General features: G+C 46.9%; 3 protein-coding genes across 3 annotated transcripts in view; 2 read left to right on the forward strand and 1 right to left on the reverse strand.

Moving 5' to 3' along the window:
* LOC122929080 (venom serine protease inhibitor-like) overlaps nucleotides 1-1,715 on the reverse strand; it is a 17,834-nt gene extending 16,119 nt beyond the window's left edge. The window contains exon 1 of the mRNA XM_044282528.1: nucleotides 1,643-1,715. The gene's annotated coding sequence lies outside the window, so the exon portion shown is untranslated. The remainder of the gene's footprint in view (nucleotides 1-1,642) is intronic.
* A 25,905-nt stretch (nucleotides 1,716-27,620) lies between these two features.
* Nucleotides 27,621-38,261, forward strand: LOC122927074 (tRNA selenocysteine 1 associated protein 1). The gene is made up of 7 exons (XM_044278646.1): nucleotides 27,621-27,706; nucleotides 29,434-29,531; nucleotides 29,860-29,959; nucleotides 32,040-32,092; nucleotides 32,808-32,958; nucleotides 33,083-33,116; nucleotides 37,550-38,261. Exons 1-7 carry the CDS (start codon nucleotides 27,683-27,685, stop codon nucleotides 37,684-37,686), a joined length of 597 nt encoding a protein of 198 aa, XP_044134581.1. The 5' UTR covers nucleotides 27,621-27,682; the 3' UTR covers nucleotides 37,687-38,261.
* A 3,635-nt stretch (nucleotides 38,262-41,896) lies between these two features.
* PSMC4 (proteasome 26S subunit, ATPase 4) lies at nucleotides 41,897-52,247 on the forward strand. Its single transcript, XM_044282529.1, has 11 exons — nucleotides 41,897-42,030; nucleotides 46,191-46,289; nucleotides 46,362-46,548; nucleotides 47,062-47,208; nucleotides 47,415-47,524; nucleotides 47,599-47,692; nucleotides 48,521-48,688; nucleotides 49,698-49,774; nucleotides 49,858-50,026; nucleotides 50,756-50,811; nucleotides 52,023-52,247. Exons 1-11 carry the CDS (start codon nucleotides 41,989-41,991, stop codon nucleotides 52,134-52,136), a joined length of 1,263 nt encoding a protein of 420 aa, XP_044138464.1. The 5' UTR covers nucleotides 41,897-41,988; the 3' UTR covers nucleotides 52,137-52,247.
* Nucleotides 52,248-63,260: the final 11,013 nt, after the last annotated feature.

The raw sequence follows: 63,260 nt of genomic DNA on the forward strand, positions 1-63,260 counted from the left end.
AGTAACACTGAAAGCATTTTGAAGACGGATCCGTCTTCAAATGCTTTCAGTTTACTTGCGTTTTTACGGATCCGACGTGTAATTACGGCAAGTGGAGTACACGACGGATCCGGACAACGCAAGTGTGAAAGAGGCCTAAGATACACAAGCCAGGAGAAAACTTTATAAGGACCATTATACTCTTATCTTCCCCATAAATTCAGGGATTAGGGAAACTTCTAATACCACCAGTCAGTCTGACCAAAGTGTCAGAAAGAGTCCCTCCTAATTGATCTAAGGTGGAATAGGTCAAAGTTTAAGTGGTGTAATAAAGCAATATATATATGTTAATTCTTAAAATATTTAAAATTGTTATATGATACAACAGTGCCATCAAGTGGTAGATGGGCAGAAGTTTCTAAGGAATGACAATTAAATGACATCATCCCCATGTTTAACAAACGTCACACCCACCTTATCTAATTGGAAATCCCTAATCCAAGAGGGGATGGGCATAGATAAGGATTAGAATAACTGATCCAGTTTGGGGAGATCAGAAAAGGCACTTGAGATTTCATTCATCAGCATCACTTCACACGTCAGGAACGTACCACAGGACGGGACAGATCTAAATCTTGGAAAGCTGGGTCCCTTCTAAAAGCTCTTTATCCCAAAGCCAGGGGTAATGTATAATTTATTTAATTTGCAGTAATTATTGGCATATAGTTGAGACCCCATTATTAGTGGGTCAATAGTGTTAAAACAATAATTTTATGGGAAATTTTAACGAATGTGCACATCATTAGAATTCCTGAAATATTGCTATCAGAGTGGGATCTCTGATCGGATTTTATTATCCGTAGTTAGGCCAACGGGCGTATTTATAAGGTGTCTCTTACTGCCATAGTCTTTGATTGAGCATAAGGGATTTTCCACAGATTCATTTCTATTGTTTTTTTGTTGTTGCATTATAATATTTTGATAACCAGTACACTAATCGGTAATAATTTGATAAAAGAAAAAGTAGCATTGTATTGTACTTGGTGTAGTAAATTAAGTGAGCCCGGCGTAAACGGTGGAGCACCATCGTGTGGTCAATTTTGATACTATCCTTGCATTCATTTGTATGCCATTTTTAATGCTTGTATTTATAATAAATTATATTTTATATAATTAATTGCACCCTGTTTCATTAGCTGCACAAATTAACTTTAGATCTCATCAATAAAAGAACTGGTGTTTAAATGTCCGCCAATTATATTTTTCATTTTTCATAAAAATATGAAATCATAATTTTTATGATTTCATATCTTATATGAAATAAATACCCGACATAACGTTTACCCCCTAGAAGGAATGGGATAGAGTCAAACAGGCACTGGACACTTCATATTTGCCATATGCATGTGCTGATGTGAACCAGCCCCATAGCATCGGGTCACCACTAGCTAAGGACTCTATCTACTCTATGGGTCTTTCACCAGAGGCATGAAAAACAACATAAGTGAGTTACTGTTTTTGTTTCACCCATTGGTCTTGTTGTGTCTATTTGGCGGCCATGAGTTTAGTTGTCACCACAAAAACGTTCCCCAGGGTTGAGGACAGTCCTTCACAATGGGGGCAGTATCTTTTTGTCTGGAAGAGTAGAAGTTTTGGTACCTACCTGGATGATGTACGTAGGATGATGAGTATGGTCTTCAGGTGAAGCAGGGATACTACTGGTGCTCTATTATATATATAGTGAGGGTATAAGGGTGTTACGGGTGTGACCTGTGACCTAAATACCGTTTATAATGACTGTCACTGTGACATGTAATGACCAAATTACTATGTAATCATTAACCTATAATTAGTTTCTGATTACCAAAATTATAATCATTTCTGACTTCTTCATTAATGGCTTCTGTTACGAAACATATTCCAAATTTTTCACACCAGCGCCTGGATCTAAAAACTCTCGGCATTTCATGTAATAAAAAAATTAGCATAGCCACTGAGATGTAGAATAAAATGTATCTGTACAGCGCCACCTGCTGTTTGTTCTTTTATTTTATTTTTTGTCCGTCTCACTGAGCTGCTCGAACGCGCTCAGTTCCAATCTATAACTGCCACCAGCCATATGTTCTGTTAGACGCTTTAGCAGTTACAAGGAGAGAGCTGTAGCAGAAAGGACATCCCCCCGTGCTGAAGATAATATAGCAGAGAAACTTGAGCAGTGAAAGTGGAGATCTCTGGATCCATGTGAGGTGCAGAGTTGGTTTTACCTTTATTAGAAAGAGATTGTTGTGCTATATGATGTCTGATTTTAATTTTTTTACAACAATCATGGAATTCTCCCTTTAAAGGGGGTTTCAGCCTGTAGCTGTTGATTGCTTATCTTAAGGATATTGATATTAGATTGCTGGGGTCTGACACCCATTTTTTACAGCTGGTGGTGGAGTGAGCTGAGCTGCAGGATATCAGCACAGTCACTACACAGTGAGGACTATTGCTTCTGGCTGGAAAACCCCTTTAACACATTCAGGACCTAGGACGTGTATACTCGTCCTGGAGCACTGGTACTTAGCGCTCCAGGACAAGTATACTCGTCCTGGCATTAAACTGTCACCATGTCTGCAGACATGGTGACAGTGCTGAGTGCCGGCTGTTACACACAGCCAGGCACACAGGGTCAATGCCGAGGAGGGCCCCGTGACCCCCCCCCCCCCCCGTATCGGCGATCGCTGCAAACCGCAGGGCAATTCAGAGGGAACTCCACTCCTTCCCCTTCCCTGTCTGCTCAGTTGTGGCAGACGGGGAAGGTTCCCATGGCAACAGGACACCTTCTCAGGCGTCCTGCTGTCCATGGTGCTGAACAGATCTATGCTAAAGGCATAGATCTGTTCAGACAGTGTAAGTAAAATACAGTACAGTATCCTATATAGTGTACTGTACTGTATTATACAGACATCAGACCCACTGGATCTTCAAGAACCAAGTGGGTCTGGGTCCCAAAAAAGTTTAAAAAAAAGAAAAAAAAAGTAAAGATAATAAAAACACATTTATCACTGAATAATAATAAAAAAAAATACACTACACATATTAGGTATCGCCGTGTCCGTAACGACCTTATCTATAAAACAGTCATGTTACTTTCCCCGCACGGAGAACGCCATAAAAAAAAAAAAAAAAAAACTATCAGGAAATTGAAATTTTGCCCACCATACTTTCCAAAAATGGTAATAAAAGTGATCAAAGGAGTCGCAATAGTACCGAAATAGTACCAATCAAACCGTCACCTCATCCCGTAAAAAATGAACCCCTGAGACAATGGCCCAAAAAATAATTGTTTCGACAATTATATTATTGTGTAAAACTTACATAAATAAAAAAAGTATGCATATTAGGTATCGCCGCGTCCGTATCAACCAGCTCTATAATAATATCACATGAGTTAACCCCTCAGATGAACACCGTAAAAAATGTGTAATAGCAAAAAGTCATATGCACCCCAAAATAGCGCCAATCAAACAGTCATCTTATCCCGCAAAAATCATACCCTACCCAAGATAATCGCCCAAAAAAAAAAAAAAAATATGGCTCTTACACTATGGAAACACTAAAACATGATTTTGTTTGTTTCAAAAATGAAATCATTGTGTAAAGCTTACATAAATCAAAAAAAGTATGCATATTAGGTATCGCCGCCTCACACTTTTTGTGACATAAGATGACAAAAAATGGCTTTTTTTACACCGTTTTAATTTTTATTTTTTTACGGTGTTCAAGTGTAATAGCAAACGATAAAAAAGTCATATGCACCCCAAAATAGTGCCAATAAAACCATGATCTCATCCCACAAAAAATGAGACCCTACTTTAGATAATCGCCCAAAAACTGAAAAAACTATGACTCTCAGACTATGGAGACACTAAAACTTATTTTTTTTGTTTCAAAAATGAAATCATTGTGTAAAACTTACATAAATAAAAAAAATGGTAAACATATTAGGTATCGCCGCGTCCCTGACAACCTGCTCTATAAAAATACCACATGATACAACCTGTCAGATGAATGTTGTAAATAACCAAACAAAAGGTGCCACAAAAGCTATTTCTTGTTACCTTGCCTCACAAAAAGTGTAATATAGAGCAACCAAAAATCATATGTACCCTAAACTAGTACCAACAAAACTTCCACCCTATCCCGTAATTTCTAAAATGGGGTCACTTTTTTGGAGTTTTTACTCTACGGGTGCATCAGGGGGGCTTCAAATGGGTCATGGTGTCCCAAAAAAACTGTCTAGCAAAATCTGCCTTCCAGAAACCGTATGGCATTCCTTTCCTTCTGTGTCCTGCCATGTGCCCGTACAGCAGTTTACGACCACATATGGGGTGTTTCTGTAAACTACAGAATCAGGGCCATAAATAATGAGTTTTGTTTGGCTGTTAACCCTTGCTTTGTAACTGGAAAAAAAAATGGAAAATGGAAAATTTCCCCAAAAATTTTAATTCTGAAATTTCATCTCTATTTGCCAATAACTCTTGTGGAACACCTAAAGGGTTAACGAAGTTTGTAAAAAATCAGTTTTGAATACCTTGAGGGGTGTAGTTTCTTAGATGGGGTCACTTTTATGGAGTTTCTACTCTAGGGGTGCATCAGGGGAGCTTCAAATGGGACATGGTGTCCAAAAAAAACTGTCTAGCAAAATCTGCCTTTCAAAAACCGTATGGCATTCCTTTCCTTCTGTGTCCTACCGTGTGCCCGTACAGTGGTTTACGACCACATATGGGGTGTTTCTGTAAACTACAGAATCGGGGCCATAAATAACCAGTTCTGTTTGGCTGTTAACCCTTGCTTTGTAACTGGAAAAAAAATTGTAAAATTTAATACTTGCCCAAAATTTTTTATTCTGAAATTTCATCGCTATTTACGTTTATGTCAAAACGTAAATATATTCCGGCAGCCTAAAATCTTTTTTGCAAATCATTTTTCTTTTTGTAAAGATTAAAACAGTTTTACTTTATTTTTTGATGATTTCAGTGTGAACATAACCTTACTTATTTGTTTTTAGTTCATTTTATGATTTTTATTAAATATGTTTATTTTAATTGTATATTATATTGTATGTTTATCAAAAAAATTTTATTGACTGTATAGATTTTGTCCTTTTCTTATATTTTTATTCTATTCATTTTTGGTCACATAATTTATGTAACTGTGTCAGCAGTAGACATCGTGTTCTGTCCACGGTGTGACTAAGGACACCAAGTCTTTTTATGATCTGATTTCTAATCTGCAATTAATAAATTTAGTGTTACAAGCAACATGTCTATTGCTTCATGTTCAACTAATTAGGCTGAGTTCACATCATCGTTCAGCCTCTCAGTTCTTCTGCTCTGTTATAGGAGCAGGAGAGCGGAGAGAACGGATTTGGCACAAAGACCATTTTAGTCTATAGGGTCTGTAGGCTCAGTTTGGCTCAGTTTTGTGCCAAATCCGTTCTCTCCGCTCTCCTGCTCCTATAACGGAGCAGAAGAACTGCGAGGCTGAACGTTGATGGGAACTCAGCCTTAATAATTTTGTTTTAGCAGTTTTTATGCAACTTTCTTGCATCTGGATCGGGGCTTAGTTGTCGCCTAGCTTTGTCTGGTTGATTAGAGTGGAGTTGCTGATTGTCTAGTCTTTATATATTCAGGCCTTACTCCATTCTGGTGGTTGGCAGAGGCAGACTGATCATAGACTCTACCAGGAAACTTCTCACTGGGCCGATACCCAAATGGATGCCAAAATCTTCATCACAGCCATCGATTGGGTAACTAAGAAGCTGGGAATCCTAGCATTAATGCTGGAAGTGTCAGGTACTTATGTACCCACCTGGTGGTCACAGATGTACTAGCATGGAGATACAGTTGAATACTGCGCTTGAGCATGGAGGCCAATCATTTCCTGCCCACTGTTCACCCTTAGGCCACTAATCCTGTGTCGGTGCAGGCCAGAAGAGGTCTGTGGCCTGCACTGCAGATGACAGCGTATCAGATGTTTTTATTTTACTTGGGTAACATACAAGGCACTATAAGTTGCATTATGTAGGGAACAATAGGGGTGCTACTGAGGCAGCCCTGGGGCACTCTCTCTTAGATGTAACACTACAACTCTCAGCATTACAACTCTCAGCAGTATCATTACTGGGGTAGAATTGAGGCGCAGTGTTATTGCTGGAAGCACTATAGGGGCATTATTATTAGCAGGGATACTGTAGGAGCACTATTATAAATAAGGGCATTTTAACCCCTTAAGGACCCTGGGATTTTCAATTTTTGCGTATTTTTTTTCGACTCCCTGCCTTACCATAGTCCTAACTCGAGTCCAGCGGACAACTGGATGTTCGGGTTCGGCCGAACTTCGGAAAAAAGTTTGAGTTCGATACCCGAACTTGACCCTGAACCCAAACCCCATTGAAGTCAATGGGGACCCGAACTTTTGAGCACTAAAATGGCTGTAAAAATGTCATGGAAAGGGCTAGAGGGCTGCAAATGACGTCAAAATGTGGTTAAGAGCATGGCAAGTTCTCTGCAAACAAATGTGGATAGGGAAATGACTTAAAATAATATAAAATATGTAAAAATAAAAAATAATAATCTTGATCTAAGAGGACCAGGTCCATATGGAGTATGAGGTTGAGGAGGCGGTGGATGTGGCGGTGTAGGTGGAAGCGGCGGTGGAGGAGGAGGTAGCCTACACTGCTTTTTGGGTTTAAATTTTATTTTTAAAAATAGGGTACACCCCAAAACATTGGGAAATATAACCTGTGATAACCCCCTCCAGTCATGCTAAACACACGTTCAGACAATACACTGGCTGCAGGGAAGGCCAGCACCTCCAAGGGGTAAAGAGCAAGCTCAGGCCATGTGCCCAATTTGGAGACCCAGAAGTTGCAGGGGCTGGCCCCTGTCAGTCAGTTCGTGCACACTTACTGCCCCACCATGTCGCACGTCCCCGTGATGTTCACGATCCAATTTGATCCAATTTTGAAATTATTAAAGAGTAAAAGTGTGACAACTTTTCAAAGTTTAAAGGGAACCTGTCACCGGGATTTTGTGTATAGAGCTGAGGACATGGGTTGCTAGATGGCCGCTAGCACATCCACAATACCCAGTCCCCATAGCTCTGTGTGCTTTTATTGTGTAAATAAACCGGTTTGATACATATGCAAATTAACCTGAGATGAGTCCTGTCTCTGACTCATCTCACATACAGGACTCATCTCAGGTTAATTTGCATATGTATCAAATCGGTTTATTTACACAATAAAAGCACACAGAGCTATGGGGACTGGGTATTGTGGATGTGCTAGCGGCCATCTAGCAACCTATATCCTCAGCTCTATACCCAAAATCCCGGTGACAGGTTCCCTTTAAGCATTGAATGAAAGGATGTGGTGTGCATTAATTACTGAATAATTGATTAAATGTTATTCCCTGTCACCTATGCATAGCAGGGGTTTATTCACGTCTAAAATGGTATAATGTCAACCCAAGAATGTAACAGAAAAATTATTGAAATTTATTAAGCTGTCAACCAGGTAGAGGAGGGGTATATTACACCCAAAAATTGGTGAATTTCACCAGAATATATAACTGATAATTATTTTATTTTTTTTACAACCGGTCTACTAGGTATAGCAGTGGTACATCACACCCAAAAATTTGTTTATTTCGCCAGAAAATGTAACTGACAATTTTTAAAAAAATTTTTTACCGTTCCACTAGGTATAGCAGTGGTACTATACACCCAAAAATTTGTAATTTCACCCGAAAATTTAAATGACAAAGTAGTGAAATTATATAAAATAAAACACGTACAAAAAAAAAATTGATTTATGAGGTGGTGTTCCATATGGAGTAGGAGTTTGAGGAGGCGGTGGGCTTAGCAGAGTAGGTGGAAGCGGCGGTGGCTGTGCTTGTCTGAGATGACACCCCCTGCCGTGCTAAACACACGTTCAGATAATACACTGGCTGCAGGGCAGGCCAGCACCTCCAAGGCGTAAAGGGCAAGCTCAGGCCATGTGCCCAGTTTGGAGACCCAGAATTTTAAGGGGGCAGACCCGTCATTCAGTACGTGTAGGCGTGTGCACACATACTGCTCCACCATGTTGGTGAAATGCTGCCTCCTGCTAAGACGTTCCATATCAGCTGGTGGTGCTGGTTGTTGTGGCGTGACTAAGCTTTTCCACATTTCGGCCATGCTAACCCTGCCTTCTGAGGTGCTGGCGGTGCCCCAGCTGCGTTGGCGACCTCTCCCTCGTCCTCTGCCTTTGCCTTGTGCTTCCACTGTGCCCCCGCTGTCAGGTGGGAATTCCACCAGCAGCGCGTCTACCAGCGTGCGCTTGTACTCGCGCATCTTACGATCACGCTCTAGTGACGGAATTAAGGACGGTACATTGTCCTTGTAACGATGTTCCAGCAGCGTGGCCACCCAGTAATCAGCACAAATTATAATGTGGGCAACTCGGCGGTCGTTGCGGAGACACTGCAGCATGTAATCGTTCATGTGTGCCAGGCTGCCCAGAGGCAACGAAAAGCTGTCCTCTGTGGGAGGTGTATCGTCTGTGTCCTCTGTATCCCCCAGCCACGCACCAGTGATGGCCATGAGTTGGTCTGGGTGCCACCCTGCTGTGAACATGGTTCCTCCTCCTCCTCCATCTCCTCCTCCTCATCATCTACCTCGTCATCCTCCAGAACTGTGCCCTGGCTGGACAATTGTGTACCTTGGGTTTGTGGGTGCAGGAACCCACCCTCGGAGCCACTTGTGAATGACTGGCCGGAAACCCTACGAAATGATCCCTCTTCCTCCTCCTATGCCACATCCTCTTCCATCATCGCCATGAGCGTTTTTTCAAGGAGGCATAGAAGTGGGATAGTAACGCTGAGAACGGCGTTATCGGCACTGGCCATGTTGGTGGAGTACTCGAAACAGCGCAACAAGGAACACAGGTCTCGCATGGAGGCCCAGTCATTGGTGGTGAAGTGGTGCTGTTCCGCCGAGCGATTCACCAGTGCGTGCTGCAGCTGAAACTCCACTATCACCTGCTGCTGCATGTGCAAGGTGGAATTCCACCTTGTGGGCACGTCGCATATGAGGCGATGACAGATGAGCAGCAGCAGGCTGAGAACGCCAAAAGCGCACACAGACGACCTGCACTTTATGCAGCAGCTCTGACATATCGGGGTAATTTTTAAGGAATCTCTGCACCACCAAATTCAGCACATGCGCCAGGCAAGGGATGTGCACCAAACCGGTTAGTTCCAGAGCTGCTATGAGATTTTGCCCATTATCGCACACCACCAGGCTGGGCTTGAGGCTGACTGGCACAAACCACTCATCGGTCTGTTGTTCAAGGTCCGTCCACAGCTCCTGCGCGGTGTGGGGTTTGTCCCCCAAACTGATACGTTTTAAAACTGCCTGCTGTCGTTTACCCCTGGCTGTGCTGAAGTTGGTGGTGAAGGTGTTACGCTGACCGGATGAGGAGCTGGTAGAGGATGAGGAAGCGGAGTAGGAGGAGGAAGCAACAGGAGGCAAACTGAAGCGCCCTGCAATCCTCGTGGTGGAAGGACATGCGCCAAACTGCTATCCGCCTCAGGCCCAGCCGCCACTGCATTTACCCAGTGTGCTGTTATGGAGATATAACGGCCCTGACCGTGCTTACTGGTCCATGTATCCGTAGTGAGGTGCACCTTGCCACAGATGGCGTTGCGCAGTGCACACCGGATTTTGTCCCCTACTTGGTTATGCAGGGAAGGGATGGCTTGCCTTGAAAAGTAGTGGCGGCTGGGCACGATGTACTGTGGGACAGCCACCGCCATAAGGCCTTTAAAACTATCCGTCTCCACCAGACGGAATGACAGCATTTCAAAGGCCAGTAATTTTGAAATGCTGGCATTCAGGGCCAGGGATCGCGGGTAGCTAGGGGGGTACTTCCTCTTCCTCTCCAGCGTTTGGGAGATGGAGAGCTGAACGCTTTCGTGCGACATTGTGGAGATGCTTGGTGACGCAGGTGGTGGTGTTGCTGGCAGATCCTCTGTTTGCAGGGTGGCAGGTGGCACTGTCACTCCAGAGGTGGATGAAGAGGCCGCGACTGCAGCAGAAGAGGAAGCAGGAGGAGCCAGAGACCTTTCTTGGTTTTTGAGGTGTCTACTCCACTGCAGCTCATGCTTTGCACTTAGATGCCTGGTCATACAGGTTGTGCTCAGGTTGAGAATGTTTATATCTCTCTTCAGGCTCTGATTGCACAGCGTGCAAATCACTCATGTCTTGTCGTCAGCACATTGTCTGAAGAACTGCCACGCCAGGGAACTCCTTGGAGCTGGCTTTGGTGTGCTCGGTCCCTTGGTGCGGTGGGCAGTAGGAGGTGTACTGTCTAGAGCAGTGGTCCCCAACCTTTTTTGCACCAAGGACCGGTTTCATGCAAGACAATTTTCCCAGGGACCGGGGGGGGGGAATTGGGGTTCTGGGGGGGAGCTTAGAGGGTGGGCAGGGCTGACCGATTCACGCGCATAACAAAACACAAGGTGCATATTAAAATATATAACACTATATAACGACTATATAAACTGACTATGGTCTCTGCTGCACTGGTCTCTGCTGCACTGTACCGTATTTTTCGCCCTATATTTAAGATGCACCTAGGTTTTAGAGGAGAACAATAAGAAAGAAAAAATCTTGTTACATCTCAGGTCAGACCAGCAATCAGACCCCCAATGTTAATCAGACCTCAGATCAGACCCCCAAACCTTTAGCCATCTATCAGCCCCCAATGTCAGCCATAAACCCCCCCAATGTCAGCTATAAACCTCCCCAATGTCAGCCATAAACCCCCCCAATGTCAGCCATAAACCCCCCCAAATGTGTCACGAGGGTGTCAAGAGCCACGTCTGACTCCGTTATACCCGGGGTCAGGAAGTCGCAGCGGGTGGCTGCGTGCTCTATGTCTAAAGATAGTGCTGTTTCTTAATGGTAGCTTTCTGTGTTTGATTTGCAATCCTTTTGTCTCACTCAGGGATCCGTAGCTTCTCCTCCTCAGCTGTTTCTTGTCTGTCACTCCCAACCTCCTTATATTCCCCTCTCCCACTTCTCTGGTTGCCAGATATAGAGCTTCCTGCCTGGACTTCTATACTGACCCACTAGAGCTGTGTAGCTGTGATTCCTGGTTGTCGTTCCAGAGCGTTACCCTCCGGATCCCTGTTGGGCTTTTGTTGTCTGCTGTTGTTCCCCACCTGGGATTATATGTTTTGTCTGTATTGTCTGTCCTCTCCTTGGTGTTTTCCTTTAGTGTTAGTGGTGTGGACTAGTGTTCCCACTGCCCTGTTCACTACGTAGGGCTCATCTTAGGGAAAGCCAGGGTTTAGGCACGTGATCGGCGTACGGGTGAGGAACCCGTCTAGGGACGTCAAGGCAGTCAGGTGCCAGCCTCAAGGTGAGTTAGGGGTCACCACCTTTCCCTCTCCCTTGAACAGGGCATTCCCTTCTCCCTCCCTTTGTCACTTATGTGATCCGCACGCCGGTCATGACATTATATCTGGCCATTATTTTTTTGTAGGTAGAAAAATTTAGAATCCAGCATGGATCCTATTGCTGCTTTGGAAAAACAACTTCAAGGCCTGTCTCTGGAGGTGGCAGGATTGAAGGCGTCGGTCCTCCAGCAACAGCAGCAATTGCAGCAGACCGCAAGCCCAGCGGTTGCTATGGGTAACCAGGTTGCTGCGGAACCCAAGGTTGTTCTTCCTGACAGATTTTCTGGGGGAAGGGACAAATTTGTGACGTTCCGTGAGGCCTGTAAGTTATATTTTAAGCTGAGCCCTTACTCCTCTGGTAATGAAGAACAGCGGGTGGGGATTGTTATTTCCCTGCTTCAGGTGGACCCGCAATCCTGGGCGTTCTCTTTACCCATGATTCCCAGGCTCTCCGGTCTGTGGATGCATTTTTTGGGGCCTTGGGTCTCATATATGATGACCCTGACCGAGTCGCCCTGGCTGAGTCGAAGTTACGGAGACTCCTACAGGTACGGATACTCCGTGGAATGACCCAGCTCTCAGGAGTCAGTTCTCCTCTGGGTTATCCGAAAGGGTTAAGGATGCGCTTGCGCTGTATGAGACCCCCCTTTCCCTTGATGCTGTTATGTCCCTCTCTATCAGAATAAATAGACGTCTTAGGGAGAGATCAGGGGCGTAGCTAAACAGTGGATGGCACTGTTTAGGGGGGAGATCTGTGGATGACACTGTTTAGGGGAGGGGGGTCTGTGGATGACACTGTTTAGGGGAGGGGGATCTGTGGATGACACTGTTTAGGGGAGGGGGATCTGTGGATGGCACTGTTTAGGGGAGGGGGGATCTGTGGATGGCACTGTTTAGGGGAGGGGGGATCTGTGGATGACACTGTTTAGGGGAGGGGGGATCTGTGGATGACACTGTTTAGGGGAGGGGGGATCTGTGGATGACACTGTTTAGGGGAGGGGGGATCTGTGGATGACACTGTTTAGGGGAGGGGGGATCTGTGGATGACACTGTTTAGGGGAGGGGGGATCTGTGGATGACACTGTTTAGGGGAGGGGGGATCTGTGGATGACACTGTTTAGGGGAGGGGGATCTGTGGATGACACTGTTTAGGGGAGGGGGGATCTGTGGATGACACTGTTTAGGGGAGGGGGGATCTGTGGATGACACTGTTTAGGGGAGGGGGATCTGTGGATGGCACTGTTTAGGGGAGGGGGGATCTGTGGATGGCACTGTTTAGGGGAGGGGGATCTGTGGATGACACTGTTTAGGGGAGGGGGGATCTGTGGATGACACTGTTTAGGGGAGGGGGGATCTGTGGATGACACTGTTTAGGGGAGGGGGGATCTGTGGATGACACTGTTTAGGGGAGGGGGGATCTGTGGATGACACTGTTTAGGGGAGGGGGGATCTGTGGATGACACTGTTTAGGGGAGGGGGGGATCTGTGGATGAAAAATGGGATGAGGAAGCCAGAGTGGTTTTCTCAGAAGCAGATCTACCCCCCACCAATCGCGCTTTAAGTATCACTGGTTCGTTCAAACTGCTCACCAAAATTTACAAAGACCAAGTCAGAGGGTGGTGAGAAGTTCAAACCCTTGAAACTTATATCCAACACCAAATAGTTCCCAGGGGCATGCGTATCCCCTTCCTCCCATCCAACAGAATTCAGTCTTCAGAGTTCCGTAAGAAATGGGAAAAAGAGGCTGTTGAGAGCTCCCTTAGGCTTATGGCATTGTTGCTGGAGGAGGAAAAGGCCCTGCACATTAAGAATACCACAGTGTTGCAGGAACAAATTGCGGAAGTGAGTAAATTCTCGAGCAATTCTGAATTTACGCGTAAGGAGGGCTTTCTGCAACAGACGGTGGAACGATTCACAGCCCAGCTCAAAGAGCGTAAACACTCCCAATTCTTGAGGGACAAGGCGGATTTCAAAGAAGGTCGCATCCTTGAGTTTGCGACCAAAACCGCAAGGACCCTCGAGGTTGAGACAGAACCCTCATCCTCAGAGGATGAAACTGAATTGGAGGGTACTTCCTACCAGAATAGCCAATACCCCATCTTCCAGCCCTCCAACAAGGGAACTAGAGGGAGAGGAGGTAGAGGTAGGAACCCCGGATCACGGGGGGGGGGGGATTTTTAGGGAACCAAACCACGAGATCCTACAGTCTAAGAAACAGAAAAAACCAATAGCACATCATCACAGGATGGGTGCAACTGTTTACCAAACTGTGGACTCCCCAGGAAAAGACAGGTCCAGGGATAAGTTACAAATCATCAACTTATCTGATAGGTCCCTTACGGAGGTAGAACTGGAACTGCTTAGCAAGGGCCTATCATTTGTTCCCACTTGTTCCTTTAGCTCCTTCGAATGGGTTAAGGATTTGACCCTATTCGTAAGGAGACTTAAATGGAAAAAATTCTTTGCGACACATAATCAACAACAATGCAATGAATTGGGTGTTGATATACATGACCTGCCGGACATTCAACTACTGGTATCCCTTATGGAAGAAGGGGAGAGGGATGTTGGTGAGGGTCCGTTTACGGATCTTAAACTGCCCTCTACAAAAAACCCACCCCTAAGTGATGGTACACCGCCTGACATTTTTCCTGTCATCTGTGGATGACACTGTTTAGGGGAGGGGGGATCTGTGGATGACACTGTTTAGGGGAGGGGGGATCTGTGGATGACACTGTTTAGGGGAGGGGGGATCTGTGGATGACACTGTTTAGGGGAGGGGGGAACTTTGGATTACACTGTTTAGGGGAGGGGGGATCTGTGGATGACACGGTTTAGGGGAGGGGGGATCTGTGGATGACACTGTTTAGGGGAGGGGGGATCTGTGGATGACACTGTTTTGGGGAGGGGGGATCTGTGGATGACACTGTTTAGGGGAGGGGGGATCTGTGGATGACACTGTTTAGGGGAGGGGGGATCTGTGGATGACACCGTTTAGGGGAGGTGGGATCTGTGGATGACACCGTTTAGGGGAGGGAGGGATCTGTGGATGACACTGTTTAGGGGATTATTTGGATATCTTACTTTGTCTTAGCTCCGGTAATAGCAGGCAGTGCGGGGGGCGGCGCTCACTCACTGACGTCACGCGCCTGCTCCTCCCACGCAGGCGCGTGACGTCAGTGAGTGAGCGCCGCCCCCCGCACTGCCTGCTATTACCGGAGCTAAGACAAAGTAAGATATCCAAATAATCCAAGTAAAGAGTTCAGCAATGAGCAATGATTAAAGTTAAAGTAGTTACTGATTAGTTTATAAATATACTGCTGTAAGCGGCGTGGCCCTGTATATTCTAACCCCCAGGCAAGCGTCCCTGTCACCATGGGAACGCCTGGGGGTTAGAATATACTATCGGATTTGAGTTTTTACGATCTCACTGAGCTCGTAAAACTCAGATCCGATGGTATATTCTAACCCCCAGGCAAGCGTCCCCGTCACCATGGGAACGCCTGGGGGTTAGGGCCGGCGCCGCCTGCAGCGCACAAGTATTGTAAACTACCCGGGCCAGGGCTTTACTCATTATCTCCTGGGGGGCCCGGTCGCAATTGCGACCGCTGCGACCCCTATAGCTACGCCACTGGGAGAGATTGAAAATTCCTGAGCAATTGGTAACCCCTCCCAAGCAGCAGTTAGTCTGTACGGACCTAGACGAGCCTATGCAGCTAGGAGGAACTACTCGTCAGGTCCGTCCTCCTGAGGCTCGCCGTAGGCGTGGGGCTTGTTTTTTCTGTGGGGGGAGGGGTCATTTCATTAATGTCTGTCCTTCCTTTCTCAAAAACAAAAGACCGTTGGAAAACTACTAACCCCAGGCTGTGTGGAGGATGTCAGCCGGGGGGTATATGTTTCCTCCATATGAACATCTCAATTTGTGTTGCCAGCGGTTATTGTTTTTGGTGTTAAGACGGAGACTATTTCTTTCTTTCTAGACAGTGGAGCAGGGGTAAATTTGATAGATACCCATTTTGCCCGCACTTTGGGTTTGTCTCTCTGTACGCTACAGAGACCTATTCCCATATTCGCTATTGATTCTGCTCCTCTGTCTCAGAGAAACCTCACTCACATTGTCCATAACTTACACCTTCGGGTAGGGGACCACCATAATGAGTGTCTTTCATGTTACGTTCTGGAGGGCCTTCCCTCTCCTGTGGTATTGGGTCTTCCCTGGTTGGTAGCGCACAATCCTGTGGTAGATTGGCAGGCCAGGGAGATATTGGAGTGGAGTGAGCATTGCAGAGAAAATTGCTTAAATAGCAATTGCTTAATCGCCTCCATAGCTTCCCTACCTACATTTGTTTCGGACTTTGAGGACGTTTTTTCTGAAAAGGGTTGTCAGAAGTTACCACCTCACGGTCCTTATGATTGCCCGGTTAACCTGATTCCCGGTGCAAAATTACCCAAGACCAGGTTATATAATCTTTCGGGTCCAGAGAGACAAGCCATGAAAGATTATTTCTCCGAGAGCTTGGCTAAGGGACACATCAGACCCTCTTCATCACCCGTGGCTGCAGGGTTTTTCTTTGTTAAAAAGAAAGATGGGGGCCTGCGTCCTTGCCTAGATTTCCGCAAACTAAACCGGATAACCATCCGAGACCCATACCCTCTTCCTCTCATTCCTGACCTGTTTAATTAGATTGCGGGTGCTAGGTGGTTCTCCAAACTTGATCTTAGGGGGGCCTACAATCTGATTCGTATCAAGGAAGGGGATGAGTGGAAGACAGCTTTTAACACCCCTGAGGGGCATTATGAAAATCTAGTCATGCCTTTCGGTCTGACCAATGCTCCTGCTGTCTTCCAACATTTCGTTTATGACATTTTTAGTCATCTTATCGGCAGGTTTGTGGTGATATACCTAGATGATATCTTAATTTATTCGGCTGATCTGAAAACACATGAGGTACATGTCAGACAAGTACTGCAGGTTCTACGGATGAATAAATTATATGCGAAAATTGAAAAGTGTGTTTTCCCCGTTCAGGAAATACAGTTCCTGGGATATCTATTATCTGCTTCAGGTTTCCGTATGGATCCTAGGAAGGTCCAGGCAATTTTAGAGTGGGATCTTCCTGAGAACCATAAAGCACTGCAACGGTTCTTGGTCTTCGCAAATTTCTATAGGAAGTTCATTAAAAATATTTGGTGATTGTCAAACCCCTTACTGACATGACTAGGAAGGGGACTGATTTTTCTAAATGGTCTGACGCCGCTAAAATTGCATTTTCCTCCCTAAAAGAGGTCTACCTCGGCACCTGTTCTAATTCAACCTGATGTCTCCCAGCCTTTTATTATTGAAGTAGATGCGTCAGAGGTGGGAGTGGGGGCTGTGCTGTCTCAGGGTCCGTCTCCTGGCAAATGGCGTCCTTGCGCTTTCTTTTTCCAAAACATTATCTGCAGCAGAAAAGAACTATGATATTGGCAATAGGGAAAAATTAGCTATTAAACTAGCGTTTGAAGAATGCCATCACTTTTTAGAGGGGGCAGTCCACCCCGTCACTGTGATTACAGACCACAAAAACCTTCTGTACCTCGAATCGGCTAAGCGTCTCACCCCTAGACAAGCTAGGTGGTCGCTATTCTTTACCAGATTTAACTTTTTCATCACCTATCGTCCTGGAGCAAAAAATACCAAGGCAGACGCATTATGTCGTAGTTTACCTGGAGGGGGTAATGTTAGTGATCGGTACCCATTTTACAAAGAGGAGTGGTTGTCTCTGCTGTACACTCTGTTCTGGAGGGGAAGGTGTTGGAGGCCCAGGGGGACGCCCCGGCCTCTTGCCCCTCAGAGAAATTGTTTGTACTGTTAAACCTGCGTCTCGAATTATTAAAGGAACATCATATATCGGCACTTGCTGGGCTCCCGGGTAGTAAAGCAACCTTGGAGCTATTGTCTCGTCGTTTTTGGTGGCCAAGGTTGTGTCAGGATGTAATGGATTTTGTGTCTACCTGTTCTACTTGTGCGCGCGCGAAAGTCTCTCATACACGTCTTGCAGGGTCTTTATTGCCACTTGTCATTCCCAATAAGCCATAGACACATCTATCAATGGATTTCATCACTGACTTACCTTTGTCTGCGGGTAAAACAGTTATCTTGGTGGTAGTAGTAGACAGGTTTAGCTAAATGGTACACTTCATTGCATTACCCGCACTACCTAATGCTAAGACTCTTGCTCAGGTGTTTATCAGTGAAATCGTGAAGCTTCACGGGGTCCGTTCCGATGTGGTTTCAGTTTGGGGAATCCAGGTTATTTCAAAGTTTTGGAAAGCTTTTTGTTCCCGTTTGGGGGTACACTTGTCCTTTTCCCCAGCTTTCCATCCTCAGTCGAATGGGCAGACTGAGCGTACCAACCAAAACCTTGAGACATATCTAAGGTGTTTTGTGTCTGAAAACCAAGAGGTGTGGTCATCATATTTACCGTTAGCCGAGTTTGCTATAAATAATCACCGTCAGGAATCCACTGGCAAGTCATTTCTCGGTGCATATCGTTTTCATCCCCAATTTTGTACTTTTAAAGAAGGGGGGTCATCAGGGGTTCCTGAAGAGGAGCGGTTTTCGTCATCTCTTTCATCTGTATGGCAGAAGGTGCAAGCTAACTTGAGAAATATGGGCGGTAAATACAAATGCATGGCTGATAAGAAACGGTCGCCAGGTCCGGACCTAGGAGTGAATGACTATGTGTGGTTATCTACTAGGAATATTAAGTTAAAGGTTCCCTCTTGGAAACTGGGTCCTAGGTTCATTGGTCCTTACAAAATAGTAGCCATCATTAACCTCGTAGCTTTTCGCCTGGAGCTACCTCAGACTTTTAAAATCCATAACGTCTTCCATAAGTCGTTACTCAAAAAATATATTCCACCTCTAGATCTGGTAATCTGGAGTTTCAAATATCCAAAATTGTTGATTCTCGTCTGGTCTGCCGCTCTCTTCAATATCTGGTGCATTGGAGAGGTTACGGTCCCGAGGAAAGAATGTGGGTTCCTGCGTCTGAGGTAAACGCCGACAGGCTAGTTCGGGCTTTTCATGCCTCTCATCCTTTGAGACCTGGTCCTGAGTGTCCGGAGGCCCCTCGTGGAAAGGGGGGTACTGTCACGAGGGTGTCAAGAGCCACGTCTGACTCCGTTATACCCGGGGTCAGGAAGTCGCAGCGGGTGGCTGCGCGCTCTATGTCTAAAGATCACGTTGTTTCTTAATGATAGCTTTCTGTGTTTGCCTTGCAATCCTTTTAGTCTCACTCAGGGATCCGTAGCTTCTTCTCCTCAGCTGTTTCTTGTCTGTCACTCCCAACCTCCTTATATTCTCCTCTCACACTTCTCTAGTTGCCAGATATAGAGCTTCCTGCCTGGACTTCTATACTGACCCATTGGAGCTGTGATCCCTGGTTGTTGTTCCAGAGTGTTACCCTCCAGATCCCTGTTGGGCTTTTGTTGTCTTCCGTGGTCGCCCACCTGGGATTATATGTATTGTCTGTCCTCTCCTTGGTGTTTTCCTTTAGTGTTAGTGGTGCAGACTAGTGCTCCCACCGCCCTATTCACTACCTAGGGCTATTCTTAGGGAAAGCCAGGGTTTTAGGCACGTGATCGGCGTACGGGTGAGGAACCCGTCTAGGGGCGCCAGGGCAGTCAGGTGCCAGCCTCAAGGTGAGTTAGGGGTCACCACCTTTCCCTCTCCCTTGGACAGGGCCTTCCCTTCTCCCTCCCTTTGTGTCACGTATGTGATTGGCACGCCATTAGCCCCTCATGTCAGCCCTAAGCCCCCCATAAGCCCCTAATGTCAGCCCTAAGCCCCCCATTAGCCCCTCATGTCAGCCATTAGCCCCTCATGTCAGCCATAAGCCCCCCATTAGCCCCTCATGTCAGCCATAAGCTCCCCCGTTAGCCCCTCATGTCAGCCATAAGCCCCCCCGTTAGCCCCTCATGTCTGCCAAATGTCCCCCAGGTCAGCCATCAGCCCCCAGTGCAAATAAAATAAAATAAACACTTACCTCTCCTGCTCCTAGTCACCATCGCGATCCTCTTCATTCATTCTGCTGTCAGCTGAGTATCGCGGCGCACAGTGTGAGGTCACAGAGAGACCTCACGCTGTGCGCAGCCCTGCACAGCCGATAGCCGAGCCGAGGACCAGGAAGTGGTGAGTACAGATCCTTCACCACTTCCTGGTCCTTCTGTACTAATGAAGCGCTTCCATAATTAGTACAGCGTTAAAGACTGCCCTGATCGCCGTGGCCCGGCAAACCATCCTCCGGCCCGGCGGTTGGGGACCGCTGGTCTAGAGGACGGCCTCTCTGCTTTTGCACCCTGCTCTCTCTTCTGCTGTGCTGGTGGCTCTGTGCGACCACCGCCTCTTCCTCCGAACTACATAGGTCACTCGCATGACCTTGATTCCATAGGGGGTCAAGGACCGCATCATCCTCCTCATCATCTTCCACCCAGTCTTCACCCCTGCCCTCATTGTCGGTATGCACACTTTCGAAAGCCCCAGCAGTTGGCACCTGTGTTTCGTCATCATCCGAGGTGTTCTGCGATGGTCCTCCCATGTACTCATCTTGAAACATAAGTGGTTGGCCATCGGTGCACTCAATCTCTTCCACTTCTGGGGCAGGGCTAGGTGGATGGCCCTGGCAAAACCTGCTAACAGTCATCAAAAAGCAGAAGAGAATGCTCCATGACTTGGGGCTCAGACTGCTTGGCTGATTTGCAAGGTGGTGAGGTGAAAGACTGATGGCCATGGGCTGCAGGTGCCAACTGTGGTCTTTCAGCAGGAGACTGGGTGGGAGACAATGTGAAGGAACTGGAGGCACTGTCAGCAACCCAATCTACTATTGCCTGTACTTGTTCAGCCTCACCATTCGTAGAGCAGCATTAGGCCCGACCAAATACCGCTGCAGGTTCTGTCGCCTACTCGCACCTGAGGAAGGGGTTTCACTTGGGCATGTAGCTGGCACAGATCGACCACGTCCTCTGCCTGCTACAGGAGCTCCACCAGCAGCACCACGACCGGGGCCACGTCCCTTATTTGACGCTCTCCTCATATTTTTCATATTTAGGATCTTGCCCTAAATGGGTGTTAAATTAATAGCAGAATAGAACGACAGTATGTAAAGGTTGTATCTCACAGGGCCTGAACCAGTGTAGGCCTCAATTACATATTTTTTTGCCCAAAATGGCTGTATTTCAAGTCACTGATTCAAACCCCTGTATGTAGAGGGAGTATCTCATAGGGCCTGAACCATTGTAGGACTGAATTCCATAGTGGTGCACCAAATGGCGGTATTTAAAATCTCTGAATGTAACCTAAATGTATTAAGGGTGTATCTCACAATGACATCTGCATCAAAGGCTGCCAACTAAATTTTTTGTGCCCAAACTAGTGTTTGTTTAACAAATGAATTTGAAAGCAGTATATAAGCCTGTAATTTCACACGTGCTGATGCTGCAAGGCCTGAAAATAGTGTTTTTTTTGTCAAAAAAGTGTGTTTTTAAAACCCCAGAAAATGATGGGTGTATTTCTAGCTAAGGCTACTTTCACACTTGCGTTCAGAGCGGATCCGTTTGCATTATATTGTAAAAAAAATTCTAAGTGTGAAAGTAGCCTGAGCGGATCCGTCCAGACTTTACATTGAAAGTCAATGGGGGACGGATCCGTTTGAAGATTGAGCCATACTGTGTCATCTTCAAACGGATCCGTCCCCATTGACTTACATTGTAAGTCTGGACGGATCCGCACGGCCAGGAAGACACCCGAACACTGCAAGCAGCGTTCAGGTGTCTGCCTGCTGAGCGGAGCGGAGGCCAAACGCCGCCAGACTGATGCATTCTGAGCGGATCCGCGTCCACTCAGACTGCATTAGGGCTGGACGGAAGCGTTCGGGTCCGCTTGTGAGCCCCTTCAAACGGAACTCACAAGCGGACACCCGAACGCTAGTGTGAAAGTAGCCTTAAATTGCACACTGACTAATCCAGATGTTGTATATGGCCAAAAAAGTGTTTTTTTGCTAACAGAATATGAAGGCTGTATATATTAAACTTGAATTTAACACTTGCAATTCTGGAAAATACTGTGGGCCAGATTTATCACGACTCTGACAGCTCACTCCACTTTCACATATGGCTAAAGTCAGTTTTAGCCAAGTCAGATTTATGATCGGCCTTTTAAGACTGTAATAAATGTGGTTTGACGGTAGCAGTTTATCCGTCAGTAAGCAGCTTTACAAAAGTCGCACATCTTTATGAAAAAGTCGCACGTTTTATGAAAAAGTCGCATGTTCTATTAAAAAGTCTCATAAGATAAGCATGGTCCTCACTGGAGTGAAATTGCGACTTTTTTGCGACTTTTTTGCGACTTTTTAAAAAAGTCCTAATAGTAAATCTGTCAAGAGATTCATTTACATAAGAAAACACGCCCACTTTCAGAAAACTGGCGAACATAGTGCAGAGCAGAAAAAAGTCGCAAATTTGTGCGCAGTTTTAGCCTTTGGGACTTTTTTGAGACTTTTTCACTCCATTATTCTGACCTGAGCTAATGATAAATCTGGCCCTGTGTTTTGAAAAAAAAAGTGTGTTTTTCAAACCCCAGAAAATGATGGATGTATTTCTAGCTTAAATTGCACACTGACTAATCCAGATGTTGTAGTTTGCCCCAAAAAATTGTGATTTGCAATGTCCCAAAAGCTCAGATGCAGTGCTAGTGCACCGAGCTTGCATAAAATGGCCGCCGCCGCCGCTCACCTAACTAACAGAATTATAAAAGTTATTATTTTTTGGGGGGCAATGGCCTCAGGGCAGGGTAAAACGATAGTGCCCTGCACCCACACAACTATTTCTAGGTAGATCACTGAGTTAGATTCTCTTTTATTCTCTCCCTGAAATCACCAGTCCAGCCGCAACCTCTCCCTATGCTGATCAGAGCAGAGTGACGGGCGGCGCTATGTGACTCCAGCTTAAATAGAGGCTGGGTCACATGGTGCTCTGGCCAATCACAGCCATGCCATTAGTAGGCATGACTTTGACGGCCTCTTGGGGCAAGTAGTATGACGCTTGTTGATTGGCTGATGTGCAGCCTTTCAAAAAAGCGCCAAGAAAGCGGCAAACACCGAACCCGAAATGTTCGGGTTCGTATACGGGGTCCAAAAATCCTAAAGTTCGGTACGAACCCAAACTTTGCAGTTCAGGTTCGCTTAACCCTAGACCTAACTTTTTTATTTTTCCATTCACATAGCCTTATGAGGGCTTATTTTTTGCTGGACAAGTTGTACTTTCTAATGACACCATTTACGGTTGCATACCATGTAGTAGGGAACGGGAAAGAAATTCCAAATGGGGTAGAATTGTGAAAAAACACAATTTTGATAAATGTTTTTGTTTTCTTTTTTTACACTGTATACTATGCGGTAAAATTGACCTGTTATCTTCATTCTCCAGGTCAGTACAACGATACCACACTTGTATAATTTTTCTTGCGTTTTAATACTGAAAAAAAAACATGTAAAACCTTTGAGCAATACGTTTTATTTTTCATAACGATATTCTGACCCCTATAACTTTTTTGTAGCTATGTGTACGGGGCTGTGTGAGGGCTAATTTTTTGCCTGACGATCTGTTCCTTTCAGTAATACCAATTTTAAGTGTGTGCGACTTTTTGATCATTTTTTATAAAAAAATTATTGGGTAGTTGAAGTGACAAAAAATGGCAAATTGGCTGTTTTTATTTTTTTCCCGCTACGCCATTTGCTGTATGCCATTAATATTGTTATATTTTAATAGTATGGGCATTTTCACACATGGTGATGCCCATGATGTTTATTTATTTTATTGGTTAAGTATTTTTATTTTATTTATATTTTAAGGAAAGGTGGGTGACTTGAACTTTCTTTTTTTTACTTTTTTTTTTTTCTAAGTCACCTTGGGTGACAATAACTGGCAATCATTTGATTGCCCATAGTATTCAGTGATGGCTAAATAGCCATCATTGAAGACTTCATTTGCACTATATCAATTCAATGCTGCCACCTGGTGACCTGTATTGATATATACATCTAATTGACTCTGTAGCCTGCTTGATCTCAGCCGGGGAAAGCTGTTACTGGACCGTAACCACGCGACTTCCGGTCTGCGCAGAAGCCGTGGTCACATTTGACCACGGCATCTGAAGGGTAAGATGTATGCGGTCAGCCTTATGGCTAATCGCTTACATGTGCCGTGAGTCTCTGTTATTTAAAATAGCAGAAACCCCGCAGTTAAGGTGCTTGCTGCACGTGCAAGCGGGCGCCATGTTTAGGGATCAGACCCATGACGTACAGCTACTTAATGGGTCCTTAAAGGGTTAAGGGCATTATTATTACTGGGGGCTCAACAACAGAACATTACTGTTGTTAAAGGTACTATGGAGGGCATTATTAATACAGTCCTGATCAAAAGTTAAAGACCACTTGAAAAATGGCAAAAAATCTTATTTTACATTGTTGGATCTTAACCAGGTTCCAAGTAGAGCTTCAACATGCAACAAGAAGTAATGAGAGTGAGACAAAACATTTTTTGAGAATTCAATTAATTGAAAATAACGATTAAACTGAAACAGGCTGTTTTTCCGCTGATCCAAAGTTTAGGAGCACATGCCTTTAAAAGGCAAAATCTGTGCAAAGATGTGGATTCATTGTCATTTTCTGTCAGGTAGTCACACGTTGTGATGGCAAAGGCAAAAAAACTCTCCCTTTCTGAATGTGGTCGGGTTGTTGAACTACATAAGCAGGGTCTCTCACAGCGCGTCATCGCTGCTGAGGTGGGACGCAGTAAGACAGTCATTTGGAATTTCTTAAATGATCCTGAGGGTTATGGAACAAAAAAGTCAAGTGGAAGACCCCAAAAAATGTCATCAGCACTGAGCCGGAGGATCCAATTGTCTGTCCGTCAAGACGCTGGACGATCCTCGACCCAAATTAAGGCCCTTACTGGTGCTGACTGCAGCCCCATAACCATCAGACGCATCTGAGACTGAAGGGCTTCAAAAACAAAAACGTCTTTAAAGACCTCGTCTCCTTGAACGCCACAGAACTGCTCGTTTGGACTTTGCAAGAGAGCACCAAACATGGGACATTCAAAGGTGGAAGAAAGTTTTATTCTCTGATAAGAAAAAATGTAACCTTGATGGTCCTGATGGTTTCCAACGTTACTGGCATGACAAGCAGATCCCACCTGAGATGTTTCTACACGCCACAGTGGAGGGGGCGCCATAATGGTCTGGGGTGCCTTTTCCTTTAGTGGAACAATGGAGCTTCAGGAAGTGCAGGGGCGTCAAACGGCCGCTGGCAATGTCCAGATGTTGCAGAGAGCATTCCTCATGACTGAGGGCCCTCGTCTGTGTGGTAACGACTGGGTTTTTCAACAGGACAACGCTACAGTACACAATGCCCGTAGGACAAGGGACTTCTTCCAGGAGAATAACATCACTCTTTTGGCCCATCCTGCGTGTTCCCCTGATCTAAATCCAAATGAGAACCTTTGGGGATGGATGGCAAGGGAAGCTTACAAAAATGGACAACAGTTCCAGACAGTAGATGGCCTTCGTGTGGCCGTCTTCACCACTTGGAGAAATGTTCCCAGTCATCTCATGGAAACGCTTGCATCAAGCATGCCGAAACAATAACGGCGGAGCTACTCATTACTGAGTTCATGTTTGGAGGTTGGATTTCTGTTTTGGGGGGTTCGTTTTTTTTTTGGAGGTGTGGTCCTAAACTTTTGATCAGCTGAAAAACAGCCTGTTTCAGTTTATTCGATGTTTACATTAAATTGAACGCTCAAAAAATGTTTTGTCTCACTCCCATTTCTTCTTGTTGCATGTTGAAGCTCTACTTGGAACCTTGTTAAGATCCAGCCATGCTAAATAGGATTCTTTGCCATTTTTCAAGTGGTCTTAAACTTTTGATCAGGACTGTACTTGGGGCATTATTACTACTGGGGTTACTATAGGGCATTATTACTACTGGGGTCACTATAGGGGCATTATTACTACTGGGGGCACTTTTTTTCTATAGTATAGTATTTGGGGGCATTGCAAAGCACTGCAGACACAGTATTGGAGGTGGCAGCATGATTCCACTTTTGGCACCAGTATGAAGAGTTTGTGTTGAGAAGGTGGAGATGATTATGGAAAAGTGAGGAAGCCAAGACGTCTGTGTTGCAAACTCTGCAAAGATGAGTCACGGCTAAAAGAAGTCATAGTGCTCTGGGCTAAAGGGAGAAGCTGAGGAGAGAGGCTGTCTACATCACAGGAGCCATTACTGGATGTAAGAGGTATGTAGTGCTGCTGGGGCGGTATTTTATGCAACCACACTATGGCACAACCAGCATTGTTACATTTGGTACATGACTCGGTACCATCACTCTACAAGGATTTTTGACGGTATACCATTACTATGCAACATGACGCCTCACCCCACGGCCCTTTCTAAATATAGCATCCCAGGTGTAGGAAGGCCAAGTGGTATAGTGCGGCCTAAATGTCTCTTTATGAGTCACAGTGCTCCTACCTGGATACGAATGGACCTCAGGCTTTGGCTCTGAAGCAATAAATAGGGGGAATAATTGAGGGATTGAGGAATAACTTGAGTCCAGACCTTGAGATGAAGTTAAATGGCAGCTTTAATTAAATAAACGTTTCTTCAAACGGTTTGCAGGCTTTGTCTTGGTTCCAGCAGGCTTTAGCATGAAACTGGCAGGCAAACTCAACTGGATAACTCAGCTTCTTCTTGATGCTGCACTTCACTCTGTAGTCTGACTTATCTTCAGCGGAGGAACTAATCTGGCTCTTGAGGCTTTAGGCTTTTACCTCCATGGCCAACAGAGCTTAGGGTGCTCCGGTTGGCGTGGGCACATCCAGCAGAGACATGCCCCTGCACACCCTTTTCCTAGCTGGGGGTCAACTAGACTTGCCTAGAAACTGGTCTCCACCCTTCCTGCAGGAAGTGGGACTCACTCACCTCTCTCCAGAGGGGGGTAGAATGGAAAGGAAGGCTCCATTCTCTAGACTTACAGCTCTGCTGTGTTTGCTGCCACCTGCTGGTGAACCAGGCACAATACAGTACATGTGAACAGATACATAGCATTAATACAAATGCACATTGTGGAGGACCTGCAATAAAATACATAGCCCATAAAATACAGTAGCAGGGTGCAGAAGTGGTAACATCACTCTGGGGTGTTACAAATATAGCTCCACAATCGGGACATATGAAGGATATGGATTATTTTTAGGGATGAGCGAATCGGATTCGCATAAAACTTCGTTCTGATACTGTACGGCGCGAGAGCTCCGTACAGTATTGCCAGACTTTGCATAATAACTTCATAAATCAATTTCTACTGTAAAAAAAAAAAACATTTCCCGAACTCGGGAACCAAATCCAAGTTCGGGAAATTATTTTTTACAGTAGAAATAGATTTATGAAGATATTATGCGAAGTCTGGCGAGACTTTGTGAAGTAATAACTTCGGCTCATCTGAGCCAATAGTATACGGAGCTCCTGCGCCGTACAGTATCAGAACAAAGTTTTATGCGATTCGACTTCGGATGTTTCATCCGAAGTCGATTCGCTCATCCCTAATTATCTTATTCATCTGGGTACATTTTTAACATGCCACTTTTCGGCAGACCCATAATTAGACAGTGGGGTCTCTCTTTGTGAGGTGCGGTAGAGTCAATTCTAGGACTGACAACTATGGACATATTGGAGGGAGGAAAGCTGATAAAACTTTGGGTCCCGATGGACTTTAATGTGTTGCTGTGGGACAGGGACACTTTTTTTCAGTTTAAATATATGATTGGACTCAATGTGCTATTCTTCCACAGTTGAGGCTGAATTTAAAATATATAAAACCCTCCTCCTGTCCCATGATCAGTGCAGATGGAGAATTTTGGAATGTGTTCACCTCATCTTAGTCTATTGCAGCTCACTGCTACAGGCAATAGGAACATTGGTCGCCAACAAAATGGCGGCGTCCCTGTATGAAGCTAGGGGCGGGGTCCTTCCCCGTGTACTGGGGAGAGATTGCCGGAAGTAGCGCAGTTCTTGAATCTGATTGGCTGAGCGGACATTCTGCCAATCAGATAGGGGGAGGGGCTTTGGTAGTGCTGAGTGTGAGCTCCGAGTGGCGGTGGTGAAGCTGCGGACATGGCGAGTCTGTGGATGGGAGATGTAAGTGCGGGGGACGTGCTGTAGAGACGTGGGGTCCGCCGGGAGGTCAGTGCTCCGGCAGACCAGGGTGTACGAGCTGAGCCCCCTCACTACACTACAACTCCCAGCATGATCTAGCGGGGGCTTTTTAATTTAGAGGCAAGAGTCCAGGGCAAGCTGGGAGTTGTAGTTCATTATCAGGGAAAGGGTTGATGCTGAGAGTTGTAGTGTCACGCCAGGACTAGAGGTAGGTTCCGGGCATGCTTAGAGTTGTAGTGTCGCGTCAGGAGGGTAGGTAGGTTCCGGGCATGCTGAGAGTTGTAGTGTCGCGTCAGGAGGAGAGGTAGGTTCCGGGCATGCTGAGAGTTGTAGTGTCGCGTCATGAGGAGAGGTAGGTTCCGGGCATGCTGAGAGTTGTAGTGTCGCGCCAGGAGGAGAGGTAGGTTCTGGGCATGCTGAGAGTTGTAGTGTCGCGTCAGGAGGAGAGGTAGGTTCTGGGCATGCTGAGAGTTGTGATGTCGCGTCAGGAGGAGAGGTAGGTTCTGGGCATGCTGAGAGTTGTAGTGTCGCGTCAGGAGGAGAGGTAGGTTCTGGGCATGCTGAGAATTGTAGTGTCACGTCAGGAGGAGAGGTAGGTTCTGGGCATGCTGAGAATTGTAGTGTTACGTCAGGAGGAGAGGTAGGTTCTGGGCATGCTGAGAGTTGTAGTGGTGAGGTCAGGAGGAGAGGTAGGTTCTGGGCATGCTGAGAGTTGTAGTGGTGAGGTCAGGAGGAGAGGTAGGTTCTGGGCATGCTGAGAGTTGTAGTGGTGAGGTCAGGAGGAGAGGTAGGTTCTGGGCATGCTGAGAGTTGTAGTGGTGAGGTCAGGAGGAGAGGTAGGTTCTGGGCATGCTGAGAGTTGTAGTGTCAGGTCAGGAGGAGAGGTAGGTTCTGGGCATGCTGAGAATTGTAGTGTTACGTCAGGAGGAGAGGTAGGTTCTGGGCATGCTGAGAGTTGTAGTGTCACGCCAGGACTAGAGGTAGGTTCCGGGCATGCTGAGAGTTGTAGTGTCACGCCAGGAGGAGAGGTAGGTTCTGGGCATGCTGAGAGTTGTAGTGTCACGTCAGGAGGAGAGGTAGGTTCTGGGCATGCTGAGAGTTGTAGTGTCACGTCAGGAGGAGAGGTAGGTTCTGAGCATGCTGAGAGTTGTGGTGTCACGCCAGGAGGAGAGGTAGGTTCTGGGCATGCTGAGAGTTGTAGTGGTGAGGTCAGGAGGAGAGGTAGGTTCTGGGCATGCTGAGAGTTGTAGTGTCAGGTCAGGAGGAGAGGTAGGTTCTGGGCATGCTGAGAGTTGTAGTGTCACGTCAGGAGGAGAGGTAGGTTCTGGGCATGCTGACAGTTGTAGTGTCTTGTCAGGAGGAGAGGTAGGTTCTGGGCATGCTGAGAGTTGTAGTGGTGAGGTCAGGCGGAGAGGTTGGTTCTGGGCATGCTGAGAGTTGTAGTGGTGAGGTCAGGCGGAGAGGTAGGTTCTGGGCATGCTGAGAGTTGTGGTTGTGAGGTCAGGCGGAGAGGTAGGTTCTGGGCATGCTGAGAGTTGTAGTGGTGAGGTCAGGAGGAGAGGTAGGTTCTGGGCATGCTGAGAGTTGTAGTGGTGAGGTCAGGAGGAGAGGTAGGTTCTGGGCATGCTGAGAGTTGTAGTGGTGAGGTCAGGCTGCAGCATGTGCGGCGCTCGGCCCCAGTGATCAGGTTCCTGTCTTTCCTCTGACAGATCGATGAGAACATGAACGAGGCCTCGATCTCTCAGGCCTTCCAGTCCATGGGGGAGTCCGTCCTCAGCGTCAAGATCATCCGCAACCGCTTCACGGGGTAAGATCATCCCTGAGGTTATACTCGCTGTGCGTCCTCATCGTCGTCATCAGAAATGTTCTACCATTTTGGGCATACACCGCAGACCTGTCTCCATGGTTACAGACTACAGATAACCCCGTGTAGTCAGATCGTGCCATTGTGTGTTACTTTGACCCGTCAGACAGCAGAAGACGGGACTGCACGTGATCAGACAGGGTTTGTATCTGTGGAGACACATGGGTCTGCGTAGGAGCTGTGTACACAACGTGGGAGATGTGTAATGGGGGCTGTTCATATTTTATGCCGTACAGTCATGTGACGATGTGTTTTCGTTCCTCTGTTCCAGCGAACTCTCAGGTTACTGCTTCGTAGAATTTCCCAGCCAGGACTCGGCTGCCAGGTGCCTGGTGAACGTGAATGGGAAACTGGTACCCGGCGCCAACCCTGTGAGTACGAGGAGTGTCAGCACCAGGGGGAAGGAGCACTCAGTGTGGGGTCCATTCACACCTCCGTATGTGTTTTGCGGACCGCACATCGCCAGCACTATAATAGAATATGCCTGTCTTGTCTGCAGGACATGTTCTATTTTTTTCGGGAACGGATCCGGGCAGCACATCTTGCGGCCCCATAGAAATGAATGGGTTGCAGAATTGCGGACGTGTGAATGGACCCAAAAACTGACGCTGTCACGACGAATGTAGAAGCTTAGGGGGCGGAGCATCAAACAGAGAGTCCCTGTCATGCTCCGCCTCCTTTAGCCCCTGCACCAGGCATAGTCTGCTGATTCAGTTTTGTCTGGAGTGTTACTTTAAGAGATTAAAGGGGTTTTCCAGGACTTTCATATCCCCTGAGGATAGGTTATTATTTACAAAAGGAAGAAAGTGGACAACCCCTTTAAGGCTACTTTCACACTTGCATTGTTGTTTTCCGGTATCGAGATCCAGCAGAGGATCTCAATACCGGACATTTTTTTTTCCGTTTAGTCCTCATGCATTCTGAATGGAGAGAGATCCGTTCCGGCAGAATTTTGTGTTGTGACCGAACGCAAAACCGCTGCAAGCTACGATTTTGTGTCCGGTCATAAAAACGGATCTGTTGCTGAAAACAATGTAAATTGATGGCGACAGATAATAATTTTTTTTAAGGAGCCTAAAAAACTGCTCAGTCACCCATTGATTTTCAATGTATTTAGTGACTGTGTAGCGTTCCATTACCCTACTTCGTGAGATTTCCCTACCTCCTGACTTCCTGTCGCACTGCTAATGACGTGAGGAGGCGCTCCTGAGTTTTGACGAGCAAACCGACAGTTTATGGAAAATCTCAGTGGAGTTCAGCTTCACACTGGGACACTGCGCATGCGCCGGCCGGAGTTAGCCGCGCTTGCGCACTGGGCTGTAATATATCCCGTGAAGCTGAACTCCGCTGAGATTTTCCATAAACTGTCCATTTGCGCATGCGCAGATCGTCAAAACTCAGGAACGCCTCCTCACGTCATTAGCAGTGCGACCGGAAGTTTGGAGGTAGGGAAATCTCACGAAGTAGGGTAATGGAACGTTACAACGGATCTTTTTTTTTTTTTGTCATTTTGATTTCACATAACCGCATCCTAACAGAACGGATCCATTTAATTCCGGTATAGGAATTAACGACGCAAGTGTGAAAGTAGCCTAACCTGTACGATGATACCCGTGATAAAAAAAAAAAAATCCCTAGTGCCAGAATCGTCATTTCTTTGTTCACCTCCCCACCCCCAACCCGCCGGGAGGTCCTGTTATCAATCCGATCTATAGCTCGTACCGCAATAAAGGAGCGGGCGTCAGAATATGAGACTCGAAGCAATCTCTTTTTCTAAAAAGTGCTTTCATTTTTTTTAAAAAGCTGTAAAAGGTAACAAAAACCCTATAAATGTATCTCCATAATGGTCGCGACCCGCAGAATGAAGCCGCCGTGTCGTTATCGTGCAGTGAACGCTGTAAAAACTAAGCCCCAAAAGCAGTGGAGGGATTGCTTCGTTCTTTTAACTCTCTCGCCCCAAAAATTGTAAACCCGTGCCGCGGTCCCTCAGGTTACAATATGAAGGACAGTTTGTGAAACCAGTGTCACTGGAGTCCGTAACTCTATGGAAAACGGGTTCCAAAGCCCCAAAATAACGGAAGATTGAAGAAAAATGAGCAGATAACTATGACGGATAACTGAAGAGATGCTGGGAGCTGTATGATGAGGACAGAGGCGTCTGTACCCAGGGCACCAGAGAAATGAGATGGCGCTGTCCCCCACCAGCTAGAGGGCAGTACAGGACATGTAATACCGCACTGTACTGTAATGAGGCGCTACGAGACAACCAGCACAGGGATTTGCCAATAAAAAGACCATATTGATTGGTTGGATCGGAGTCTGGGGTGATGTATGTTGAGTCTGGTTTCATCTTGGGGTGGTCCAGGAAAGACCCCCGCAGGCTGAACATAATGTATCTGAGGGAGGATTGTATTTCCTGATACAAAGTAACAGAACGTATTTATTTTGCAGCCCAAGAGATTCAAGCTGAAACACGCGCTGTACACGAAGCCGTCGGACCCTAGGTGAGCGGTTATACCCTGGCATCACGTGCGCCGCCCTGTGACTGTCCGCCAGACCCCTCCCTGACATGGACGAGCCTCGCGGACCTCCTTAAAAGGGGCAACCCGTACAATCGGCAATTTCAATGAATTTTTGTGGATCATAGATCCAAAGTCGCTTTGGTCAAAACTTGATTTGAATGCTGTACAGAGATCCGCCTCCGTACAGCGTTAAAATGTATGGGCTCCGGCGAGGCGAGTTATCGCTGAAGTTCTGCGGGACTTCGGTAAATAACTTCAGGACTTGATTTTTTTTTTTTAAGTTTAAAGCTGGTACCAAAGCCGACTTCGGATCCATGTTTTAAAGTAGTTTTAAGTTTAAAAATCGGCGGCCAAAGTTATTCACCGAAGTCTCGCAAGACTTTCGGGAATAACTCGCCTCGCCAGGACCCATACATTTTAACGCTGTGCGGAGGCGGGCATTAAAACGAAGTTTGGAGCATATCGACTTTGTATCTAGGAAGCTCGATCCGCTCAACGCGAAATTAGGTTTATATTACTGTATTTCAGTTCTAGGAGTGCAGCCTGCAGTGTAAAGAATGGAAATTTTCGTTCTGGTTAAAAATGGTTGTTGCAAATCACAGGGAAAAATTTAATGCCGCACTTTAACTGCTCGGGCAGAGCTGCTGAACTGTAGCGGTGCGTTTTCTGGGTTCTGATTACCTTCTCTTATCTTCAGTTCTGCATCGAGGAACCCAAACACTGAATACCTGAACGCCTTTAACTACTACACCCAGCAGTTTCAGCAGATGTTCACCAACTGGAAGTACGACCAGAAAAATAACAGCTACACCTACCAGCAGTACGGCTACACTGAAAACAGCTGGCCGGTAAGTTAGTTCTGCTCACACAGCTGCAGTCTGTTACAGTGTGTCGGTGAGACCTCGCTCTGGGGTTCAAACGCAGCAAACGCCCAGATTTCTAACTTCTTGTTCTTCTCGTTTTTTTTTATAGACTTCTGAAGAGTTGGCAGAGGAGGATCTGGAAGGTAATATTCTGAGATCATTATACTGCAGGGCATGCTGGGAGTTGTAGTGTCGTTATAGGGAGTTGATTACCCTTGTGTGGGATATAGGTGCTACAGGCTAATTAAAGGGCTTTTCTGAGAGTTTTGAGATGGGTCATCAGTATCTGATCGGTGGGGACAGACAGGGACCAGAGGATAGGTGAGGTCGCCAGTTAAAAAGTCTTGGAAAAAACCCTTTTAGGGTCCATTTACACGTCCGCATCCGTTTCACAATTTTGCGGAACAGGTGCAGACCCATTCATTTTCAATGGATCCGCACTTTCATTCCGCAAAAAAAATAGAACATGTCCTATTCTTGTCCGCACTTAGTGTGCTCTCCGCATCCATTCCTGCCCCATTGAGAATGAATGGGTCCCATTCCACGGACGTGTGAATGGACCCTAACTCCCATCCTCCACCCACCTTATGAGGTTATCGGCGCACATGCTGCCCCTACTGCTGCTTTAACCCTGTCTATGGTGTTACCACACACAAGGATGGTCTGATTGTAAGGGCCCATTCACATGACTATATTTTTGGTCCGCATCCGGTCTGCATTTATTTTTATTATTTTTTTGTGGATGGGATGCGTGGCCCCGCAAAAAAAAGATAGTACATGTCCTATTCTTGTCCAGTTTTAGGAGAAGAATAGGCATTTCTAACATGTGGGGCACGCAGCCAGTGTCTGTGATTTGCGGATCCACAAAATCGGATACGGTAAAGTGAATGGACCCTACGGGTGCACTCACACAAATGTTAAAAATGGTAAAACGGTCTGTTTTATGACTTTTTACACGGATGCTCTTTGCAAAAAGGCCATTGTAAGGGGGCTGTTGGTCCGTGAAAACGGGCAAGGAAGGCCATTATTTAGTGGCTGTTAAAGCGGCCATGTGAATAGTCCCACAGACTGCCATGTTGTGACGGCTGTCTTTCCATCATGTGACCCAACAGTTGGCATTGGGGTCTAACAATGGCCGATACACCATTCGCCGTGAGTGTTGTAATGCAGGGTGTTTTCTAAGCGATGACATGGTCAGGTTTCCAGTCTTACAAAAGAAGTTTAAAAAAGGCAGTTAAAATGTATAGAAAAGTAGAAGAGAAAAATATTTTTCCCTTAAAGAGGACCTTTCACTAGTGTACAAACTAAAAACTAACTATACCTGTGGGCAGAGCGGCGCCCAGGGGGCCCCCTGCACTTACTAGTATGTCTGGGCGCCGCTCCGTTCGCCCGGTATAGGCTCCGGTGTCTGCGCTCCGTCTGTTGTACTGGACTGATTTTTTTTGTAGGAGGAGTGTCCCTTGCTGCAGTGCTGGCCAATAGACAGGCTATGAGCTGTGCGCTGCGATTGGCCAGCACTGCAGCAAGGGACACGCCTCCTACAAAAAAAATCAGTCCAGTACAACAGACGGAGCGCAGACACCGGAGCCTATACCGGGCGAACGGAGCGGCGCCCAGACATGCTAGTAAGTGCAGGGGGCCCCCTGGGCGCCGCTCTGCCCACTGGTATAGTTAGTTTTTAGTTTGTACACTAGTGAAAGGTCCTCTTTAAAGCGGTTTTCCCATGATTAATGTGAAAAAAATGAAAATCGGACATCATATAATACATGGCAATCTTTCTAACAAAGCTAGAACCCAGGGATGTCCACGTTCACTGCTCGGCTACATTTCGGCCTCTTTCACACGGTCAGTATTTGTAAGTCAAAACCAGGAGTGGAACCTACAGAGAAAATGTATAATAGGAATATTTGTGCCTCTTGTTTTTTGGACCCACTTCTGGTTTTTGGTTATGAATACTGGTGCAAAAATACTGCCTGTGTGAAAGAGGCTGAAGGGTAGTCGTGTCCTTTCTGCTGCAGAGCTGTCCCTATCACCGCTCAGGAGACAGTTGAAGGATCCCTGAAGAATCTTGGCACAGTGCTTACCGATACGCTAGGCCAGGATTTAGCGGAATGGAGTGGGCTCCTGTCCGGGCCTGCTCTGCTCGGTTGAAAGCTTTGGACAGCAGGAGAGCTTTCAGCTGAGCGAAGCAGGAGCCCGCTCGGCTCTGCTAAATCCTGGCGTGATGCAGCGGTAAGTGCTGTGCCAGGATTTGGCGAGGATCAGGGGGCTCGGGCAGGAGCAGCGCTCGCTTGTGGGCCCCGTTCCACAGTACGCTGGAATCCGTACGTCACTGACATGTCAGGTGTATAAATGGACTGATTCTCAAGTGCTTAGGAGAGACCAACTTCAGCTGCCGATTTATCTTAGTGAAAAAACTAAATACATTAATAATGTTTTTTAGAAAAATTATTTTTAGGAAACTTCCCAAAAATTTTTAAGTGCAACTGTCATTAATTTTTTTTTTATTTGTGTAATGTGTAGGGGCAGTGATACTGACCATTTTTGTATTATACTTTAATTACTGAAATTGTACATTTCTATTAGAAAAATAGCTCTAAAGTGACCCATTTTGAGCCTGAGCAACGCTCCTCTGTCTTCTGTTTACATAACTATAGAGACTCGCTCAATACTGACTGTGTGATGTAAACAGAAGACAGAGGAGCGTTGCTCAGGCTCAAAATGGGCCACTAATAGAAATGTGCGATTTCATTAAAGTATATTACAAAAATGGTAAGTATCACTGCCTCTACACATTAGACAAATAAAAAACTAATGACGGTTACACTTTAAAAGTTTAGTTACTCTTTAAAGGGCATCTGTCAGCAGATCTGTACCTCTGACACTGGCTGACCTGTTACATGTGCGCTTGGCAGCTGGAGGCGTCTGTGTTGGTCCCATGTTCATATGTGCCCGCATTGCTGTTTTATTATATGCAAATGAGCCTCTAGGAGCAACGGGGCGTAGCTATACTGTAAGCAGGGGAAGTGGCTGCTATGTGGCCCATCCAGGAGGAGGACTAAAAGATTTTCTCATCAGGGCCCCATAATCAGTATTCTACAATTAATATTGTGTACAGAACATGACGTAGAGTGTATATGTAGGAAACGGATTGGGCGGCTGTGGGGCCTGTTCTGAGAGTGTGATCTTGACTAGTCACGGGAGGAGGGGATTGCGAAGAAGTTGCTGTGGGACCCGGTCATTTCTAGCCACTGTCTAGGAGCAACGGGGGCATTACACTTGGGGTCTCTGCAACTTCCGCGCCCTCTGCACTTTGACTGCGCCAAACACTGAAAATGGATTCATGTCTGGTCCTGCCAAAGTGCAGAGGGTGCGGCAGTTGCAGAGAGAGCAGAGCCTCTGGGAGTAATGGCAACGCCCCTGTTGCTCCTAGAGGCTCATTTGCATATAATAAAGCTTAATTTTTCTCAGCAACGTGGGTACATATAGACATGGGATCAACATGGATGTCTTCAGCGGCCGAGAGCACATGTAACAGGTCAGCCAGTGTCATAGGGACAAAACTGCGGCCAGATGCCCTTTAAGGCTTGTGCACACAGCCATTGCCGTTTTTGCAGTCCACAAAATGCGGATACACAAAACATGGATATTGTGCGTTCCGTATTTTATGGAATGTCCTGCCCTCTATAGAACGGTCCTATCCTTGTCCGTAGTGTGGGCCACGGAACTGACATGGCTGCAGAAGGCACACTGAGTGCTTTCCGCATCTTTTGCAGCCCCTTTGAAGTGAATGGGTCCATATCTGACCCGCAAATATACGGATTGGATGTGGCGCAAAAATACGTTTGTGTGCATGAGCCCTTACTGTTAAACACCTCCTTCCCCCAACAGTTTTGTAAAAATATATTAAAAATGACGCCCCACCGCAGCTTCTAGCTCTGCCCCCAATGGCCATAAATAACACAGCCGGGTCCCATTATTCTGAACACTTCTGGTTTTCGGCAGCGTGTAGCTCATGAAGGAAGTCACGTGTGGTGAGCTGGTTCGGTGGGTATATAAGGGGTGCGATAGGCTGTCTGCACACACATCCCTCATTGCAGTCATGGGTAAAAGGGATCCTCACATCTTGGATATTGGGGACACATCGCTAGGATATGCTTCCAATGTCTGATACTGTAGGTGCGGGGGCCATCCATTCACTGCTATGGGAGCGCTGAAAATCGCCTAGCGCTGGCTCTTAGTGCCTCCCATTCAATTTAATGGGACTTCAAAAATTAGCCGAGTGCGCCAGTTGGCTATTTTCGGTGCTCCTATAGGAATAAATGAAGGGCGGCTGTGCCTTCATTACTATGGGGGCTCTGTTCTAAGGAAAGGTGCGGACATTAGGGGCATATCCTGGCAATATACCCCCTATGTCCAAGATGGCACAGCCTGTTTTTCCCGAGTAGAAAAAAATAACCAATAAAACAAACCTCATGTATCACTGAAAAGGGTGCAAAATGTGGTGGTTGCAGCCCCTGGTTTAGGGTGTATGATTGGGGGCCACCATCTATTGTCTGGTTGTGTTTATTCGCAGACCCCAACCCCCAGGTGGACGTGGCCGAGGCCAATAAACAGTTCATGGAGCAGAGTGAGGAGCTGTACGACGCGCTGATGTCCTGCCACTGGCAGCCGCTGGACACAGTCACCTCCAAAATACCAAATGAATCGTGACCTCCGCACCCAGAGACCCTCTGCCGCCCTGGACCTCTGTTCGTCTCATCTCTCCGGGACCCCGTTACATGATGGACGCTGCTCGCAGTGACAGTGTTGCTTCGGCAGGTGCCATACATGATGCTTGCGGCTCAGCCCATGTTCTGGAGGAGGCAGCCGTGAGGTTATATGTTATATGTACGTCTCGTGTATCAGGATGAACATCGCTTGCCTGTCCATGGGAGGGAGATACATGGAATTGAGAGGACAAGGTCATCCACTCCTCTGTAAATAACACTTTCTTATATACCATACTTTGCCTTTCAGTTCCTCTCCATTTCGAGCTCTCTGCTTGCTGTCAGTGTATGGAAACATTTGGAAACCGATTACCTATTCTTACCTAGCCCTGCTTACATAGCTACTCAGACAGGTTTCTGAAGTTACTACGTTTGGTTCTAAGGGTTGCCAACACTGGTGCACTGTAACAAAGCTCAGCTGTGAGAAGTACTGGGTCAAGAGGGATTTTCAGTAGCTGCCAGCAAGCAGAGATCTTGAATGCTGCAGATATTTTCAGTATCCAACCATTAAACTTTATGTAAAAAAAGAAAAACCCTTGAAGTGTCAGATTATTTCATTTCATACAACCTGCTCGGTGATTGTAATGGCCCTCGCCGTACCTCTGCTCTGTCAGTGGGGGCGGAGGCGGCCGTCATCGCAGCAGCGTTAAGTGACAGGTATAATCACCGTCTATTAGATCGCCGGTTTCCCATCTCCGCTCTCGCTGTGCGGATGCTGACGGGTGACAGCACCACACCGGCAGCTGCCGCCCACCAGCTCTGATCTACAGCAGCCTTGATGGATTAACCCTTTTGCTGCTAAAGTGAACACACAGCCTGATTTTTACCTCGGTGCTCCATACGTAAATCCACATTTTTGCTAAATGGATCTGCAGAAGCTGCTGCTCCCTGAGGCAGAACATATATCAGGACCGCACAGCGGCAAAGGCATTTGTATCCTTATGTGGTGGAGTGGTCGGGTGTTGTACCACCCTAGGGCTGCTGTTCTGAAAGAGGGGAGTCCAGGTGTCTCCCCAAACATGACATGCACCTACCTTCAGCCAAGCATGCATGTGTTCTGAATGTGGAGATGGAAGTGAGCTGCTGACAGACCTCTCAGACAGCTGCTTACCTCCCCTGAGTAAAGGAATTGGGCATGTTGGAATTTACCTGTCTGATCCCTCTGTTGTAAGGGGAGAGTCGGGACGCCGCCATACACATTAGAGATGGCCAGCTTAAAGGGGTTTCCCGAGATTTTCATTGATAGGCCATCATTACCTGATAGCTGGAGGTCTGACGTGTGACCCAGGCACAGCACAGTCCCATTCAAGTGAATAGGGCTGAGCTGTAATAGCAAGCACAGCCGCAATCCCATGGACAGAGATGTGATTGGTGAGCTGCGAGGACACCACGGCGCTCACCGGAGGCCTCCTCAAACTGCTGATTGGCAGGGGTGCCCACCAATCACATTGATAGCCTAACGGCCATCAATAAGGCCGGGAAACCCCTTTAGTTCTAATTGGGATTCTTCTTCCCTTTTTCAGCACTGCAAGAACAGTGGGAACCAGGGTGAGGGTGCACTTTCCTATCAGACCACCAGGTGGCAGCAGTCTACCTCCAGACAGAATGACAATGGTATCTTTTGGCTGCAGAGACCAAATGTTAATTCATATATATTAATATTATATTTAGTAGTCTGTCATGCTGGGAGTTTGTAGTATGGCAAATGCTCAAGAGCTGCAGATTTGGTGCTATAATTGGTGCCCTGCATTCGATATGAAACTAGAGGGTCAATACACAGCAATTCTGCAAGAGGTGTCCATGTTGCTGCACATTTGTCCGTGGTGTAAAATTAGTCCATGTGTGAATCCCCCCCTTCTGGTCCTGCACCCGGACCGAACGCTGGTGCATTCACATGGGCGACCACTGGCACATGCAGAGAAAATCCCAGCGTGCTCTAACTTCCTGCAAGACGCCTTCAAGTTACTGTGTCCGCAGGAGAAATTCACTTCATCAATAAGAGGAAGCCTCTCCATTGATGTGAATGGGGTCGGAGGAGCTGCAATTGCACTGCTCGCTGTTGCAATGTCGACGGTGAGCAAGTAAACGGAGAAGCGCTGCGTTCTCTTCACACATCTGATCCGTGGAGGTGTCTGACCTATTCTGAGGAGGGGTCATCGATATAGGATAAGCGGGCAACCCTTTACATTAAAGCGCTATTCCGGTTATTACCAGGACAGGGGATAACTATTAGGTCAGTGGGAGTCCTATCACTGGGACCCCACGGATCATGAGAACGAGGTCCCCGTTACAAGCGACAGGACGAGCATGTGCGCTGCTGCCCTCCATTCATCGCTACAGGAGTGGTGCAGACAGCACTCGCCTATTTCCAGAACTCCCAGGGAAATGCTGTTTTGTTGATTTTTGGGGAACCCCGAGAGGTACGGGGTTTTTGTGTCTGGTGAGGGTCCTAGCGATGGTTCTATCTTCTGTGGATAGAGGATAACTTGTAACAACTGGAATACCCCTTTAAAGTGTTATTCCCGTCTCCATCATTCGTGACTGAGATCGATTACCCGTCCTACGTGGTGGCGAGCAGCAGACCGGGACCGCTATGGGAGAGCGCAGCACAGACCCGCTCCGCCATCTCCGGCTTTCAAATCCATCTGGTATTCCAGTCTCAGCCAGGAATGACGTCTAAGGCTACTTTCACACTGGCGTTTTGAATTCCGTTTGTGAGATCCGTTTCAGGGATCTCACAAACTGTTCAAAACGAATCAGTTCAGCCCCAATGCATTCTGAACGGATAAGGATCCGCTCAGAATGCATCCGTTTGGCTCCGTTCAGTCTTCATTCCGCTCTGGATGCGGACAACAAAACGCTGCCTGCCTGGCGATGCAGAGCCAAACGGATCCGTCCTGGCACACAATGTAAGTAAATAGGGACGGATCCGTTTTCACTGACACAACATGGTGCAATAAAAAAGACGGATCCGTCCCCCATTGACTTTCAATGTAAGTCAGGACGGATAAGTTTTAACTGACTTTTTTTTTAAAAAGAATAATGCAAACTGATCTGTTCTGAACGGATACAAGCGTTTGCATTATAGGTGCGGATCCGCACCTAAACGCAGGTGTGAAAGTAGCTAAATCGTAACAAAATCAGTAAAGGTGTTCACGCCATGTTCCAGACCACCTGGATTTTCTTAGTAAAAGTCGCTGTGAGACCTTAGTTCAAACTGTAGAACCCCCCTTAGGGCTCTTGCACACAAACGTGTGCTGCAGTCCGCAATGCACGGGCACCGACTGTGGTCCAGCCATTCACTTGAACGGGGTCCGCGATCCGTCCGTTCGACAAAAAGATGGGACAAGTTCTATCTTTTTGCGTAACGGAAGCACGGAATGGAACCCCACGAAAGCACTCTGTAGTGCTTCCGTTCTGTTCCTCCGGATTTGTGGACCCATTCAAGTCAAGTGTCCTGTGTATTGCGGACCGCATCGTGACCACAGGAGACACACGGTCGTGTGCAAGAGGCCTTAGGGCTCAAGTACGCCTCTGATGCGGTTTTTGTGGTCCGCGTATACTGTCGAGAGCCTGCCTCTATAAAAAAAATTTGCTCCTTCAGAAATGTCCTATACTTATCCGCAAAACGGATGTTCTATCCTTTGTGGGGCTTCAGAACGGACATGCGGGTGCGGACAGTACACGGAGCGCCGTCCATATATTTTCTGGCCTCACTGAAGTGAATGGCTCTGCACCTGAGCCGCCAAAAATGCAGATTGGATGCGGACATAAATTACGGTAATGTTCGTGAGCCCCAACCGTGTGGGCCACGCTGCGTGCCGTGACGCGGTCACAATAACCGGACCTCCTGTGCTCCTGCAGTACCGGCCTTTGGGTTTGGACTGATACTGGCCAGCACGACGGTCACAACAGGCTATCTGGAGGGTTTGGTGACACCAGGGGGAGGTGACCTGCTGCCATCTCCAACAAGGGATGGAAATACATTACATGGAGGGCATCTGTACATAAGCCCAATGGTGTCCATGAGAGGAAGGAAAGGGGTTAAAATAAATAAATAAATAACCCCGGGTGGAAACCTCAGTGATACATTGTATCAGGACTTCTACAGGCGGTGACGTCATCCGCGTGCTGCCGGAAGTAGAATGTTTCCTGGAGACGCGGTAGCTCCGCCCTCCCGTGTACGTCACCGCGGCGCCGGAAGTGGGAGTGGTTATTTTCGGCAGTGACACAGGGAAACTGAAGAATGGAGGAGATCGGAGTTATCACAGAGAAGAGCGGCAGCCAGGTACCGGGGACGGAGATGGCGGCGGGCGGTGCAATGTGCTGCAGGAGGGTTACCCGGCATGCTCTGCTCCTGCGGCGTGTGTGAGGTCCGGATGTGTGTGTGTACCCCAACATAGACGTACAGTGCCCCCCAGAGGCAGCTGAGTGTATGTGCCCCCATTATTAAGAGGGACGTATAGTGCCCCCCAGAGTCAGCTGTGTATGTGCCCCCCCCCCCCAATAATAAGAGGGATGTATAGTGCCCCCCAGAGTCAGCTGAATGTATGTGCCCCCATTAATAAGAGGGACGTACAGTGCCCCCCAGAGTCAGCTGGATGTATGTGCCCCCATTAATAAGAGGGACGTACAGTGCCCCCCAGAGTCAGCTGGATGTATGTGCCCCCATTAATAAGAGGGACGTATAGTGCCCCCCAGAGTCAGCTGGATGTATGTGCCCCTATTAATAAAAGGGATGTATAGTGCCCCCCAGGGTCAGCTGGATGTATGTGCCCCCATTAATAAGAGGGACGTACAGTGCCCCCCAGAGTCAGCTGGATGTATGTGCCCCCATTAATAAGAGGGATGTATAGTGCCCCCCAGAGTCAGCTGAGTGTATAGTGCCCCCCAGAGTCAGCTGGATGTATGTGCCCCTATTAATAAAAGGGATGTATAGTGCCCCCCAGGGTCAGCTGGATGTATGTGCCCCCATTAATAAGAGGGACGTACAGTGCCCCCCAGAGTCAGCTGGATGTATGTGCCCCCATTAATAAGAGGGACGTATAGTGCCCCCCAGAGTCAGCTGGATGTATGTGCCCCTATTAATAAAAGGGATGTATAGTGCCCCCCAGGGTCAGCTGGATGTATGTGCCCCCATTAATAAGAGGGACGTATAGTGCCCCCCAGAGTCAGCTGGATGTATGTGCCCCTATTAATAAAAGGGATGTATAGTGCCCCCCAGGGTCAGCTGGATGTATGTGCCCCCCAATAATAAGAGGGCCGTACAGTGCCCCCCAGAGTCAGCTGCATGTATGTGCCCCCCCATTAATAAGAGGGACATCCAGTGCCCCCTAGAGTCAGCTGGATGTATGTGCCCCCCCCACCCCAATAATAAGAGGGACCTACAGTGCCCCCCAGAGTCAGCTCTGTATGTGCCCCCCCATTAATAAGGGGGATGTATAGTGCCCCCCAGAGTCAGCTGTGTATGTGCCCCCCATTAAAGGGGTAGTCTGGGGTCAGAGCTGAGCCCAGACATGTCCCCTCTCCCCGCACTCGGCCCCCCTGACATTTCTTGCTCCGATGCTGTATCGCGCAGGACACGGGCTGCTTTGCATTGTTCCCGGTGACGTCACCGTTACTAATGGGTGGGCTTCAGAGCTGCCCTAGCCGTTTTACACGGCATGAAGTGCTCCGATGCTCATCTTAGAGGGGCTGCCTGGGTGAAAATGGGGGTATGTCCGGGTTCACAGCTGTGAAGGCAGAAAAGCCCTTTGACATTTTGGGGGCTGTAATGGAAAAAGCGCTTTAAATGTACAACTTTTTCCCGTGTGACGTAACCAGCGTTACATTAGGTCCCGTTCACCCGAGCTCGTGGTTTCTGCTGAAGATTGCGGAGCGCTGCTCTGAAGTTGCAGACGTGTCCCTTCCTACCACGGCTTTTACCCGCCGCTCCGTGAATGTCAGCGCCGCCTCCCATTGAAATGCTAACAATCTTTATATAGCGCCGGCGTGTTCCGCAGCGCTGTACAATCAGGTCAGCAATGAAAGCAAGAGGAGCCCTGCTCACAAGAGCTTACAATCTATAACATGAGTGGGAAGCAGAAACCACGCGGCCAGCAGCAGATTTTAGGCTCTGCCACCCATAAACGCTGTGTGAACGGGCCCCTGGGTGCGTTTCCGCCTCAAAACAACCTCCCGAAAATTGAATTGTGCGCTGCCCATTCACTTCTGAGGCGTGGGGCTTGTTCAGACGGCCGTATGTTTTGTTCCGCATTTTTGCGGAATAGATGCAGACCCATTCATTTCAATGGGGCTGCAAAAGATGCGGCGGACCGCACACGGTGGTTCCGTTCTGCGGCTCTGCAGAAAAGATAGAACATGGCCTATTCCTTTCCGCAATCACAGACAACAATAGGCAATTTCTATTATAGTTGCGGCCATGTGCGGTCCAGTATCCGTGTTTTTGATCCGCAGAGCACTGCGGCCGTCTGAATGGGCCCTTACTCAGCTATTTTCAGAACTCCTATAGAAGTGTATCGATAGCAGACATGGTGGGGGCGCCTTTCTCCCCTCCTCTTCATTGGTGGCAGCGGCAGCTTCCGCGATTTCACTGGTGGGGCTCCAATCGGTTACCATGGCAGCCAGGACACTACTAAAGCCATCCATGGCTGCCATGGTAATCTCCCTGCCGCTGTGTGTACAAAGCCCAGGGCAGCAGGGACCGTGTGAAGTCCTAGTCACCCTCATAGAGCTCTATTGGGGTGAAGAGGACAAGGGTTCTAGCCCCTAAGGGCGCTAATAGTTAGTAAATAAAAAGTTTAATAAACACCAAAATACTAAAAGTTTAAATCGCCCCCTTTCCCAATTTTACATATAACCTTTACAAACAAAAAATAAACATATTACATATCGCCATGCCCGAAAAAGTGTGAACTATTAAAAAAAAAAAAAATCAAAACCCTCGAATTTGCCATTTTTAGTCACCTTGTCCCCCCAAAGATAGCATGGGACTGTTCTATTATTGGCCGGACGTTCCATAAAATATGGAGTGTACACGGCTTTTTTGGGTGTTTTTATTTTTTCGCATGTTATCGAGTATCAATACTTTTTTTATGGTATAGAAATCGAATCAAAATGTTGGTATCGTGACAACCCTAGTGGGGACCGCCGGGACCCCCGCCGATCAGCTGCCTTGAGAACGCAGCGTTGCTCCTGTGAGCGCTGCGGCCTTCTCTCGGCCAGTGACGTCACGTTCATCGATCACGTGGCCCGGTAGCAGCTCAGCCCCACAAATGTGACTGAGGCTGAGCGCGATACCGAGCACGGCCACTACGCAGCGTACGGCGCTGTGATTGGTGAGCGGCTCTCATCGGCAGTGGTCCCAGGTGTCGGAGCCCCACCGATCACATACTAATGACTTACCCAGAGGGGGGAAAAATCTCAAAAAACCCTTATAATTTTTTTTCTGTCCCACCGTGCCATGCTTTGACCCTGTATGGCGATGCGTTCCAGCCTATCGCTGTTAGACTACAGTTATGGCAGACCTTGGGGCTTTCGGTCCCTGGACGCTATGGCAACACTTGGGGGGTCTAAATTCTTAGATACCGCTGTGGCTATGACCGTGGCATCTAGAGGGTTAAACGCCCAGGATCAGAGATTTCGCCAGAGCTGTCAGAGAGGGTCTTTAGGTCCGGGCCAATATTTGCGTTTCAATTTCTGGCTACTTCCAGTATCTCTGCTTTCTGTCAGTGGATAGGAAAGCGCAGACCCAGCACTTCTCACAGCTGAGGGGTTGTTACATTTGTATCCAGTCTAGGCAATCCTCTGTGAGCTGACCAGCTGACAGACTGCGCTGATACATTGTAACAACAGATCAGAGCAGGAGAGAGATTTGTGCTGCTGATCTGTTTATAGAAGACTGGATACAATTGTAGCAAACCCTCAGCTGTGAGATGGTAATAGTTTTCAGTCTCTAGCTGTAAAGAAGGATGTTCTTCTCTGACAGCAAGCAGAGATTATAAAAACAGTGAGGAATTGAAATACAATGAAGGAACTGTCATGAAGCCTTATTTAAAGGGGTCTTCTGAGACTCTGATATTGATGACCTCATAGGATGGGTCACCAATATCTGATTGTGAGAAGGTCCGACCCCCGCCGATCTGATATTGATGACTGATCCATCAGAATCTTTAAAAAAAAAACTTTAAATGACCGTCCTGGACAATGTGCGCTTCTACCAGCTCAGGTAGGTCAGCATTGGCTCTGAAAGGGGGAGCGCTCAGAAGATCTGTGGGGAGGCTCCAGCCTTCAGGACACGACCCGAGGGTCCCTTTACAGTCCCCAGACCTCTCGGAGCCGGCTGCAGCGGTTCTCATGTTGCCCTCTCGGAGCCGGCTGCAGCGGTTCTCATGTTGCCCTCTCGGAGCCGGCTGCAGCGGTTCTCATGTTGCTCTCCCCCTTCTCCAGGATGAAGCCCCCTCCCTGGTGGCCACCCGTCCAGTAACTGCGCTCTCGTTTCTGGGTCCGGAGCCTGAAGATTTAGAGGATCTGTACAGCCGCTATAAGGTGAGCGTCAGACGGTCGTCTCTGTGTCTCTCCCCCCCAACACTCCTGACCATTAACCCCTTCCCTTTACAGAAACTGCAGCAGGAGTTGGAATTTCTGGAGGTTCAGGAGGAATACATCAAAGACGAGCAGAAGAACCTGAAGAAGGAGTTCCTGCACGCCCAGGAGGAGGTGAAGCGCATCCAGAGCATCCCGCTGGTCATCGGCCAGTTCCTGGAAGCCGTGGACCAGAACACCGCCATAGTCGGCTCCACCACAGGTACAGGGGGGAGCCCCACTGCTGGGTCTGTGCCGGACCCCCGTATGCATGGCAGCAGTGCGTTCACACTCCCAGCGGTCAGACCCCAAGTGACCACCTCTCCTAGGGAGGGCTCATTGCACAAAGAAAACTCTAGCAACTTTCTACTAGACTTTGCCTTTTAATCCTTCACCTTTTAAAACCTCTGCTTGCTGTCAGTGAAGACAAACGAGGGCGACAAATGTTACTTGCGTTGAAACGCCACAACAAACCGTCAGCACCGGTTACGCTTGTGAAGCGCATTCAGTCTGTGCTGGTTATCAAGATGTAAACAAGAATGTTTCTATTCACTGAAGCAAGCAGAGGTTGTGAAAACACTGCCAGATTGAAACATAAAGTATATTAGAAAGTTGCAGACCTTTTTGTTATACGCTGATTGGTAGCTGGTGACCACCTCTATAGTCATGGCTGCCGCCACCCCTGAGGGGTGTTGTACCCTGTCGTCTTAGTTAATTATCCTCTGTTTCCCCCCAGGGTCTAATTACTACGTGCGGATCCTGAGCACCATCGATCGGGAGCTCCTGAAGCCCAACGCGTCCGTCGCTCTCCACAAGCACAGCAATGCCCTGGTGGACGTCCTGCCCCCGGAGGCCGACAGCAGCATCATGATGCTCACGGCAGGTAATGGACCAATCACAGCCTTGCCTTTCTTCCTCTGCCCACATAGCGCCTTCTCAAGGTGGCCTCAGTTTTCTAACCCACCAAGCCCCTGTTGTGTGGATCCCACCATCTCTTTGGAGTCTTTTGTGTTCCCTCTCCACTGTCTAGTGCTTCTCATCCTGAGCCTCCTGGTGCAGGACTATTCACTCTTGTTTATCGCTTTTTAGACCAGAAGCCGGATGTGCTGTACTCGGACATCGGAGGCATGGACATCCAGAAGCAGGAGGTGCGGGAGGCCGTGGAGCTGCCCCTTACTCACTTCGAGCTCTATAAACAGGTACGTAAAGGGTGATAGCGCCACCGTCTGGTCAGAAGTGGACGTGGTGACCCTGACTCTTTTTCACAATGCAGATCGGAATTGATCCACCCCGGGGTGTCCTGATGTACGGGCCCCCTGGTTGCGGGAAGACCATGCTGGCCAAAGCCGTGGCCCATCACACCACAGGTCAGTGGATCCCTCCTATTGACAGGGGTTTCCGGGCTTTATTCAACTGAAGCTTAATCATCTCTATCCACGCTTGCTGTCAGTGAATGGGAACATTCTTGATTATAAATAGATGCTGAGAACACGTGGCGACTTACTGCTTCTCACAGCTGAAGGTTTGTTGCAGTTGTATCCAATCTAGACCATCCTAAGCACATCGCCAGTAGGCATCTCTCTGTCCTGATGGTTTGTGACAATGTGTCAGGCTGTTTATCTCACAGAGGATTTTCTAGGCTGGGTACATTGTAACAAACCCTCAGCCGTGAGAAATATTAGGTCACGATAAAGGTTTAAAAGGGTAATCTGGCCTAGGAGCTGACAACCCCATTGGGCAGGACATTGACGCGATGGCCGCAGTGGTCCGGTGCAGTGTTGGCTGTGGATGGGTGAGTGGTGTGGTTTTCCTGCTTCCAACCACTGGAGTTGTGAGTTCTTACGCCGGACAACCCCTTTAACTGGAAGGTTTCCATTCACGGGAAGCAAGCAGGGATCTTGAAAGTAGTGATTGGAAAAAAGCACCGTATATTAGAAAGCTGAAAAACTTCGCATTGTGCAACAGTCAAGCTTTAGTGAAACAGCTTCTCGCAGCTGGGAGTTTGTTACTGTCTGTCAGTTTTTTAAATTAAACATTTGTTTCACAGTTTCCTTTCCTGTGCTGATGGTTTGTTACAGTGTATCAGTCTGGCCTTCACTCTTCAGTGTTATGAATAGATTGTTAGCTCTTGTGGTTACCTATGTTGGCGCTTTGGCTGTGGCGGCTCTCTGACTCCGTTTTCTATTGCCTGGCAGCGGCGTTCATACGCGTGGTGGGCTCGGAGTTTGTGCAGAAGTATCTGGGTGAGGGTCCGCGGATGGTGAGAGATGTGTTCCGACTTGCCAAAGAGAACGCTCCCGCCATCATATTCATTGACGAGATCGACGCCATCGCCACAAAAAGATTTGACGCACAGACCGGAGGTGAGTGGCGGAGGGGTCTCCCACCACATGTTTCTCACCCAACGCTCTGCTGGAACTTGTCACCCAACTTTTCTAGAGTCCTGAATATCCGATCTGCCTGATTAAATCCAGGACGCCCATATTGCTGCAAGTTAGGCTGCTGTGCTATTTCTGACTTTGGGAAAGTTGAATTATAACTGGAGGGAACTGTAATGGCAGCCGTTTCTGGTGGTCATCCATCTTTCCTGAACGGCAAATCTACCAGGTTACAGCCTGCTGCATATGGCGGGTTCATACTGAAGCAGATGGGCAGCTTTGCTATTCAGGACTTTGAGAAAAGGTGAATGATGTGACAACTGGAATTGTGGCCATATTAGATTTTCACTCCTCTTTCCCAGGGGTCCTGAATGTGTCGCTCCTCTTTCCCAGGGGTCCTGAATGTGTCGCTCCTCTTTCCCAGGGGTCCTGAATGTGTCGCTCCTCTTTCCCAGGGGTCCTGAATGTGTCGCTCCTCTTTCCCAGGGGTCCTGAATGTGTCGCTCCTCTTTCCCAGGGGTCCTGAATGTGTCGCTCCTCTTTCCCAGGGGTCCTGAATGTGTCGCTCCTCTTTCCCAGGGGTCCTGAATGTGTCGCTCCTCTTTCCCAGGGGTCCTGAATGTGTCGCTCCTCTTTCCCAGGGGTCCCGAAGTTGCAATGATATGGGCCTATAGTATGAAGTCTGTAACCAGATAGATTTGCCATTCAGGACTCTAGGAAAGAAGTGACCAATATGGCCACCACCCCGCTTCCCAGAAAGGATATCATTCAGCTTTCCCAGAGTCCTGAATAGCGTACCACCATGACTGTAGACATATAAGTGCCATTCAGGCCTCTAGGAAAAGTTGGGGCAAATAACAAAACTGGGTAATGGCTGTTGTGGGAGCAGTAATGGTAGCCATATTGCTTGACACCCAGCTTTCTCAGATACTGATACAACTATAATGAGTTACTGAAGAGTATTTAATAACCTGGGGTGTGTGCACTTTTGCAGCTGACCGCGAGGTGCAGAGGATCCTCCTGGAGCTGCTCAATCAGATGGACGGGTTCGACCAGAATGTCAACGTGAAGGTAAGACGCGGCTTTTCTGAAGCCGGCACCTTTCTTGTGGATTTTCCGTCTCTCACGGTTCTGCCGTTTCGTGTCCTATTCAGGTCATCATGGCCACCAACAGGGCGGACACTCTGGACCCAGCTCTCCTGAGACCTGGGCGTCTTGACCGCAAGATTGAGTTCCCACAGCCGGACCGCAGACAGAAACGTCTCATCTTCTCCACCATCACCAGCAAGATGAACCTGTCCGAGGAGGTGGACCTTGAAGACTGTATCCTTTTGTTACATCGGTTTCTGAGAAAGTTGGGTGACAACAGATGGCTGCCATTCCAGCTCCCATTGTGGTTGTTACAGGAACTTGTGCAGTTGCAGGAGAGTTCCCATTCAAGGTGAAGGAAAGCTGGACAACTGCCACTGTGATGACAGCCATGTTGGTTATCATCCAGCTTTTCCAGACCTGTCCCTGGTGAGAAGTTAAAGGGGTTATCCAAGACTTAAAAAATGTACCCCATATGCCTGGGCCCCTCACACTGAATCTACTTTCCTGGCTCCCTGCGCCGCTTCTGGTTTCCGCACCGCCGCTGCAACTCCCCGTGCGCGGATAAAAAGATCCGGTGACCGGGACAAGCCTCCCTAGCATCGCGGGTGACTCTAAGGAGCGAGGAGCCAGGTAAGTAGATTCATTGTGAGGGGCCCGGGCATATGGGGGCCATTTTTTTGTCTCGGATAAATTCTTAAAGGGATAATTTTTTGCTCCACCCCTTTTTACGGTGTTCGGCTTTCCACGAATTCAGCAAATACTGCTGCTATGTAACTTAAAGTAGACGGAACGTGCTGATGCCGGCTCCCCCCCAGCCTCCTAACGGTGCATGCCAGGCTAAACCATGACGCCCCTATGTTGGCACATCTGACGAAACGTTTTCTGTGAATGCACAGTCTCCTCGGTTACCTTTCCGGCTTCATAATTGTAAAATGTTGCACCCCTTGACCCACACTACAGACGTCGCTCGTCCCGATAAGATCTCCGGAGCAGATATCAACTCCATCTGCCAAGAGGTAAGTAGCCAACTACTCTAATGGCTCCATGTAAAGTAGGAGGTGGGGTGTCAGCTCTTCAGTCTATGGCAGTAAAAGTGCTCACCCCCCCCCCCCCCCCCCCCCATCCTGACTGAGTCTTGCTCACATAGCTGCTCCGCTCCTGCATTGTAACAAAGCATCAGCTGTGTAAGCAAGACGAGCTAAGAACAGGATTTCTGCCTCTGACTGTCAACAAGAAAGTTTCCATTCATGGACAGCAATCAGAGATTTTAAAAATGTTGTTGAGAAACTGACACACAGTTTCTATTAAAAAACGTGCAGACGTTTTATCTACTGATGTGATAGGAAAAATGAAAAAGTTTTAACTGTTGCCGTATATTTATGGGCCCAAATATGCCCTTGGATTGCCATTATAGAGCGCACTACTCGTTCTTGACACTAGGGGGCATAATTTAGCTTAACCTAAATCCGATCACTGTATGTAGCTTGCCACCTAGGGGCAAGAGGAGGCAGTGCAGCACCTTTAAAGGTATTCTCCGGGAATTGGATATTGATGGCCTGTTTTCAGGATAGATCATCAGTATCTAATCGGTGGGGGTATGACTCACAGGACCCACACCGATCAGCTCTTCAAAGAGACCATGCCACGATCACCGTCCTAGGCCAGTGATGTCTCTGTACATCAGACACCTGTCCTAGGCAAAGCTCAGAGTAAAAGGGGCTTAGCTGCAATACCAAGCACAGCCACTATCCAATGAATGGCGCTGTTCTTGGTGAGCTGACAGAAGTGTCAGTGCCTCCTCAAACAGCTGATCTGCTGGGAGTCAACCCCTATCCTGAGGACAGGCCATCAATGTCACATTCTTGGATGGACATTGGGGGAGATTGAACAAGACCTGTTATGGGGTGGCAAGAGATGCGCCAAAATAATTAAGAAACACTCTTCGGAAATCAAGGAGCTGGCAAATATTTGTGAAACGAAAGCTGGCCTAAGTAGTGGTAAATGTGTTGTGCCACATAGGCCTCTGCCGCCCACGTCCCGGCAACTTTTTGTGGCGAGAAAGGGCAAAAAGTCACAAATTTAAAATATAGTTTTTGTTGTTGCCACCATTCTGTCGGGTGCCACGATGAGTCTGCCCTATTGTAGTCAGTCCGATCGAATCTTTCCCTACATGACAAAATGAACCCCGGCTCCCATGTTCAGTGATGTCGTGTGTGTGCCTTCGCAGGGCGGTATGCTCGCTGTGCGGGAGAACCGTTACATCGTGCTGGCCAAGGACTTCGAGAAGGCGTACAAGACCGTCATCAAGAAGGACGAGCAAGAGCACGAGTTCTACAAGTAAAGGGTGCGCGCCTCGGCCCGCCGGTCCCATGTCCTCTGCCTGCCGACCCCCGTTATTGTTTTTTCCTTCAGTACTTACGGACAATACATTGAATAAAAGGCTTCTGCCATCTCCTGTCGTGTGTCCTTCCCGTGTTCACCTGGTGCCTCGCTAAGGTATCATGTTCTGGAGTTGTCAGGGGTTGCAGACAGTAGTAACAGGGTTGTCAGACCAAATTTTGGACGGACCAGAAGTTCAAGTTTAGCTTGGATTCTCCTAAATTGCGTAGGGTCTCACATTGATTTCCGGTTGGGATGAGGTCTGACAACCCTGGATTGTGTCGAGCAGTGACTGGGTCCTGCCGGCCGCCTCCTCATTGGGGTACTATGAGGCGGTGTGATGAGGAGCCCTGTCCTCCAGGGTATTGTGATTGCACCTGGAGCTCTGCTGCGGTGCAATTCTCCTCTCTGGAGCTTTCCACCCACACGCTGCAGAACAAAGGCAATTGCGTAAGTGACTATTCCTTACGTGTCTTTCCATCAAGATGCTGCTATGGTAAGGGCGCAGTCACACAAGATGGACACAGATTTGTCTGCAGCTTTTTACAGAACCGGCAACGTGGCTGGGATTTTAAGAAATCTCCGTCGTCCACACGCAAAGAAAAACTTGCAGTGTAAATTTACCTGTAATGCATTGGATGAAAACCGCAGCAGGATCTGCCCCATGCAGCTGTACCCTAAAGATACATGTGTATGTAGTGGGGGGGTCTGCAGCAAAATTCACATGCAGAATCACGGCGCAGGCACAAGGTGGTCAGGCGAGACCGGCCCTGTCTATCAAGTTGCAGGGGGAGATCCTTTAGCAGCACAAGTCGAGTCGATTGGCTCATCCCTAGGTCATCATTGTCGGGGGGCAGGCAGTATGACCCCCGCTGTCAGATGGTTTCCAGCACTGGAACTGACCTCCTCCGTACGCTGTGTAGTGGCGATGCTAGGTCACTGCAGCGCTGCCCCCATTAAGTGGGAGCGACCCCCCCCCCTAAGTGAGCCAAATCCACGCTCCAGTAAATGTAAATCACTGATCTGCTCCTGTGGTCCTGGCACTGCCCGGTCTTTGCCATCTCTCACTTCCTCCAGCGACCTTTGAGCCTAAACCCCCCCCCCCCCCATTTTCCAGGAATCTGCCGCCATTACTGAGTGTGACCCCTGGGCTGAGGAAGGCGTTACCCCCCCCCCCCCCGGGTAGTGGTATTCTGAGCGCTGGTATACAGAACATCGGAGAAGCCCAAGGACACATTTTGGTGGTCACCAGCCGGATACAGCATCTGACATCTAACCAGTGAGAAACCATGGAGCGTTCTCAGAAACGGTGTCCTAATGCAGTCGTCTTGCATCATGGCGCTCTGAACGCAGCGTCTTCATGTATATGGAAGAGCTCCGCTCCCTGCGACAGACATGAACCATGACGGGTGAGAAACCCCCCTCAGTATAACAGATGTCCTCTGATATCTCGCACTGTGACCCCCTCGTCCTTCACTCTGACCATGACTGAACTGATCCAACTGCGGCCCGAGAAATGACAGCCGAAAGACGCCAATCCATCTCTGACCTGTAGTATGTAAGGCTACTGTCACACCTGCAACAAGATCCTATGACGGAGGAAAACGCATTGTTCCGTTTCACTGCGTTCCCATGGCGAACAGAAAGGCGCAGCAAGCAGCGTTTTTGAGTGCGTCCTGGGATATGGAGCAAGACACACACACTGTAAGTCAATGGAGACGGATCCGTCATTGTTATAGAAGACCTAATACAACCGGATCCGTTCATAACTGATACAGGCGGTCGTATTATCATGACTGATCCAGCAAAAACGCGGATGTGAAAGTAGCCTTATAATTAACAGTATTCTTGTACATAGGAGCAGTATTATAGTAGTTATATTCTTGTATATAGGATCAGTATTATAGTAATTATATTCTTGTACATAGGAGCAGTATTATAGTAGTTATATTCTTGTACATAGGAGGCAGTATTATAGTAGTTATAGTCTTGTACATAGGAGCAGTATTATAGTAGTTATATTCTTGTACATATGAGCAGTATTATAGTAGTTATATTCTTGTACATAGGAGCAGTATCATAGTAGTTATATTCTTGTACATAGGAGCAGTATTATAGTAGTTATATTCTTGTACATAGGAGCAGTATTATAGTAGTTATATTCTTGTACATAGGAGCAGTATTATAGTAGTTATATTCTTGTACATAGGAGGCAGTATTATAGGAGTTATATTCCTGTACATAGGAGCAGTATTATAGTAGTTATATTCTTGTACATAGGAGCAGTATTATAGTAGTTATATTCTTGTACATAGGAGGCAGTATTATAGTAGTTATATTCTTGTACATAGGAGCAGTATTATAGTAGTTATAGTCTTGTACATAGCAGCAGTATCATAGTAGTTATATTCTTGTACATAGGAGCAGTATCATAGTAGTTATATTCTTGTACATAGGAGCAGTATTATAGTAGTTATATTCTTGTACATAGGAGCAGTATTATAGTAGTTATATTCTTGTACATAGGAGCAGTATTATAGTAGTTATATTCTTGTACATAGGAGCAGTATTATAGTAGTTATATTCTTGTACATAGGAGGCAGTATTATAGTAGTTATATTCTTGTACATAGGAGGCAGTATTATAGTAGTTATATTCTTGTACATAGGAGCAGTATTATAGTAGTTATATTCTTGTACATAGGAGCAGTATTATAGTAGTTATATCTTGTACATAGGAGCAGTATTATAGTAGTTATATTCTTGTACATAGGAGGCAGTATTATAGTAGTTATATTCTTGTACATAGGAGCAGTATTATAGTAGTTATATTCTTGTACATAGGAGCAGTATTATAGTAGTTATATTCTTGTACATAGGAGCAGTATTATAGTAGTTATATTATTGTACATAGGAGCAGTATTATAGTAGCTATATTCTTGTACATAGGAGCAGTATTATAGTAGTTATATTCTTGTACATAGAAGCAGTATTATAGTAGTTATATTCTTGTACATAGGAGGCAGTATTATAGTAGTTATATTCTTGTACATAGGAGCAGTATTATAGTAGTTATATTCTTGTACATAGGAGGCAGTATTATAGTAGTTATATTCTTGTACATAGGAGCAGTATTATAGTAGTTATATTCTTGTACATAGGAGGCAGTATTATAGTAGTTATATTCTTGTACATAGAAGCAGTATTATAGTAGTTATATTCTTGTACATAGGAGGCAGTATTATAGTAGTTATATTCTTGTACATAGGAGCAGTATTATAGTAGTTATATTCTTGTACATAGAAGCAGTATTATAGTAGTTATATTCTTGTACATAGGAGGCAGTATTATAGTACCTATATTCTTTGTCAAATTTCTTTTTATTGAATTAATGCACAAAGTTATGTAAAATAACATACATCACGTGGACCAGACGCAGCTGGAAAGTTAATTAATCGGCAAGTACACTGCATCTCAAATAGTGGCTTACATAACACACTCAGTCTGCGAGACAGAAATAATTATAATCTTGTACATAGGAGGCAGCACCACAGCAGCTATATTCCTGTATCCAGGAGGCAGTACCATAGAAGCTATATTCTTTGTCAAATTACTTTTAATTTGAGAAGGCACATATTTATGTAGAAGAACATATACCTCGTGTACCCGGCGCGGCCGGACATAAGCTTAATCAGCAGACACATTACATCTCAATGATGGAACAAACAACTCCGAACATTAACAATCTGTGCGAACAGATATCTGGTGGGGGGGGATCAACAAGACAAGGGAAAGATAGGATAGGGGAGGTGAGGGTAGGGTCATGTAGATGTCAATCATATAGCTTACAATTTGTCATAAAAATGCCTAAAACTTGCGATATTGCTTCCAGGGGGACCATATTTTAAGAAATGTCGCTCTAGAGTGATTTTCCCAGTGGGCCAGCTCTTCAAACCGGTATAGTTGGTCAATTTTCTCGGTCCACATCACGTGCGAGGGAGCCGCCTCATTCTTCCAGAGGAGAGGGACCAGTAATCGGGCCGCTGTTATAAGCATGGTAGGTAGGTTTGACTTTGAAGGGGTAAGCGTGCTATTAGGACACCAAAGTAACAGAAGCTTTGCATCTAACTTAACCTGAGTATTACATATCTTATTTATAGCTGCCACCACTTCTACCCAGAAAGGCTTGATTTTCTCGCAACTCCACCAAATATGGGATAACGAGCCTGGACCTCCTCCACACCTCCAGCAATTGTCCGGGATAGCGGGATTAAGCTTATGGAGGAATTCTGGCGTTTTATACCATCTTGTAAGTAATTTATAAGAGTTAGCTTGAATCTTAATGCAGTGGTTGAATCCATGCGAGTGTGTGAGGATAAACGCTTTTTCAGGTTCCGATAATGTCATGGACAATTCCTTTTCCCAGGCTGCTAAGTACCACAGATCTGGAGGCGTGGAGGAGAGCAACTCCTTGTAAAATGTGGAGAGAGGTTTCTTTGGGCGAGTGGTGATAGATAGTTTCCCTTCTAACCACGAGGGATCCCTAGTAGGCCTAGGGAGCGCTGCTAAGCACACCAAGTCCTTTTTAAAAGCCATAACCGCTAGGAAAGAAGCTTTCTGGACGCTCGGAATTGCGTCTATTTTGCTCCAATCTAAAGCACCCGACTCAGTCGTGATGTCTTGTAGTTTGAGGCCGGACAACAATGCCCAGATTCCCGATGCCCCAGAGGTGGAAGGATGAACATATGCTTGCAGCAGTTGCAGGGGAAGGTTCAAACTAGGAAACTGGAGGGTAGAAGAGCTATATAGTTTGGACCACTCTATCAATAAACCTTTCCATACGGGCGATGCGAACTTATTGTTGGCGGTGCATTTGCGTAAGCCCCAAAGAACTAGCTTGTCGTTGTATGTAAGCATATCGCACTCCAGTCAGGAGACAAGGCCGGGGGGACGCCAAGATAGGAGGCTCAAGGCTCTGTTTAGCATTGACGCTCTATAATAGAGGTACATGTCAGGTAGGCCGAAGCCCCCCAACCTTCTCTCCCGAGTGAGAGTGGCATACGCCAGTCTAGGGGAGCTGCCTGACCACACGAATGCTGAGAAGACTCTGCGGACCTCCATAAAGAAGGAATGGGGTAGCCAGATAGGAAGTGTTTGGATGAGATATAGCAGTCTGGGGACAATAAAAGCTTTAAGGTAATTCTTCCGTCCTATCCATGAGATAAATGGTAGCTTTAGAGAGTGCAGGTAGGATTTAATGGATTTAAGCAAGGGGGCCTGGTTAAGCTCGAAGAGCTCCTCTGGTTTTGCTGAGATGTTAGTACCTAGAAATGGGATTGACTTAGGGGCCCATGAAAAAGCAGTGGAGCATTTAAGCGTGTCAATAAAAGAGGGTGGACAAGAGATATTCAGGGCCTGTGACTTAGTATAGTTAATCTTAACGTTTGAAACCCTTCCGTATTCCTCAAAAAGGGCCTGGAGTCTGGGGAAAGAGGTTAAAGGGTTGGACGTTATGACCAGAAGATCATCTGCAAAAGCAGCCGTCAAATGAGTCTGCGACCCTAAAGTGATTCCTACAATGTCCGGGTCTTGCCTAATCTTGGCCAGCAGGGTCTCCATGACAATAACAAAGAGAGCAGGTGAGAGAGGGCAGCCCTGTCGCGTCCCATTAGTAATGGGAAAGGATGGGGATAGTGTTCCATTAATACGTATTCTGGCAGAAGGAAGCGAATATAGTGAGAAGATGGATTGGATGAACTGATCCGGGAGACCAAATTTCGACAATGCTCGCGACATAAATTGCCAGCTGATCCTGTCGAAGGCCTTCTCTGCATCCGTACTAAGTAAGGCTAACGGTATTGAGTGCTTTCGGGCATGTGTAATCAGTTGTATGTCGCGGACCGAATTCTCACTCCCTTGTCTGCCAGAAACGAATCCCACCTGCTCTTCGTTGATAATGCCAGGGAGAACCGCCTGAATCCTTTGAGCCAAAATCTTGGCCCACCACTTAACGTCTGTATTCAGAAGCGATATTGGGCGGTAACTCCCGCAGTTTAGGGGATCCTTATTTTCCTTATGGATTACTGTGATGTGGGCAGCAAGCGATTGGGGCGGGAGGGAACCCCCCTGGAGTAAATGGTTACACAGGATGTTAAACTGGGAGATTAAAATATGCTTAAAGGTTTTGTAATAAGAGATGGTGAAACCATCGGGGCCTGGGCTTTTCCCTGAGGGTATGGAGGAGAGGACCTTCCCTACTTCAGTATCAGTGATGGGCGACAAGAGCTGGGCTGACTGTGCTGGGGTAATGGCAGGTAATTGTAGGGAGGAGAGAAATTTCTCTGTTGCTTCTCCTAGTTGGTCTGGTGAGAGGCCATCTGGCGTTTTGAGATTATATAGGTCTCTGTAGAAGGCGCAGAAGGACTTTGCAATATCTGGAGTACTCTTATGTAGAACTCCCCGGCCATCCTTAACTGCAGAGATGAAGGAATCAGTTTTCTGCTTCTTGACTAATGCAATGACATTAACCTGTTTCCTCTATCTCCGTGGGCATAGGAACGGAATTTAGCTCTGAGTAACAGCTTGGCTGAAGTGACATTCATTAGATTTTTGAGCTTAGTGCGGGCTTCCGCGAGCTCTGCGGCACAGCTAAGAGCCTGGGAGGTTTTATGCGATAGCTCTAGAGCCTGGATCTGGGAGAGGAGTGACACCATGGCTTGATTTCGTTGTCTTTTAATATGGGCTCCTAAAGCTATTAGTTCCCCTCTCAGGACCGCCTTGTGAGTTTCCCAAATAATAGAAGGGGAGGGTGCATCAGGTCCTGAAGCGTTAAATGTGAAGAAATCTGTTATGATAGAAGAAAGTTTAGCGGCATGGGAGGGATCCGAAATAATGGTCTCGTTTATGCGCCAATTCCATTCCCTCTTTGGGAGGTCCTGCAGAGAAATACTCAGGAATACAGGGGCATGGTCAGACAGGGTGATGTTCCCTATGTGAGAACCGATAACCCTATTAGCAAAGGATTTAGATAAAAACAAATAATCTAGCCTGTGATAGGACAATTTAGCTGCTGAATAGAAGGAAAAATCCCTACCAGTGGGGTTTGTGGTACGCCAAACATCTAAGACTCCCAGCTTCTGTAAGGCACGTTTAAGGCGTCTTAAGCGAGTGTGTGTAATGGCAGATTTCCCATTTGAAGAATCTAGTGCAGGTTCAAGGGTAGCATTAAAATCACCTCCTAAGATCACCATTCCCTCCTTAAAGGAGGACAATAATCCAAGGGTCTGAACGAGCCAAGCAACCTGTCTTCTGTTGGGGGCATATACAGTTGCTAGGGTAACAGGAGCGTCAGCAATAGTGCCCTTAACAAACAAATAACGACCCTCAGGGTCTGCAGAAACGGCAGAGTTCTTAAAGGGGAGCTGCTTGTGGATCGCTATGCTGACACCCCTGCTAGCCGAACTGTATGTGCTGTGGAACCACTGAGAAAACCGTTTGGGGGGCAATTTGGGGATCTTACCCTCTTTGAAGTGAGTCTCCTGAAAGAATGCTATAGACACTTTATCCCTCTGTAAAAGGGACAGGATTTGGGACCGCTTGCAAGGCTCGTTCATTCCCCGGACGTTAAAGGATGAGATCACAATAGACGACATTCTGAAAAAGAAGATGAACAATCAGCATCTGACAGTACAATATATGACATCCGATGGTGTAGGGGGGGGGGGGGGGGAGACACACGAGGGAAGGAAGGGAGACAAACAGGTAAGTTACATAAACATATTGCAAATACATATAGCAGAGAAAGCTCTACCGAGCACCTGACTATGCGACCCTTTCTCATTTCGGCTACCAGCCGGGGTCTGTCAGGTGGGGGGTCCCGCAGAGCTATAGAGGGCCAATAATTGGCCATCAAACAAAAGAAAGGGATAACCCGTGGTTAACGCCGGGATAACCCCTGCTAATAAGAAAAGAGCAGGGAGCAGGCAAGGACTAGGACTATAAATGAACCAGGAAAAAGTCTGGAAACGGATGAACCTCATCTGAACAATAGAACCATCTTCTCCACAACAGGCGGACGGGACTGTCCTGGAGTCATGCTTGTCATCCTCAGGGAACAAAGAGGCTTCAGATCTTCTAACTCCAAAACACTAAGTCCCGGGCATTTCAGGTGGAACAGGAAACAGAATATAGAACTTCTTGTGAGAATTCCTGAGCTCAGGTTGGAGGATGGACGGACTTCTCCACTCTAGCTTTGGGTGATTTTTTAGTATAGGCCGGCCGCCATTCAGCCGCCTGAGGCGGCGGGAGGCGTGGGTCTGCCATGTCCGCCGGCATCCATGAGGGAATCTCTAATGGGGTTAACCCCAACTGGGCCCAACTAGCTCTCAAATCCCTCGGCAAGCGGATGATAATCTGGCGCCCATTTTTGAGGACCGCAATCCCAAACGGATACAACCACCGAAATGGGGTATCCGCAGCTTTAAGGGCATCTAGTAGCGGCCTGAGGATGCGCCGTTTAGCAAGAATGGACGGGGCCAGGTCCTGAAAAAACATAATCGGCGTACCTCCGTACGGCAGCTGCTCCTGTTCCCTGCCAGCCCTCATGAGTGCTGCGGTGTCCAGGTAACTAAGGAGACCGCATATGACATCTCGTGGAGGCTCGGTGTTCTTGGGCTTTGGCCTGAGCGCTCGATGAATTCTTTCTATTACAATCCGGTCCGCTCTTTCAGGCCCCAGAAGACTGGCAAACAGCTCGCGCGCCACTTTATCAAGCGCTTCACTAGCGAACGATTCTGGGAGCCCGCGGATCCGAAGATTCCTCCGGCGGCTGCGGTTCTCCTGATCTTCAATCCTCAGGAGAGCGTCATTGATCAGGTCAGTATGAGAGCTGACCGCATTGTATGTCCTCTCTTCTCTCCGGAGAGCCGCCTCCTGCGCGCCCTCCAGGTCCGACACACGGTGCCCTATATTCCGGAGGTCCTCTTTGATTTCAGACAAATCGCTCTTAATAGGAGCGAGTGCCGAGTTCAGCACCTCCAGGAGTGCCGCTTTGGTGAACGAACCTCCATGCTTCCTTGATTTGTAAGTCGAGGCATCCGAAACACTCCCGCCATCAGTGTCATCCTCCATGTCGGACGCTAGGGCCTGAGCGGCCGCCATCTTAGGGGTCTCGGTCAGCCGCAGCTTCGGTTGCTTTTTTATAAATTTGTCCATGTCAGGCTGTCTGGATCTTACAGGAGTGGGACTCTACTTGTTCCTTAGATCTATCCTTGCCCACTTTGCCCATCAGAGCGGTGCTGAAAGCGTATTATAGGGGTTAAACTTCGGCAAAGGTTGAGGAGCTCAGCGACACACAGCCATTCAGCTAGGCAGCCAGGCTCCGCCCTAGTAGCTATATTCTTGTACATAGGAGCAGTATTATAGTAGTTATATTCTTGTACATAGGAGCAGTATTATAGTAGTTATATTCTTGTACATAGGAGCAGTATTATAGTAGTTAGATTCTTGTGCATAGGAGCAGTATTATAGTAGTTATATTCTTGTACATAGGAGCAGTATTATAGTAGTTATATTCTTGTACATAGGAGGCAGTATTGTAGGAGTTATATTCCTGTACATAGGAGCAGTATTATAGTAGTTATATTCTTGTACATAGGAGCAGTATTATAGTAGTTATATTCTTGTACATAGAAGCAGTATTATAGTAGTTATATTCTTGTACATGGGAGGCAGTATTATAGTAGCTATATTCTTGTACATAGGAGCAGTATTATAGTAGTTATATTCTTGTACATAGGAGCAGTATTATAGTAGTTATATTCTTGTACATAGGAGCAGTATTATAGTAGTTAGATTCTTGTGCATAGGAGCAGTATTATAGTAGTTATATTCTTGTACATAGGAGCAGTATTATAGTAGTTATATTCTTGTACATAGGAGGCAGTATTGTAGGAGTTATATTCTTGTACATAGGAGGCAGTATTATAGTAGTTATATTCTTGTACATAGGAGCAGTATTATAGCAGTTATATTCTTGTACATAGGAGCAGTATTATAGCAGTTATATTCTTGTACATAGGAGCAGTATTATAGTAATTATATTCTTGTACATAGGAGCAGTATTATAGTAGTTATATTCTTGTACATAGGAGCAGTATTATAGTAGTTAGATTCTTGTGCATAGGAGCAGTATTATAGTAGTTATATTCTTGTACATAGGAGCAGTATTATAGTAGTTATATTCTTGTACATAGGAGGCAGTATTGTAGGAGTTATATTCCTGTACATAGGAGCAGTATTATAGTAGTTATATTCTTGTACATAGGAGCAGTATTATAGTAGTTAGATTCTTGTGCATAGGAGCAGTATTATAGTAGTTATATTCTTGTACATAGGAGCAGTATTATAGTAGTTATATTCTTGTACATAGGAGGCAGTATTGTAGGAGTTATATTCCTGTACATAGGAGCAGTATTATAGTAGTTATATTCTTGTACATAGGAGCAGTATTATAGTAGTTATATTCTTGTACATAGAAGCAGTATTATAGTAGTTATATTCTTGTACATGGGAGGCAGTATTATAGTAGCTATATTCTTGTACATAGGAGCAGTATTATAGTAGTTATATTCTTGTACATAGGAGGCAGTATTATAGTAGTTATATTCTTGTACATAGGAGCAGTATTATAGTAGTTATATTCTTGTACACATGAGCAGTATTATAGTAGTTATATTCTAGTACATAGGAGGCAGTATTATAGTAGTTATATTCTTGTACATAGGAGGCAGTATTATAGTAGTTATATTCTTGTACATAGGAGGCAGTATTATAGTAGTTATATTCTTGTACATAGGAGCAGTATTATAGCAGTTATATTCTTGTACATAGGAGCAGTATTATAGCAGTTATATTCTTGTACATAGGAGCAGTATTATAGTAATTATATTCTTGTACATAGAAGTATTATAGTAGTTATATTCTTGTACATAGGAGCATTATTATGGTAGTTATATTCTTGTACACAGGAGCAGTATTATAGTAGTTATATTCTTGTACATAGAGCAGTATTATAGTAGTTATATTCT

Source organism: Bufo gargarizans, chromosome 2, assembly GCF_014858855.1.
Source record: "Bufo gargarizans isolate SCDJY-AF-19 chromosome 2, ASM1485885v1, whole genome shotgun sequence".
NCBI classification, from domain to species: Eukaryota; Metazoa; Chordata; class Amphibia; order Anura; family Bufonidae; genus Bufo; species Bufo gargarizans.

Coding starts and splice junctions, on each gene's coding strand:
- LOC122927074 (XM_044278646.1), top strand. CDS start 27,683: ATGGCGAGTCTGTGGATGGGAGAT. Junction 29,532..29,859: donor ATCCGCAACCGCTTCACGGG/GTAAGATCATCC, acceptor CCTCTGTTCCAG/CGAACTCTCAGGTTACTGCT. Junction 33,117..37,549: donor GGCAGAGGAGGATCTGGAAG/GTAATATTCTGA, acceptor GTTTATTCGCAG/ACCCCAACCCCCAGGTGGAC.
- PSMC4 (XM_044282529.1), top strand. CDS start 41,989: ATGGAGGAGATCGGAGTTATCACAGAGAAGAGCGGCAGCCAG. Junction 48,689..49,697: donor ATTTGACGCACAGACCGGAG/GTGAGTGGCGGA, acceptor GCACTTTTGCAG/CTGACCGCGAGGTGCAGAGG. Junction 50,027..50,755: donor GGAGGTGGACCTTGAAGACT/GTATCCTTTTGT, acceptor CCCACACTACAG/ACGTCGCTCGTCCCGATAAG.